The sequence below is a fragment of the Lagopus muta genome, chromosome 3, assembly GCF_023343835.1.
Source record: "Lagopus muta isolate bLagMut1 chromosome 3, bLagMut1 primary, whole genome shotgun sequence".
Lineage (NCBI taxonomy): Eukaryota > Metazoa > Chordata > Aves > Galliformes > Phasianidae > Lagopus > Lagopus muta.
In genome coordinates this window covers 45,564,786-45,636,874 of record NC_064435.1, presented here as the reverse complement: position 1 = coordinate 45,636,874, position 72,089 = coordinate 45,564,786, and the positions used below count along the sequence as shown (strand labels likewise).

At 40.2% G+C, this 72,089-nt stretch overlaps 1 protein-coding gene across 1 annotated transcript; it reads left to right on the top strand.

Annotated features, from left to right (window-relative positions):
- Positions 1–45,600: 45,600 nt before the first annotated feature.
- LOC125690706 (uncharacterized) lies at positions 45,601–50,175 on the top strand. Its single transcript, XM_048939353.1, has 3 exons — positions 45,601–45,758; positions 45,932–46,124; positions 47,184–50,175. Exons 2-3 carry the CDS (start codon positions 45,953–45,955, stop codon positions 47,642–47,644), a joined length of 633 nt encoding a protein of 210 aa, XP_048795310.1. The 5' UTR covers positions 45,601–45,758; positions 45,932–45,952; the 3' UTR covers positions 47,645–50,175.
- The last annotated feature ends 21,914 nt before the right edge of the window (positions 50,176–72,089 follow it).

The window sequence follows — 72,089 nt, the reverse complement described above, 5'->3', positions numbered from 1 at the left end:
GGAGTGCAGGGGATGCCTTTCAGATGCAGGAGGTTGGTGAGTATGCACTGTGTGATACAGTGGGAACTAAAAAGTAATTAACATCATGGGAAAAAATGGCATAATGCTGCATCTGGTATAAATTTTCCATGTCCTCTATTTCTTTTCAGTGAACGAACAGTCCCTGGTAACAGAAAATAAGAAATCATAGTATTGACTGCTTGTGTTACAGTGCAAAGTCAGCATTTCCATTAGAAAATCTGTTACTAGTGGTTTTGAGCAGTACAATCATGAACATTCATTTCAAGATTAATTCTGGTCTTTAGAGGCCCCAGTCGGATTGCATTTCTTCCGCTACAAAACTCAGCAGATCAGTTTGGGCGTTATCAAACTTTACCACCTCCCTGTAGCCCAGAGATCCCGTTCTCATGACCATTCTCATTTTTACTTCATTGTCTTTTTAATGTTGGAATATCATCTTCTGATCTTCTGATCTCTTTTCATTTGCAGATATTTTTTTAATGGCTGTAACTACACTATGTCAAGACAGCCTATTCTCCCTCAGTCTAAATATGTAATTACCTGATAGATGGGCATTTCTGTATCATTTAGATGGTCTAAATACATATGTATGCAGAAGACAGTAATGACTTCATTTTAGCAGCTCCCTACATATATATTTACGTGACAGACCATAATGTTCTGCTATGTCAATGCCTATAAACCTAAGAGCAGCACGTGTCCTGAATCTTCTGGGTTTCATGCCCCATGTTACAGACACTCAGCACCACTTTACATGGCGAGCAGCCACTGCAGGACAAACTAAAAATGGTGTTATATAAATAAAATATATTTTCCAAATGAAAAAAAAAATGCAAACAAAAATAACAGCCCTAAAAGATCGTGTAAGTACCTTGCCTTTGATTCCCAGTAGCAGATGTTTTGGGTGTTGAAACTCCCACCAGAACAGCTGCAGGAATGTAGAATCACATCTGGGCTTGCGACGGGGCTGCATCATTACCCACTGACAGCAAGGCAGCCAGATGCTTCCAATTCATTCTAGGGACAGAGCTTCAAGTTTCAGCCTGTATACATCCCTGCCTTACAGCCGTTACTTACTGCTTGCTGCGGCTGCTACTGGAAAGGCAGTGGAGAAAGTGAAGGAGCAGGGGAGGAAGACAAGGGACAGGGGCTCAGGGGCAGCAGGGATGAACTTTGGGAGCAGAGGATGATCTCCTTCACCCCCATATAAAGTTGCTGGAGGAATTCAGTAGACACTGAGTGTTTTGGGATTGTTACTTGTCCTGCCAAGTACCTAAAGCACGATTGGCTTGGTTGCTCTCCAGCAACGTTTTCTCATCTCTCTCCTGGGACTTCCAATTCCATGGTGACAGCTGGGCTGTGCTCATTAATTGTTTTATGTAGGGCTGCTCTTCCTCACCCAATGTTACCACATTTGTTACGATAGAAGAAGTTCTGTTTCCCTCATTTCTGGATTGTCTCAGTGGGAGTTCAGGCTTTGACAAAGAGAACTAATTGCTCCATATTCAAGAGAGAAATGGTCTTAAGGCATGAATATGCATCTCTGGTACCAGTACTAAGATTCTGTACAAAATCAACATGTTTGAAATCCTGAGACTGAACCTGCTCAGAACAAGGTGCTGGCCCAGGTGCTCTGTGACAGTTCAGCAGACGATGCTGCTCTCAACTCATCACACCTCTTCATAAGTTATTTTATTATTTTGCATATAGATACATGCAGGTAACTGAAAGTAAGTAGTTACGAGATTTGCAATCGAGTGACTGATTTAATCAAAGGTAGCTAGTGCACAAGTAGAGGTTGTACTATATCTTTTAAAAAGAATGGGTAGAAAAAATAAAATGTCAGAGCAAATATTTACCACAGCAGTCTTGTCTGTCACCTTAATGTCACTTGCCTAGTAGACACACACTACTGGAGAAGCAGCAGAAGGTTTTAATACAGCTTCCAAAATGCCTTGAGTGTTGCACACAGACTCCAGCTGACAAATGGGGCCAGGGTTGTCTGGCTAAGATTATGAGTATCAAATGTTTTAAAGTACAGATGTGCAAACATGGATTTGTCCTTCCGGAGTGGAGAATAATTTGTCAGTGAAGTGAATGACATCCATGCTCTCGCATAAGGAAGAGACAGTTCTCCACCTGAATGTCAACAAGAACATTTTAAGAGAAATATATGACAACCTTTGGCTTTTAGGGAAGTATTTATAATTCACAAACTGGAGCAACCCTTTCCCCAGGTGTCACTGTACTGTTTTGATTATTGTTGATACATGTATGACAGCAGCAATGAGACTGGATGGAGTTAGATAAACTACTGATACTTCTGAGAACGTGAATTGTTTCCCAGACTCATTCTTTAATGAAGATCATTATAGAATCACAGAATCATAGAATAGTGTGGATTGGAAGGACCACAGAGATCATGTAGTTCCAACCCACTTGCCATGGGCAAGGTCCAACTGCTAGATCAAACACCAGCTCAGCTGCCCAGGGCCTCATCCAGACTAGACTTGAATGCCTCCAGGGATGGGGTATCCACAGCTATGTGCAGCCTGGGCTACTGCTTCCTCACACTCAAAACGGGTGAGTTGTGAGTGAATTTCCCCGTTGTGTGAAAAATTTCCCTGTTGACGTTTCCCAATTTTAATTTGAGGGTCTGGAAAAGGAGAAACAGAACACAGCTTGAGTCTAATGGGAGGAGGATGTGGTGAAATCCGTCCCTGGAGCAGGGAGTCCCTTCCCATAGCTGTGGCCATGCTGGAAATCTTTTGGAGAAATCCCTTGGAGAAGGGTCTACAGGGCTTTGCTATGGATTTCCATGTCCCTCATTTCAACTCTTTGTCTTTCAAGGTTATCAAGAGCATTTGCCATCTTAGTGTTATTGACAGGGAGGAAATGTTTGGAGGTTCCTCTTGAGAGCCCTGTGTGGAGGGAGAGCACAGGATGACCCTCCAACCTGTGCCACACGACCTCTGTATTCACTGTACTTACCCCCAACACTCAGGTGCTGCTCTTCTACTTCTGATGGGAAACTGAATAAATCATGGAGGACACAAAAAAACCCAAAGGGTTCACAAGTGTCTTTGAAATAAATTAGAGTGTAAACTCCCATTGGCCCAAAGCTGTTGTTGAAGTGGTAATGACAAGCAGAGTAGACCTTGCTTAAAAATGCTTGCAAGGTTTCTTAGGAGTTCGCCTATGAGTGCAAATCCTTTCGCTGCCTGCAAGGTTCATTAAAGTCATCACTGCTTTGTATGGAAGCAAAATGGCAATAAAGTGCAACTAATGAAAACAAAGGTTAAATACAATTTCTCTGTTTCCCAAGGGAACATGTTTTTCAGGAAACAAATCTCTGCCTATATGTGAGAAAATATGCAGCTCTCTTTTTTTCCCCCCTTCCACAAAATTTTATTTAAAACTTTGACATAAAGAAGAAGAATATACTAAAATAGCATCAATTTGAAACAGAACGTGGTATAATAGACTAGAGTACATGAGAAAAATCAATAGCTTTGCATAAGCATGAAGTCTATAATCACTCTACAGACATACCTTAGAGAATATATGCATTTTAACTGTCTTTGTATAAAACCTTCCAGGGAACTGAACATAATAATAATTAATAATGTAATTAATACTTAATTTATAAAGGGCACAGTATGCCCTGCTCTCCTGCAGAGGCACTAAGAGTGATAAGCAACTGAAAAATAGGATTCAACTAAAAGTACCTCTTTAAAATGAAGACAAAAAGGACAATAAATAAATAGTCTATGGAAGCAGTACGAGAAGAAGAAAGATGTGCCACAGCAAATGCATTGGCAAAACAGTAAAGCTTAAAATCTCTCCTCCTTGTCCTGCTCCTATCAACACTCCCATTCACTTTGGTGGAGTGGAGACAGGAATATTGCTCAAAGACTTTGGAAATCTTTATGTGCTGCCTTCTAAAACCAGAGTGAACATCTTTCTTCAATCACTCAGAATCTTACTGGGTTTGTGAGCTTGAGGCTCCATCATGCATAGCAGGCACAAGTAAAGCCTGATAAGTGAGCTGAAAGCTATGCACTTTCTCAACAGTCAATTCAAGAAGGATAATAAGTGCTTCCACATCCCAAAGTTTACTTATTCCTGTGTCTACTAACTCCACCTTTCATTACAGCTTTCATCATTTTCTCGGTGTGAAGTCAGGTCTACTGGTTTGCAGTTTACAGAGTAGTCCTTGTAAGGCTTTCGTAGAGACCAATCTCACAGCTGTCATCTTTCAGTCCTTTGTTATGAAGCAGGACTGATGGATAAACTATTGTTCAAACCAAACTTAGTTGTGATATTTCACACCAGAGCTCCTTTGGAGCTATTGGATTAAAAAAAAACATCCTAGCTCCTGATTTATGAACACTTGATCTATTAATTGTCTCTGAAACACCTTCATTGATGCTTCTTTTTTTGTGATACATCTTTCAAGCTCACTCCCCATTTAGAATTACTTTGGTGTGAAAATTTCCTGGCTTCTGATGCGAATGTTAATGCAAAAAGGCAGCTAACTTTGTGCAATATACTTGTCTTTGATGATTTTTGATTCCACTGAAGTTTCTTGTAAGCTTTCTGCTTGTCCTAGGCATAGATACTTCTCAGTCTTTCTTGTCTTTCATTAGTGTGTTTTATAATTTAGTGTGTATATTTAGATTCACATTTTATATTTAAAATGTCATATTCTTGTTTATTTATTTCCTCATCTTTGCTTGAAAATCCCCCTCTTTTTTTTTTTGGTAAGTGCACTTCATTCATAATTATCTCCTTTCTTTTGACTTTTATCCATACTGCCACATTTGGATCTTTTGGACAAGAACATTCAGTGTGAAGTTTTAAAGCAGCTTCCATATCACAAAAAAAAATCATTTTACCTCTTCATGTAGGTCATTTTATTTTGCTTTAAATTGTTTCTTCATCTGTACATAGCTTTACTTTTAAAAATCAAATGTTACATAGTGTGATGTTTTTTACTTTTTCTCTGAGAAAGACACTGGATTTTATTGTTATAACCATTGTTATAGAGTCACTGTTGCATCTTGAACTTAAAACTAAGTAAAATTTTAAAAAACCCACAACACAAAAACAACAAAAATTCCAAAACCAACACACTTGCAAATGCTTATAGATGAGTTGCTCTGAGGAGTCATTTCTCACCAAGAATTACTCTGCATATTGCAACTGACTCAGAGATTTAGCATGTTTATATGGGAGCGTCTGACCACTCTATGCCTTCAAAGAATTGTTAATCTCACATCCTCACTGGCTTGGGGAGGACTACAGCCTTCCATTTCTAATTGTGTGTGGAGTTCTGAATCATAGAAACTCAGGGTTATTTTGGAAATGAGTATTCAGTTGTTCTAAAAAAAATTACTTCAGTTGTTGACCGAGTCTTCCTTGTATCCTGATGTTACAATGTCTTACTGATTATCTTCATGCTTCTGAGTCAAAGGTGTGAATATACGGGTACCTTCATTTTAGAGCAGGTATTTCATTTCAGTCATTTCTGTTTTTAGGCTTCTAAAATTTGTTTACAGTCATTGACACATTTACAGTGATCCAGTGATCATGGCAGTCTCATGTTAACTGGTTAGACTGAGCTTCACTGTGGATTTTTCATAGACTCATAGAATGGCCTGGGTTGAAAAGAACCATTATGATCATCTGGTTTCAACATCCCTGCTATGTGCAGGGTTGCCAACCACTAACCAGGCTGCCCAGAGCCACATCCAGCCTGGCCTTGAGTTCTTGTGATTTTGTTACTAAATCTCTCTCTGTTCTGTGTCCATGCAACTCATGCTTTTCTCCTGTATTGCTGTTATTTTTGAAATCTTACTTTTGGACACTCTCTTATACAAAGATCTGTCAGCCTTTCACAGGTCTTTCTTTCTCCTTTTTTTTTTTTTAATTTTTATATATATATATATATATATATATATATATATATATATATTTTTTTTTTTTTTTCCAGCTGTGCACAGTGGCCACAGAAAACCCAGAAAAAGCTAAATCATCTCCACTTCACTCCAAAGCTGACTCTGGGGACTCAGCGCCAGCTCTGTCCCAGTCATGGCCCTGGGAAACATTAGCACCTACCAGATCATCTGAAATCACAGAACTTGCAGGATATATTGGACAACTGTGGTTTGATGATTTACATCATCCTTTGGAAAGCCACAAAGTAACACATACCAACTGATGAAATCAAGCAGACTTTTTCTTAATGGATTGTTTTTCCTTGTATTTCTGTACTTCCATTAGCAAATAATGCCCTAGTGAGGCATGAGAGTGAAGTCAGTATTAGCAACTGTGGCAGAGAAACTATTAACTGCCTATAAATAAGATTTTTACAGCAAGTTCTGCATAAGCCAGTACTTTCTGAGAGCCATATTCATATCAAGATGGGCTGGGGGACTGTGCTACCACTACGGATGATGGTTACTTGAAAGTGCTTGACTGGGTGATGCATGCAGCCTTCTCAATACTCTTATTCAGTTGTATACTTCCAAGCCCTGCAATATTGTTATCCCTTAAGAAAACTGCTTTCTATTTCAAAAACACCAACTGCATAATGGAGTTTTAAAAAAATCACAATGGTAAAAGATGCACAATTCTATCCTATTCACTACACAACAAGCTGATTCATATTTGCTTCTTTGCCTTCTTATGAAAATGGTTACTTTGGGAAATCTGTGACACTATTATGAAATGTCACTGAGCAGAGTTGAGTATAGCAATGAGTCATCTTCAAAAGATTTGATTTAGTTTGCACAACCTTCCCAGGTACTGAGTTCTCATTTTGGGCTATATCAACCACAGTGCCCAGATCTAATGTAAGAACCATTAACATCATCAGGAGTTCTTCTAGATTCAGTGAGCATTTTTTTATCAAGACCTTAGTGAGAAGAGATGCTTTAGAAACTTTAATGTTGTTAATTATGAATAATAATTAATCAGATTTCATAAAGGCCAACTGAAAAGTCAGGTCTTGTGTTATACTCTGCAGTCAGTGGAATACAGTCTGAGCCTTATATTTGGAAGCAGATGATCTCCAAGGCCCCTTCCAACCCAAACAATCCTATAAATCTATTTTAAAAAGCTAGATACCATATTGGGAAAAGACGTGGCCTGTCATGAGGATATATGTCATGGCAGTAAGAAATGTCATATTCGTTGAATTTCATTTTCAATAGAGTTAATTAAGAAAAACAAGAAAAATGAAGAGAGAATTTTGAAAGAAAACAAGATGAAAGAGAGGATTAAGAGAAAGAAGACTGATAATTTAGAAGACTGGAGAATGGGAAGGGTGTGGATGTTGAAACTATCAGTGCAGAATTAGAATTGGTATATGCTCATCAGAATGCTCTTCACAATATGCTTTAGCTCCAAGTTCCTAATTTCAACAACATTAATCCAGAATGGCTGAAAAGCTTCAGGTACATATGGACTTGCAGCAAGTATGATAATTAGTGCTCTGCTCACCCAATATGTTGGCTTCCCAGTCAAATAATCCTACAGATTAAATAGCACCTAAGTGGGCACAAGACTCAGAGAGTTCAGTAAGAAAAAATTCTTTTAATCAATAACTGGGTTACAACTGAGTTTCTAAGAACTTTGGGGCAGTCTGTGTTTGGCTTCAGAATTTCCTGTGGTTCTCGGAAGGGAAGCTGGATTCTTTGTGATGTTCTAGTGTTAAATTACAGACGAGCAGAATATGAAATGTATATAACAGTCCAATATTCCTGTCCAATTCAGGTAAATGTAAAAAGGTCTGCACGGATAACTGAAACACTGGTCAAGGAGCAAGGAGTTTATACTTTTAAAATTGGTCAACAGCATTTATTCTCAATTTCATGAGTACTTGAACAATTTTTTCTATTAATAAAATGCATTTGAGTCTCTGCTACTTCAAGAAACTTTTGAATCATGATCCTTAGATTAAGAAGCTTTGGTGGCAGTGGATCATCACAGTAGGATGTAGTTGCGGCACTCAGGGATTTGCTTTTTGTAGATACGAGCATTATGACTTCTATGTCCCTTGTAATGTTCAAGAGACATCAGGGAATGAAACAGGTAGAAGAAATGGGACAGCGCTGGAGAGCTGCTCCCTCAGAGGCAGTGGGAAGTGTAGAATAAATTAGAACAGCTCTGAGTTGCTGTAATTTTCACAGCAGGTTGGACATGCAGAGTTGCTGAGAATTAACACCTCTATTTCTTCAGAAATAAATCCTCAGGAGCAGTGCCACAGCCCTCGATAGAGATGAAAACAGCAGGGTCCTAAAGAAACCAAAAGGCATCTCCTGTAAATGCGTTCAATGCCTCTAGGACTTAAGGAGAGTGCAGTTCTCCTTCAACAAATATATTAATTTAGATATCATGGATGCTTGGAGGTAGTATGGCACAAGAATGAAAATACAGAGGCATGTGTTTATTCTTACACACTCTCCAAAATTTTAAAAAATGTTAGGATGTATTTAATTTTAAAGTCATTTTTGGAAGAGGAATCTGGATAGCACAGAATGAAACTGCAGGTGAAAGAAAGATACCACGCATTGACCAGCTCCCTATGGATCAGTGAAGGTTTGAATCTGTGGGAAAATTCTTCAAGTTCAGTGAATGTCACGGAAGAGGTTATTTCAATATCTAACAAGAAGATGAATATAAAATACGGCCTGAAAATCCCCAGAGGCTTTGGGATGCATGATACCATCAAGAGCAGCCGTCTGCCTTTCCCACCCCACCGTGCTGCTTGGCTGCCATGGAGCCCTCATGCTCTGCAAACCACCACTCTCTGAGTGAATGACACTGTACTCCAACTTCTGCTCCTTTCAACAGAGGTTGTTTTTTGCTTGCAGATTTTCTTCTGTTTTCTCTCATGTGGTGTAAACTTCTAGTGATTCACTTCACTGTTGTGATACCTAGGGCCATATTGCTATTGTATGTGAATTTAGAGAAGTACTGAAGAGTCCCAGGGCAGGACAACTTGACAGATGAAATCTGCTTGGGATAGGCAAGAGGTGGGAGACAATGAGGAGAATTTTGAAAGAACTGGGTAAAGAGGAGAAGGAGACAAAAAGAATTTATGAGATGTTACACATACATGATGTCAGTAGAGACTATAGAAATAGAGGAAGAAATTCCAAGAGAAAATAAAGGAACAGAATCAGTGGGAAAACACATGTAAATAGGGAAGTTGTGCTATGTACTGGGTTTTAAAAAATTAGTTCCCCCACATTCTTGAATATTTTCAGAGCACTTAATAAGACAGTGGTTTAATTATAATTCATTAATTGCATCTACTGTAAGACCTTGCTGAAAAATTATTTAATTCCCCCATTTTTTAGCAACTTAGTTGCACTATACCAAACGTGGGCAGAAAGGAAAAAAATCCCACTTTTCCTCTGTAGAACTAGTGATACATCAAGAAAGAGAATCAATTTAATACATTGTCACGGCAATGTGAATTTCCAGAACCGTTGAGCTGAAAAGTACAACCCCACCAGTCTGGTACCATGAAAATGAAAGTTGATGTCTGCCTGGATCAATTTTATCATGAAAATAATGGCATCACTCTGGGCACAAGATTTAAAGCCTTCAATGCTTTGGGGAAGACACACTCAATAACCTACATAAGAAAGTTGATTGATTGAGAGTTGCTGGAACACACATAAAGCTGACATTTTTACCCATCTGGGCCTTTATCAAGACTGATAGGCTGAAACATTGTCTTTCTGAATGTTCCTTCTGCTTTCATATGGAAGCTCCTGGGTTCGCATTACTCTTGAGACTCCCATAAGGTGTGTACATAGTATATCTAATAGAACTCTGAATATGTCTTGATGGTGCATGGAAAATGAACTAAATTCATCCTCCATCTAGATATCTCATAATGAGACATTATGTTCACTCTTTAATCTGTTTTTTTAAAAACAAAGTAGTCCAGACACCAGTAGTTAAAGGTCCTGAGAACAGCCAACCTTTTTATGTACATGTAATCTGGGTGCATCTGTCAGTCCAACCTTGACTACAAAGGACCTCTTAGCAGCTCCTGGACGCCAGACTGGCTTAGGACCTGCAGATCTTTGGCCTCCAGGGTTGTTGGGGGGGCGGTGTGGCCCAGCAGACATTTGCCCTAGGTTAAAATGAAGCAATCCACTGCCAGTTGCAAGTAACAAGAAAAGTTCAGAAAGTGTGGCAGCGAATGAAAATGAACATGGGCTCATTTTAGAAACTACACAAAGGCTAATGAAAATGCTCATAAAGAAGAAAAAACTTAATATGCTGTTATGAAAACATATAATAATTATGAACATTAACAGCATCAGAGGCCCATGCAAAGAGAGTTGCTTGGTATTTCCCTGAAGATAAAAAGCCATCTGTGTGCTTCAGAAATCATCATTTTTGCTTCTCCAGGGTAGAGGATGATTTGCAATTGCTAAGCCTCCATTTACTATATACAAATGTTACCCTCTACAACAGTGGCAATGGAAAAGCATTCTACACCTAATGGCAAAAAGCAAATGGCCTAATAAGATGGATTCACAAGTTAACACTTAGGTGAACAAATCCAATGAGAGCAAAAAATTTCACGTAAATGAAGTGAATTCTCTGGAGTAAGCTGTTTCTCATTACACCTTTCTCCACCTTCACTCAAAAAGGCAATGAGTTTCTGCAGCATTTGATGAAGGAAGAAGGAGGATTCATCACTGTGAGCTTTGAGTCCCTGTGTTCAAGCTCTGCTCTGGTAATCCGGAGCAGCTGCGGTCAGATGGCTTCAGCACTTGAGAAGAAACTTCTGAATTCTTCTGAATTACTGGCTTTTTCTTGCACTTGTAATATAGCAATGAATGTGCCCAAAATTATTGTGGAAAAAAAATGCAATCCAAATGAAAAAAGTATTTAGTAAAAAATGACAAAAATTTACAGCCTACATATTTTTAGAAAAATTGAACATTTACAGCAGACTGGCTTATATCAGATCCTAGTATTTTAATATTTAGTTTTGTGACCCAAAGAAGAAAAATATTAATACAAAGTGAAGAGCTCAGAAAGTTATAATTTCAATGTTGCAAAAAAATTTCAATCAAGACTGCAAACATACCCAAATAGATATATTTTGAGTAATAAGATTGGCTGTGTGTATAGGTTTGCTTTGTTATTATTATTTTTTTTTCTGTTGTACAAAACATAGTTTTATTCTATCCCTATACTGTCCATTTGGTATTTGCTGTCTTTCTAGGCAATTTATGTTGCTTTAGCCTTTGAAAACTCTGGCCTAAGATCATTTACACTATGTAATACAAAAGAGTGTATGGTATACAATGGTGTTTTAGCACAGAGCAGGAGTGCAGTTGTTGAGCATGTCTGATAAGCTCTTCTAACCACACTGATTTGCATCAAGAAAAGGTCCTAGAAAAGGAAACTGGATTACTGTTGAACGAAACTGAGCCAGAAACAGAGATGCTCTGGTTGGTAGTGGGCACTTAGTGCTTTCATTCGGTCTAGAACAAAATGCACAGAACAAAATGCACTATGTAAAGAAGAGATGAAATATGTGGTCCTTGGGTCCCCAGTTCTGTCATTTTTGTTCCATGGCTTCATACCTGTTTTGCCAAGTTACTAATGCAGTTTATTCTGCTCCAATCACCCTTACATTAAAAGAGATGAGGAAAGAAAATACACATACACACACAAAGAAAAACAGAGGGATAAGAGAACCTTTATTCACATTTCAGGCAAGCAAGCAAGCTAGAAACAGTTTGTCTTCAGGTTTCCTGTCTACAGACCAGCCAGTAGATGAATGATATTTCTTTCCCACTTGTAAGTTACAACCATTTTTGAGATAGCATGTAAGAGACTGCTGAAGCAGGAGAGGTTTTAGTGTACTGTGAAGTCTAATTCATATTAGGCTGAAAGGTGTGGTCATAATAGGGGCTTGCCATGTTTAGCATTCCTTCTGAACAAACACACAATGTCCAAAACATGTATTACTGGGTGATCCAATGTAGTCATTGGAAGAATAGTATGAAGCCTCATTTGTTCACATATTAAATTAAGAACAGATCAAGAGAATATAACCAATGTTTTAAAACAGCCCCCAGATAGATCAGTTCTCCAAAAATGAACCCACACATTCTCTTTTCAGTGTGCAATTAGCCTGACTGAGGTACAGCCTCAGAGGCTTGGAAGTGAGGGTATTATAATTGAACCAAGGATGTGATCCATTTACAGCATTCTAAGTTTGTTGTTTATTTTCATACAAGACTTCTCTAAATTGCTTTCCCCTGGAGATGACCTAGCAGACTGTGGCTTCTAACTGCCCTTCCCTTGCTCCAGAGAGGAAATATTCTGTGACTCAACCCTTCTCACTGTAGCATCATTTCCTGGAGCAGCAGTGAAGAAAGTGGTTGACCAAGTAATAAACTATGATGCCACTATGATAATGGTAACAACGTAGCTGTTCTATACATTTTTAGACATCATCAAGCTAAACTGCAAAGAAAAATGATTCCCAACACAGCTCACCTGAGTAAGCTCTTCCAAATAGAAGTCATTTTCTCTTCCCCATTGTACCACGCCTAAAAGGATTCTCTTCTGGGCTGGGTCTGGCACAGTATCACACAAAACTTACAGAATTCTATTACCATGTTGTTGGTACCAGGACATATTTTCAGTTTGTATTTCAAGTACTCATGGACAATCTTCTACAATCTTTTTGAACAGAAAAGTAAATGTCTGTTGCTGAAACAAAATATGAAATTTCAAAACTGGACAAATTCATTGTTTCAGCTGACTTCCATGCACGATGAAATTTAGGCATTTCAAAATTTACATTTATCCTTTATTTCCTCACAGACCGATCCTCTGATTTCCCAGAGAAGCTTTTTACTGTTTTATAGGTTCCCTGTGGATATTCAACTTTATCAGACTCTACTGATGCATTTGTCCAAGTTCCCCTCAAACTGCAGTTTTTGTCAGTGAAATCTTGCATTCTAGATCCGTGTGTGATTTATATGAAATGCTGTCAAATCAATAAAATTTCATTTTAGCTGCCAGAAAAAATCTATGCAGTGGTTATCCCCAGGAGGATTTTAAGTAGTCATTGTGTAGGTGCTGGTAAGTAAATAAAAAGGGTGGTGAAATAGATCTCACACAATATGTCTTTTAATTTCATCCTTCTTTCCAAACTCATCTGGGTTCTGGACCTCACCCTTTTCATTTCAGCTTGGTTCATTTAAAGGTTTCTCTTCTCTTTCATGCCTAGGAAAAAAGTCCCTATACTAGTCTGGTCACCTCGGTAGCAGCTACATTTCTGGTACCAAAGCCAAGCTCTGCTGGGTGCTGTCAGTGCAAATCCTAGAACCAAAAGGGGAAAGGCAGCTCTTCCAACCAATTCAGGATTTCTCTTCCACTTTATGATGTCTCACACTCTCTTACTCTATCCTCAGGCAACAGGACAATGAACTCCAGAAATATGCAGGCATAATTCAGTTGCTAATATTGAGTTTGGCTGCTTCAGAGATTATTTATTTATGTATTTGAAATGAGCACATGTGATAGCTCCAGATTAAGTGCCTTGCTGTAAATCCTGCCCATGTAGTATAATTATTGCATGCCTGGGATGAAGCCTGCATAATCCATTACGAGGTCTCATTAAAAAACAAGAAGGAAAACTTCACAAATCCCCCAAAGAATAGTAAAAGCTTTACAAAGACAATTTTTTTTTCAGTGAAATTTTGTAATTTTATCATGAATAAAAATATGAAATAACGTCAGCCACCTTTCCTCAGTAGCATTAGATATTTGATGCAGTTTAGTCTGTGGACTATAGGTGCACCTGAATTAAATCTATGACAACGCAGAGGGTGCCTGAGCACTAAACACCAGGTTAGAAACTCATTTTTGATGATCCCCAGTGAGTTGTAAAATGATGAACCGTGGTTCAGTCATTCCAGCTGGAGTTCAGGATGAACCCTCATTTCCACTGCAGACTTTCAGCATGCCCAGGCATAGAACACAGGTGCATGGCTCTCAGCATAGACTCAAATATGAATTTTCAGAACCTGTGATAGCACCACCTTTTAGCATCTAAATACATGTCAGTGAAAGTCTAAGGCAGCCAAAATCCTGTAAGGAGAGTGTGGAAGAGCTCACATTTGAAAGTCTATTTTCCTCTCTCTGGGACTCCTTTCACATACAGTTATTCCATGCTAAATGGGACTGATACCCAAGGAGGGTATGAGTGCTGCCCTTCCTCTGCTGTCAGCCACCACCTGGCTATCTTGAGGCTGCTTTCCAGTTCCCTCTGGGAGAGGAAAGATTACAACTTTGCTTCTCTCTGACAGCTATCACCTTGGAAAAGAGGCAAAGGGAACAATACTCTCACTACCCCTATTGTCCTTTCAGTGGCCTTTACATGGCATTCAGCTTGCTAGATGGCACTCGGACCACTTTCTGTGTTGAGTCATGAAACAACAGAGGTATGGAGAAATGTCTACTCTGCTGCAGCAGCTGAGCTGATGAAGCTGTGTCAACCTGTTCACCTGTGTTGAGAGCGAAGTGCTTGAGGCTCACGATGAAATTTCATCATGATTCAAGGCTCATGATGAAATTAACACCGAAGACAATTCTGCGTAGAAAAATATTCAAGGGTTTGAGAAGTGGCTGGATGATCTAAACATGGGATTTTGGCAGTGATATCTACAGCTTTAAAGTCTTAATTTTTTTATTTTTTTATTTTTTATTTATTTTTTTTTACTTGATGTAATCAGCTGGGCAAAGATACTTACATGTTCTTAAGAATCTTCGATTTGGGATGTAGCCTGTTCACTGTTAATATTGGAAAGTGTATATACAAGATTGGATGGGCCCAGGCTCTTTTCAGTGGCACGCAATGACAGAACAAGGGGCAGTGGACACAAACTGGAACACAGGAAGTTCCTTATGAAGGTAAGGAAAAGCTTTGATTTGAGAGCTCCAGAACACTGAAACAGGTTGCCCAGAGAGATTGTGGAGTCTCTTAGTCTGAAAATATTTAAAACTCACCTGTGTAACCTCCTATAACGAACCTGCTTTAGCAGGTGGGTTAGACTAGATGGTATCCCAACATCCCTTCTGACTGCTCTGCTTCTATGAATGTGCTGTATGGAACAGTACTTCCTTGTCTCACAGTGTGGTGGGAAACATAATTGAGAAAAACATATGAGATGCTCAAAACTAAGGAGAAGAAGACAAGAAGAGAATATGAGGCCAAAAGGAAACCCCTAAGATAGAAGAAATGAATGCTTAAAGCAGAGTTACTTTAACAGTAGATTTTCAACTTCATTTATCTCATTCATGCATCTCAGCAAACTTGCAGCAAGCCATGAAATATCTCTTGTAATGCTGCAGAGATCTTGCATTTCCCAGCTTCCTCATGGTTTGCTGAAGAACTGCTTCAATACAGCTTCCATGGTGCTTTTTGTAGAGCAAACATCTCAGCAAATTACCCAGTAGACCTCAGCAGAAATTAATCAAATAGCTGTTTCTTAGCTTGTAACATAATCAATAGTCACAGTCACTGCATTGCATGGATATAACTGTCTGGCTGCAGAAAGACTATCCAACACAATGTGGTTTGGGTTTGTATGTCACTATTTAATGATCATTAGCCCCATTAGGATCAAAGGCAACCTTAAAATTCTGGCAGCAGTGCTGGAATGTTTGTCATTCAGACTAATGAACAACTGGCAAAAGTTTCTGTATCTAAGAATCAGCTTTGTAATCATTTACTTTCAAGTTTCCATGTTGTAGGAAAGTATTTTGTACATATTTTTTTAATGAAACTCACCTGCTGTTGGTGGAGCTAACAGCTGGCTGCATGTGAAGAGTTTAACGAAGTGCTAATTAAAATTAATTACATGTTGATTGACCTGCCTTACCAATAAAGCATGGCCCACTTTAAATGCCTCGTAGATCTCAGCTGGGGCTTGTATGCAGTGGGGGTTTGCTTTTGTCCCGCTGTAGCTATCACTAATCCAAACCATTATTGATTGCATACCATCTCTTGCAATTTGCTCTGGTAGGAGGATGTTTGTGCGCAGTCCTGCTGGTATGCTAGTGCTGGGGTAAAAGATCATCTGAGGAAGGGGGACAGGCCTTCTGTTTTAACAAGGTGAAAGTTTTTGTTGATGTGGCTTCTCCTGGGGTTTCTACTGGAGTGATCAATGGCCTGTAATGAGCACAAGGTGCAGCTGCCTGCATTGCACTGCACTGTTTGCCACATGGCAGGGTTTGTGTAGGCATAGGAATTTAGGCCTTGCTGAAATTTCTATGTTGCTTTGGATGAAATAAGATACAAATTTAAAGTACAGTTTTTGCTCCTGAAGACCTCCCTAGGCAAATAAATCCTTAAGCTTTTACAGATGCCTCTGCAGCCACTGCCAAGGGCAAAGGTTTTCTTTGAAGCTGCGCTCTTTTCAGACTTCCTTCACAAGTGATGTGAAGTCACGTTAAATGGGAGTGATGTTCACTGAGTACAGAGAAGCAGCTAAACATGTGTTGTTGTTCATGTAGGCTTGTTTCTGCATCGTATATTCTTTGTCTGACAAGTGTTAATACTTTATAACAAGTATTTCCAAGTTCATTCTGGCTAAAAATGTTGTATTCAGTTCAAGATCTAGATTCTTTAAAATGTCCAATTTTGGATCATGCTAGTGATTTACAACAATGTTATTGGGATACAGTGAAATCAATTGCTGCCTATGTAAAAGGTACTTTCTTTCACCAGTTTTCCAGAGCAATTCAATGTACTCTATTATAACTATGGTCATCTAACTATTCTTTTTTTTTAAAACAACATACTGCTCCAAGTACAGCAGTTTGTTTGTATTATTTATATTCATCTTCTCTCTGTGCTTAACTGTCCCATTCTCCTTGGCTCCTTTCATACAGAAACCACACCAGACTCCTATTCATTTTGCTTCCTGCCTCTGCTGTGTCCTTTCAAAAGCTGGATGTACAGAACGCTAAAGTTGCACTATAAGAATGATTGATACTTATTGTGGCACCATGGAATCACTGCTCTTCTCTTCCCTTTAAAAATCAGGATAATGTTCAACTATTTTTCTTTTAAAGGCAATTAAATTCTGAGAAGACTTTTCATTAAGTGATCAACAGTGGTATTTGGGGACTTATTCTTAAACATCAGCAAAAATGCATTCTTTGTGTGCCAGTACAAAAGGCCTGACACAGTCCTCCATTTTCCTGTGTCAGATATTAACTCTTAGAATTTAAAAACGGAGAAGCACATTTTGCAACTGGGTGCATTTCTCAGTTTCATTCTTTTTGGTATTTTGATGTCCCTGATGGAGGATGTAGGAAATAAAGGATTCAGTCCATCAGGCTGTGAATTATCCAGGAGCAGCAATAGAACCCTTTTTGTCTATGCATCAAAGACAGAGGAGCAGGAGTAGAGAGAACCATTAAGATTGGAAAAGATCTCTAAGATCACCTTGTTCAACCATCCACCTACCACAAATATTCCCCACTAACCCACATCCTTCAGTACATCTTCACGCTTCCTGAACATCTCCAGGGATGGTAACTCCTCCACTTCCCTGTGCATCCTATTCCAATGCTTGGCGACTATTTCAGAGAAGAAATTTGTCCCAGTATCCAACCTGAACTTTCCCTGGTGTAACTTGAGGCCATTCCCTCTCATCCTATTGCTGTTCCCTGGAAGAAGAGCCAATCCCCACCTCAACACAACCTCCTTAAAGGCAGTTGTAAAGAGTAATACGGTCTCCTATAGTCAAGGTGTCAAGGCATCCTATTTTGTCCCACGTGATGGATGTATCTATTTATCCTGAACTGAGATGAAGAGTTTTATTTAATGTGATGAAAAGGTAGATAATGCGCAAATGCCATATTAATCTGTAATATCTAACAAATATTTCCTTCCTGTAGTTGAATATATAGAAAGACTGCCATGGACTTCAGGCCAACTTCTTTTCAACCTGATCTCAACTGAATCACCAAGCACAAGTTTAAGTCAGAGGAAACCTTTTTCATTGTATTTCTCTTATTTTCATTCAGACCACGAACTCATGGTACGTGAACCAAGCACAAAAAAGTACAGTCAGAACTCTGAAGGCTTTAGTGTTGCATTAGCAAGCTTCACTCCCCTTGGTATAATATAAAAATGGCAAAGATGGTATGGAATGAGCACTTTTAATAACTCTCCTAAGTGTTCTATTAACTGCCATGTATCATACAAATGAGATAGAGAAACCAGGGAAGCATTTTCAGTTGCTGAGTAAAAACAATTTAGGGTGTAAATGTGCTTCCAGATCTGCATGAAGAAATCTCACCAATTAGGTTTCTCTTAATATATATATATTAAAGTTTGAGGAGAGAAAAGTGACACAACAGCTCGAGAAATCAACTTGTATCTAGGCAAGAATCAGGGCTAAGAATAGCCTGCAATCTGTGCTATGCTATAGTGGCTGATGGTCACCTCTCTGTGTTGGACAGAAGTCAGGGCTCATGCTGGCTCTCTGAGATGTCTCTCCTGAGTTGTCATCTGAATGTCTTCAGCCTCAGCATCTGAGGCCTGTCAGCTGCCTGGGAGAGCCTTCATCTGCAGACGCATCTGCAATCCCTCAAGGGGCTGGTGGAACAAGCTTGGAGCAGAGCTGCTGGGAATATACATGTATATATTGTATATACACAAAAGCAGGAAATGCTTATGCAGCTAATTAGAGGTAGCTGCAGCATTCTGTAGCATGTTGATGTAACGTCATTAAAGTGAAAGGTCTGTCAAGCACCTGCTGCGGTCTGCGACCTCCTACCTGGCAGCAGTGAGAGGACAGAGATTAGAAGCACACATGGCAGAAAAGCAGCTGTGTGGCATGCTTTTATTTCAACCAGTGTATGCCCCACACTGCATAAAATACTGTAATCTTTACTGTTTTCCTCTTTAAAGTCCTCAGAAATTGTATTTCTCTATGTTGGTGCGTAGAAAGTACAGAGGGATGATGTTTCTTAATAATGTATTTCTCTCTTTTTCTCTCTTATTTGTTTTGGGAAAAGTGAATCAAAGAAGTGTGTTTTGTTTAGCAGGCACAAAAATGCATGACTATCCTAATCTCTTTTGGGAAAGCTCAGAGGAAGACTTATACATTGAACCTCTACTGATTATCTCTTCCAAAAATGTTATGCAGGAAAATGTCTTAGACTTTCTGTATAGAATCTGACTCTTAGAAAAAGGCTAATTGTGCTTAGAAAAGCTGTTGTAAATGAGAAGTCTTTGGTACCAATATAAGCAGGGAAACCACTAGAAGACTGTTCTGAATCTGAAGTAGTGCAGGTGCCAGGTGCCTACAGATGCCAGGATAATGTAGGTTTCACTGCTTAGATGCTTTCTAAGGATAACTCAAACTTGGAGACATAACTGCAGATATGGGCTGGGACAGCGGACAAGCGGATTTCTGACAGGGAGCTGTGACAAGTTCCCTGCTCTCATGCTAGGAAGCACTGGGCAAGTATCTCTTTAACAAAAGAAATACAAACAATGAGATTTCTTGAGATGGATCGTTGATCATTGTACAAAATGTCTTCGTGTGATTGGTAAAATGGAAAGGATAAGGATAGACTACCATCTAGTGGATATATTGTAAAATTATTACATTTGTATTTAAGCTGTTTTGTGACTTGAATAGCTAAACCAGAAAAAAATAGATTCATCTCTTATGAGCTGAAATGACACCTGAAAGCATTCTGGCCATGTATGCATTCAGACTGATGGTTAAAAAATCTTGCTGTGCTTTTTTCAGATACCTCAAAGCAGCTCTGCTGGTCCCAAAGCTAAAAGAGTGGAGGTAGATAATAACACGTTTGACAGATGTCCTTATTCCTCACTGTCCTCTAGTACCAGGATACAAGCATATGGCCATATGTTAGTACCTGTAAGGCAATGTTAAGGCATAAAGCACAGAGAGAGGTCTAAGATAGGCAAAATACAGAAGTAAGATATTTAACTCAAAGATCACAGCATGAATTTACAGGCACAACATAAAATACCCAATGTTAATAAAATATCTAGTAGGGAAAGACTCAGCAACTGTTAAGAAAGAAGTGCAGGTCTAATTTTGTTTATATCTCTCTTATACCCAACTGGCATCAGTGGAGTGATTTCTAACCTGAACTGCCATGCTTGCCTCTGGAGGAAAAAGGCCTCAGAAGCATCTTGATAAATTGATGTACATCTATGTATGATATGCACTTTATACAATGTAAGTAGGAAGAACAAGTGTAACTCATGCAAATTATGACTCCTGAGTCTAATCTAAATTGGTGGAACCATCATTGCAACTGGACAGCTAGAAGGGGGATGGAGTTGCTTAATGCATCCAGGTGTCTTTGTTGCTGCAACTCAGCTATGAAGGACACAACATTAAGTGCAAAATTTCTGGATAAAGAGCAGTGGTTCCTCTAATGAAAATTCTCATTGCAGAAAATGCCTTCATCTGAGTAGGAAAACAGATACACAAAACAGAACCCATTCAACCAGGCTTGTGGTTAATATTGATGATGCTCTGTTCTGATAAAATGACATAACTTACTGCCACAGCTGCCTCAGAATCTTCTATTCATGTCTAATGAAGACAAAATACAGCTCTGCCTTATTAACTGAAACTTGCATACATCTAAAATCAGCTTTAATTTCTCAACAGAAATCTTAGCAGCCCTGTGTACCAAACCTCTTTCTGCTGCCTACTGACCTTCCATACCTTCACAGAGAGGATATGCACTGTGGGATGTGCACATAGTATGTGCCTCCCTGGAGGAGTGCACCAACCAACAGTGGTTGTCTCAGCCAGGGGTAGTGGCTGAGTGCTAGGAAGGGTGCTGTGGGGCTTGGGTCTTCCTTCTTACAGCCCCAAACTGTGGTGGGTGGGCCAGACATTGCTGTTTATATGGACCTCTAGCAGATTGCTGCTGCTGTGGAGCACAGGAGAAGGTAGGCTGAGGGCACTGCAAGAGGCATGTTCTGGCTAGCTTTAAGTGAGCTGTCTCCAGTGGTGTTAGTAATACTGCCACACAGCTCAGTGTAGGTTTTTAGCAGCTATTTTTTCACTCAGATTTTTGGACAAACTCTGCTACTTGTTTTGTTTTCAACTTAATAAAAACTAATCCAAGCAGCCAGCTCCATGTTTCAAATTCTTTCCTAGACTTATGACAACTGTAATAATATGGGGAAAAAAAAAGAGAAAATTGAAATTTACCCTTTTAAATGCATCAGTATATATCTTCCTTGACTCATTGTTGTGTAGCTTAGAATCAGCATAATTCAAGGTTTCAAAGCCTACTCTAACTGTGGCTGTCTGGCAGCTTAATTTCTGTAGTTAAGGAGATGTGCAAAGTGCTGAAAAGAGAGGAGGTTGAGGAGAAAACTTGTTCATGGTCAGTTCAGGTGGGCAGCTGCTATACACCAGGCTGGAGCTGCAGTTCCTTCTTGGAGGCAGCAGTCTCCTCCCTGGCCCATTACTCTGTGGTGGAAGCTAGAATCAGAAGGGAAGTCTAATTGTTTGATGTTTCACATTTCCTGTTGTCTCCTGATGGCAGAAGCCAGCCCAAGAAGCATTAGGTGAATATCAGAAGTTCAAGTAAAAAGTCTTTTGAGTTACACAGCGAGACATATATCTTGCTGTAGATGACCCTGTTCATTGCAGGGGAGTTGGACTAGATGACCTTTAACAATCTCTTCCAACTCAACTGATTCTATGATTCTGTGTAGCAAAAGTCTTAGTGACTTTGACTTAGCGACAGGGTGCTGTGACTATAGAGAAGAACTAGTAAACAATAAGACTTGTGAAAACTCTCCACCTCTAATGACTTACGCATATGTAGACATTGTGGCTCTATGGAAACCAGAAGAATGCACTTGTATTTTCTAGCAGCCTTTCTCCAAACTGCCTGAGCCTACCAACACCATATAAGTGAAGTACAGAATAACGTTCCAAGGACTCATCAAGCATTTCTGGATTGGACATTTGTAGACAGATCTACCAGCGCTGATCTTCTGGTACCAGTCTTCTTTCCAGTGTTTGTTCTGTTGCGTGTCACCCATTGCAGCATGAGCAGTGTAGAATAGGTATTCCTTAAAAAATATTGAGAAAAGTATTCCTTTTTTGTAAAGGAATAGGGTATCATTACTTCTGGTGTACTGGCTACCTTGTTATGTAAAGGGAAAAATTATGCCCAGTGCTACTAAAAAGCTTCTCAAACTATAGGAAAAGTCCCATTTGGTCAACCAAATTTTTCAAAATGAGGCACAAATTTACAACTTGTTATTTGCACATCTATTGGTTGTTCTTTTTTCTTTTTTTTTCTTCTGAAAAATCTTGCAGTTGCCATTAATACCTGAAGCCTTATCGTTGTTTGTAGAAAAACAAGTTGGTACCAATGATCATAAGCCCCTTGAATTCAGTATAGTAAGGTGTAAACATAATGTAACTTCACAGAACCCAGCAAACAGAGGTTAATATATCCAGAGGACACAATTTAGTGAATTGGGATGTTTCGTGAGCAAGAAGTGAGTAGTGGAATTTACTGGCATGGAAGGGAGAAGGGAGTTCTCAAATCAGAGTGAAGGTACAGCAGCAGCTTGTGTACCTCAGGCAACAAGGAAGAAGGGGAAAAGGCACTGTAGAGGTGGTAGGGACAGGAAAGCAGCAGTGCTAATGCTGATGTTTTGGTAGTCAGCTTCCCAAGATGGGGAAGTTTTCTCTCAACTGCCTGGCTCCTGTCTGCACTTACAAAGATTTACTTCTCCTGAATTGATGTTTCTATCTGTTCCTGTGTTTGAGTTTTCACCCGACGACTGCATCAGCTCACAGTCATGTGCTTCCCTCTTTTATGGAGAATGGGAACATTTTTAAAAGCCTTTTCCCTCTCCAGTCTGTGTGACCTTGCATTGAGCAGAGCTTGTCAAATATTCAGAACAAAGTCCAAAAATGAACCTGAAACCTGCCTTTGGGTTTAGTTGTGAACTTGAAACTGATTTTTACCGTAAGTTTTATGAGCCTAGACTGAGCTGGAGGAGACCTGGGTTGATTTAAGATTTTACAGGGAACCATTTGATACTCAGAGGCTTAATGTGATTTTGGCTTGAAACAAAGCAATCCTTGGCAGACTTCGATCATATGAATCCCATAACCAAAGCGAAGTCCAAGGGCTGTGTAAATGTAGGGCAAATTGAATCTAGTGCATGCACACACAGAAGTGACATTTGTATGTACAGCACTGAATTTTATGTGAGATTCTGGTAAGGAACATCAGGATGTTTTTCCACAAGTACCACACCAGAATGAAGTGTGCTGACAAAATATGAGTTGCAGGGAATTAAAAATCAAGCTCAGCTCTTCTATAAACAAACATCTTGTTCTCTGTATGTTTGTGGAGTAATAGTGACATCCTGTGGCCAGCTATGATTAGTCCCAAGCACGGACAGGCTGTTTGTTCCTACCAGTGCCATGTGTAGGGACCTGCTGAGAGAAAGAATGGAGGCAGAGCCTGAGAGGGAAAATTCCATCCTTCCTTAATCGAGATGTTAAATTTCAAAGGGAAGGAAAGAGTTACGACATGATTGCTCTTTAGTCATAATCCAAACATTAGGGCCCTTAGCTAATTTAAATGTAAAGTGATTTTAAACATGCTTCCTGAAGCTGAGCATAGAAATGAATGCCTGTGGGGGCTGCTGGGCATAGCAACTGGAGGGGGAAGAGAGAACTGGAGCTTGACATCCAGCATGAGGAGAGGCCACTGGAGAGGTGGGAGGCTAGGATGTTTGAGACCATCCTTCAGAGCCCTGTGAGATGATCCAAGGAAGCCAAGTATAAAGGTACAAGCAAGAGGTAGCACTGAAAGGAAGAGTGGTTTCATTTCCCAAGCATGCTGTATTTTGATGTTAACAGGCATGGCTGTGGCACGGTGGCAGATTCAGTGAGGGATGACTCCTTTTCCTTGCAGTTGACATGTTCTTGCTCAAGTACAGGGGAAATATACTGCCAAGTGAGTCAGGTACACAGCTTGCCCAGAAAACGAAAAATTTAAGAGGGAAAAAAAGGGTGTTGGGCAGCCAATAAATTGCCATGAAGAGAGAAAACAGGCAAAGAGAGCAGCTGGCTGGAACCCAGCAGAGGAGGCTCGGTGCCTGGGAGACCGTCTTGCTGTGCTACATTATTTTGAAAGCCAAGGAGCCACTAGAGTTCAAGGAGGGAAGAAGCAGGACAGCCAAGGTGACTTTTGTTGCTGGTAATCTCATTTTTATTGTCTAAATAATGGTAATCCAGTGATGTGGCACATACTGCTTCTGCCCTGCAATTCTGACCTTTGGCATCTGATGCCTTGAACAAGCCACAGAGAAGCCACAGAGACTTGAAGAACACTGGTTGCTGTGGGGTTATGGCTGAGCTGAGAAGAGTAAGGGAAATAGAAATAGGGAGAGAGCATATGCAGATAAAGTAGTTTCCTGTTGTACTGTGGAAACTAGGAGCTGGTAAGAGATGAGGCTGTGAAGTTTCCTGGTGATCACATCTTCCTCATGGAATTTCACTGTCCCAGGGTATTTCCTGAACAGGCTTGCTAACTGGGATGAAGCTCATGTTATATCTACTCTTTCAGAGAGAATGTTTGGTTTTTCAAATATTTGATTTGCATTAGCAGCCTGGAAGGTAGTGCTGGATACAGTCATCCCTGAACACTGGCTTGGGGTTCAAGTTCATGTTTTCTGCTGGGGTAGGAAACTTGTTTTATTAGACAGCTGGCAGAAACAAAAGATTTAGTGAATGATTGGAGTTTTAGACTACTCTCACAGGAAGGACTGAATTTCCATCAAAGGAACTATTCTTCCACCTTCTTTTGAGATATCTGTAGAAAACCACAAGTGTCTTTTTTGTGATATCAAGTACCTGCTAGAAAAGGACCCTTCCCCAAAACAAGCAAGATTTGCACAAAGCTGCATTAGCTACAAACCGAGCAATGTCCCTTGTTGCTGGCACAGCAAACCCCAAGCTGATGGAAGGGGCTGTAATTTAGTGACTCTGAGAAACCGCAGAAAGACCAGAGCAACTGAGGGAAGAGTCAGTGAGGTAAAGTGAGAGAGATGCAAGAGCACTGCTAATGTGGCCCTGAAACAAAACAGTTACCTGGAGAGAGTGTATGGGGGCTGAATGCTGACTATAAGAAGCCAGGAGCTGTAAAAAGTGAAGCAGACTCCTATTGCCTGGTTACCTGCAGTGTTTTGGGAAGCAAGACTTTGTAATTCCTGCAAGACAGATAAAAGGACACTCTGCTCTAGGTGGCCCTGCAGGGGCTGGAGCTGAAGACCTCCAGAGATTCTTTCCAACCTCTACTGTTCTGTGATTCTGTGAAAAACAGTAGATTGCCATGTTTCCTAATGGAAACAACCCACAGGGCCTTGAATTTGAGCTAGCTGCTTCAGCAACAGAAGCTTTCTTCTTGCTAAAATTTTGCTTTTATTTGTCTGGAGATACATCATAACCCGGAGTTCAAATCAACATTTTCTTTCAAGGGAAAGATGCCTACACTGGATTTTGTCTGATTATAGATCTGGCCTGTGATAAAAAGTATTTCTGAATAAGACATACTACAGTAGAACTCTATGGATCTGTACGAAATACATAAACATAGCTGGCCACTGAAATTTCAAAGGTGTTTTTGAGAGGGAAGAGAATTAGTGAGAAGTCCAAGAGAACCAGCTTTTCCATTCCTTGAGATCCTCACATAGGTGAGAACAACGGAAGATCCTTAGTTGTTTTTTTCCCCCTTCTTTCTCCGCCTCTTTCCCTCCATTCCCTAAGTTCAAGAGCTGTTCTTGAACTTCTGTTCTGAACAGAATTTTTGTTCTGTTGAGAAAAGCCATGGAACAGTTACTGCCTCTTGAAGCAAGTAAGCAAAAGAATTATTAGATTTCCTGAAGTCTGGTAGAGTATGGAGATTTCCCATTAAAAGACCATAGATGAAATTATTTGCCTTGCTCTTCAGCTTGTATGCAATATGACCTTGAGTCCCCAGCAAACAACTGCCTCCGTACAAATAAATATCCTTCCTGAGTCAATACTCAGGGTAAGAAGCACATATGTGACCGATTGGTTCACGTATGCTACAGTTCACTGAGCACATGCTACATGCAAGACTTGAATCAGTTACAACCAGCTGTGTGTTTCAGGCTGCAACTCTATGGGACACACTGAAACTTTGGAAGCCTATACCCAAGTCCTCTGTTCAGGAAGGGTCCTTTTCCTCTTGCACATGGAGCTGTGCAAGAAGAAGCTTGTTCTCAGGCACAGCATTTTTCTGCACCACACAAAGGGCTGAGGACGGGTTGCAAGAGAAGCATGGTGAGTGTCCTCGTGCTCAGATCATTAGGAAACTTCCACAAAGTACAGTCATGATCCTTGCAGCACACACCCGACACTGCTTTCTGCTTCAGACGATTCATTGCTTCCTGTGCAATAACTGGCATACTAGAAAAGTATGTATTAGAGCAAGATGTGAAGTCTAGCAATTCTGTTAAGGTTAGAAAAATTCTAGCTGAGCTGCAGCAAGAAAGCAGGTTGTTAAATACCAGCTGAGGCAGAAGGTTTTGTCTCATTGGAACTCTACTTATTTTGTGCTTGAGCAGCTCTTGCAGCAGCAGGAACCTGAGTAAAACTATGTATACAAAAGGCAGGCTTAGTCTTTAAACTGGCATTAATTTATTGGAATTTCTTTGGCTAGTTTTCCTATTTCTCTCATGGAAGCCTTGTTGGTGGCATGCAGGAGTTAAGGCAACCATGTTTCTTATACCTGTGTCACCTGTCTGTAGTCTAACCTGAACAATCAAAGGGGGTGCTCATTCACTAGCAATTAAAAGAAGCATTTTGAGGGGGCAGAAGTTTGAGCTCCTTTTATTTGTTATTATTTTTAAATCCTGAAATAATGCTGCATTTGATTCCTATTTCACAGAGGAAAATGAAACCCTGGGATGAATATATTGGTCCCTGGAAGGCAATTCCTGTAAACAAATTAATACAACTCAGGGCTGCCTCCTCTACATTTTGTTCCTTTTCTTGTGCAGCCTATTGATTGATTTACCTTAGGGAAAAGATTCCTCTGACTCAGATACTAAGCAAGTTCTTAAGGAAAATATCAGCTTTAAAAAAGGAGCAGAAGAAAGAGCAGCAGTTGCAAAAATTGCTAATCTTTCATTTGCAGGAGCCACTGAACATCTGGATAGTATGAAGCTCCTTTAACCCCCTGAGTGCAGAAAGAATTAGCACCAAAGGGCAGCCCATGCTAATTCAGTGCCATTAAACTTGTATAAGCTGGAAGAATGTGATGCTATACTTCCATAGGGCCATATGGATACCACTTTGCACTTTGTATCCATCAGAGGGACTAACAAAACTAGTTCAGTGCTATACTGCACAGCTTTTAGAAAGACAAAATAGCCCCTGTGCAATATTACACAATATTACACGTCTGTCATATCACAACTTGGAGCCAACCTCTGCTTTTAACCACATGTGGAGAGATAGTCTGCTGACACGTAACTTCTGAGCTGCCACGTTCAGAACAACAGATGACTAAATATTGGAAGAAAACTATGAGTTTGATTTTTCATTTTTGTTTTCTGATTGAGATTTCCAAATTTTTAAATAACTGTTGTTTTATTCAGCCTGCTGACTAGAGGGTTGTAATTCGTTGCTGTTGTTGTTGTTCTTTTAAGGATGAGTCTTTATCTTCTTTTTCCAGCATTAAAACATGGCATCCTGCTGATCTTGCTGCTCCTGTCATTCACCTTTGTCTGTAACTGAGGGGAAAGAGTAGCACTTCCCTTGGAGCCCCTTCATGGCTTTCATGTTATCCTCAGTTAATCCCTATTTTACTTCACTCTCAATATCACCTTTCTGAATGATGAAAAGAGAATAAGCTCAGCTTTCAAAGTCAACACTGTCTGTGATCAGCAGTAACAACATACTTAACATTTTATAGTGACTTTCACATGTAGATGTGTGACTGCTTTAACAAAGACAGAGAAGTTATTTTTAGGCCATCAGTACACAGGGCAGAGGTGCACAGAAGTTAAAGTGGAGATTTTCCAGCACAGCCCTCCTGGCCAGGGCCTGATGGCTAATGTATACAACCATGTATGGCTCCTTTGCTATGAGACAGTATCAACATCTTCCAGTGGAATGGTTTTGCCTGTGCACAGGTGCAATTTAGATATGTATAATTCCTAGTGTCTTACCCTTTTAATGACCCTTAAGTTCAATCAATTTACATTGTAGAACCTCCAACGTGATCTTTCATGCCTGGTGGATATTAAAAGATTAGAATCATGGAAGTAGAATAATGGAATCACAGAATGGCTTAGGTTGGAAGAGATCTCCAAGTCCACCCAGTCCCACCCCGTGCCATTGGCAGGGCTGCCACCCAGCAGCTCAGCTGCCCAGGGCTCCATCCAACCTGGCCTTGAGCACCTCCAGGGATGGGGCACCACAGCTTACATGGGCAGCTGTGCCAGCGCCTCAGCAACCTCTGAGTGGAAAAAATTCTGCCTGACATCTAGACTAAATAGTTAACAGAGGCACATCCAATGTGAGGCCTGTGGGCAGCATGCAGCCCAACGCAGCTCCTGCCACGGTCTGCCCCCTGCCCTATGCCATCATGGCAGTAGCTAGAAACAAGAACTGCACTTTAAACACAGCAAAATGTAAGTAAGTGGAATATTCTGCTTACAAAGAAAACTTCGGACTACAGGTAAGATGCAAAATCCGAGTAATCCTTATATTCCCCTTTTGCTACAGGAAGATCCTCACTGAAACTCTGATTGCATAGGAAAACATTTGTGGAAAGCTCTTCAGAGACTCCAGGCTTGAATGAGGGCCAGCCCCTGGCCCCTGGAGGTCCCTGGGGCTGGGGGTTTAGGTGAGGACTCCACGCTTGGATTGAGCCTCAGGATGTGCTTGTTTTCTCTCCTACAGTGGTGAGTCAGATCAGATCCAATTCGCAGGCTCAGCCTCCCACCGGGCAGTAAAAACACCGCTTGTCTTTTGGGTATAGTTTCCAGCTCCAAAATAAACACTGAGAGCAGCCAAACTATGGTCAAAAAACATTGAGAATGAGCACACTGGGTTGCAAGGGGGATGTCATGAGGCTGTCGCTTCAGACAGTGCACCCTGCTGAAACTTCTCACATGACCTTCAGCATATAGACAGGTCTCTGCTCCCGTCAAACCCAGGAGAAATGTTTGTACATTCCAGTTAATTGCGAGGCTTGGCAGCGGAACAGCAGAAAATGACTGCAAAGCACAAAAACATCACAGAGCTGCAGAGCGGCCTGCAAACTCTGTGAGCTGAGGGTCTGGAGTCAATACATCCAGGCTGAATTCAGAGGAAAATGCCAATATTATGTCTACCCCACACAGTCCTTATAAATAAATAAACAAATTAATTAATTAATTAATGAAAACCTGGAGCAGGATGCCAATGCTATGTTTTTGAGAGTGGTGCATAAAGAATATAGCCTTGTTTCTTCCTCTGGGTTGTCTGCATGTGCTTTCAGATTTGCCATGTAGCCCTGCCCTCTACAGCTGCTTAAAATAACATACATTTTTGTTGTAGCATGTATGTTTTCTCACAAATCTCAAGGGAAAAACATGTGGCTCCTTTGACAAAAGGGTCCTCAAACGTCATTTGTCACCTTGGAGATTCTAGCCCAGGACTCCCATCCAGGAATGCTCCTAGGACTCACTAAGCTGTGTGCATGATGGTATCAAGGTGACTGCATTACAGAAGCCAAATGTCTTTTGAGCTATGTTCCTCTCAGGTGAAAATCCAGCTGAGATACTCAGTCCCACAGGAGATAATTCCTGGGTGCAGCTTATGGGTTTTGCTCTAAGTGCACGGTCTTTGGTCCTGGTTTGCAGGGCAGATGCCTTTTTCATGTCCATAGACCATACTAAACTTAGTGGTTTCTTTAACAGTGAAGGAGAGTTGACAAGTAAACCACAGTGGGCTTCCTTTTTTCAGTGAATGCTCCATGGACTTAATCAGACTCTTGGTTTGTCCATAACAAGTTCAATAGTTGCTATTTGTTGTTAGATCCTCAGCTTCATTAACTGTAAAAGTTTCAGCTTTGCCAGCAGTTAGTTGCATCTAGATCTATAAAGGCTGCACTGTCTGTCTAAGACAAGACATAAAACTGAGGTCCTGACCATCTGTGGTCATTAAGGATCCCATGGCATGCTTCTAAAGGTGGAGATGGTAATTCTAGTCTCAGCACTAAATTTCAGTCTGAGAAATGAATTCTTTCTGCCCTAAAATTCATCCAGAGCTTTTAATACGAGATGCACTGTTTCTCTTCAGTGTCCATAATATAGTGGTTGCCACATTCTACTGCAGAAGTTATAGCATTATAGTACTGGGTTAAATGAAGTGTGCAAGTACACATGTTCGTCCTATTGGTCACACGATGGCACAGACTGAGCCTGTCTCAGCACAGTGATGTACACACACACACAGAAGCACGTAGCCCACTCAGCATTCCAAGGCTTTCGTTTTTACATAGTTATGAAATTATGAATCTGGCATCTTGGAGATCCTGAGCCTTTTCTGGTCAATAGAGGGGCAAGTCCCACTGGAAAAATGATACTGTCGGCTGCAAAGAGAGCCATTCCTCCTGTGTCTGGAAGCTAAAAACAGTGTGCATGTAAAAGCAGAATAAATTATCTACCATTACCTCAGTGTTTTTAATTTACTGCTCTGCTGGATGCAGAACATACACATGAAAAAATGAGAAGGACAGTATTTGTCTTGAATGTGCTTGTGTCTTATAATGCTGTATACTGCATGTTTAATGTTCTCTTGTAATGTTGATTTTTCTTTAAATTCTGCTAAATAGAGGAATACATTTAACCCTGAGACACCTGAAAATGAAGATCACTGGACACATCTGCCTGGCTGGTGTGTCACAGCCAAGATCCTGTTCTGAGCAGAGCTGAGAGACTGCATTACTTGTTTGTTTCAGTATGTGTAGCAAGTATCCAGGACTCCACTGACAGTTCCTAATCTATATGAGGGCTGCACTGAAAGTAATGACTATCTACTTCATTATGTTGGCCAACAATGTCAGAGGTGGATGTTGGTGTTATTGCAGTAGGGGTCGAACCTTCCCACCAATATTCTGTTGCATGTTGTTGCTGTGTGACAGAAGGCAGCAGAGGGGCAGTCTGACAGAATGGTGTCTGATACTGAAGAGCATATGAAGCAAAGGTGTGCCATTGAAAAAGTGCACTCTTTGACATTCACTTATGCTTTCAGAATGTGTATGGAGACTAAACAGGGGATGTGAGCACAGTGAGGTGATGGGTGGTGCATTTTAGCAGTGGCAACAGCAACAGTGGATGACCTCCACTGGTGTAGATATTTTCAAGTGTGGCATGAGTAGAAGAATAGTGTTTTGTAGCTGATAATTTTCTGCCAAATAGTGTTATTGTGCTCCTTGTACCTGTTGTATTTTCCACGGAAATAAATAGAAGGCATTACTTTCAGAGTGACCTAAGTAGATCTTCAGCATTTTATCTGCATACATCTATCATTCACTTCTGCATTGGCCAAATCCCTGAAATAGAAAGCAAACTCATGGAATAAATGTATGGCAAAGCAGACACTTCATATCAAAAGGCATTTTGAGAGTCCATGTGATGGAACATGATAAAATCATTTACATTTATTTTTCTTTTTGACTCCGAAAGATGAAATGGAAGGTGAACTGCTAGCAGGAGAGCATGGAAGAGGTCTGTATATTGCTTAGAGAAAAGATTTCTCAATAAAAATCTGCTGGAATGGAGAGGTCAGTGCCTGCTTTCTGTCTGCTTTTGTGGCGAGTGGAACCATAGCTCCGAACGTTGGAAACAAAATTTCTATAAAATTCAGTTATTCATAATACAATAATTCTTCATATATGCTATAAACTTTTTGTTTCCCTCTCTTACAAGTTGTGAGATTGAAGTAAAGCTTGGCTTTACTTTGTTGAAGTGAAAGACCCCAAGTCAGATCTTAATCTCCCATTGGCCTTACACCTGTGGACTTTGATGGAGTTGCATTTTACTTACTCCAGCATCAGAAAGAACAGAATCAGACCCTGCATATGCTTTTTATCTAAAGCTGTGTTCCAGATGTGTTTATGTAAGCTGTTTTCAATAAAATGTATGCATTTTAAAATGTAAATAGATTCTTCTTTAATTAAAACCATATGGTCTATTATTACATTTTCATTTTAAAATGTGCAGATATAGCTAGTCCAGCCATGCCAAAGTGTCACTGAGGGTTTGTTTGACCAGTGCAGCACTCACACAGGTAAGTGCAAGATTCCTAAAGCTGGGAAAGATGGAAAAAAATGAGAGAGATGGCATCTTCAAGGTTTGCCACTCCATCCTTCGGAAAACTATCTCCTTGACTATCATGGTGGCAGAGTGACTCAGCCCATAGAGGTTCTTGCCTCAACCCTTTTCAAGAGGAGTGAAAATCTGGTGCAAAGCTGAATAAGATCTCAATCCCAGACTTACCCAGCTGCATCCTCGTATAGCTGGGGGCAGATCTGAACCAACCATCCCCCCGTTTCCACCCCTGTGCTGTGATACCACCCGCTGCGCCTGTGGGAAGGAAAGGTCATCTTGCTGCTGCCCCTGGTCTGCCAGCAGTTCTGTGCTGAGCAGTAGCGGAGGTGCCTGAGGGGATGAGACCTCCCTGGTTCCCCTGCTTGGTGGGGTATGGTCCTGCGGGGGCCCCTGCTCCATGCACACCAAGGGGCTAGTTCCCAGCCAGGGGTCGACTTGTGGTTTGATGGATGGATTTCACATGGAAAGAAAGAAGATTTGTTAATGAATAAATGTTTAAAAGAGAGAGGTCAGTTTTGGTGGAGTTTTTTATGTGATCTTTTCAGAAATGTAAAAGAAAATTCATTTAAATAAGCTCTTTTAATTTTACATCCATGGCTCCATGAAAGATATGTTTAGCGTAATCCACACTTAAGTTTTTTTAGCACATTTTGACATTAATACATGGAAGGATTTCCACTCATATATATACTTATTTATTTATTCACTTTTACATGTGTATTCTGTTTGTCAGTTTGCAGTAGTTCTTTCAAACATCTTTTGCAGAGATATCTTCTGAGAGAGGATTTTTTTTTTTCCAGACAATCTTACTAACAACCAAGAGCTTGCTCCTACCTCTGTGCTGCATGGAAACATTCTTGCTCGTATGACTGGGGACACAGAACGAGCTTCTCTTCTACTTCACTATTATCTCTTCACCTCTTAATTTCCTTGTTCTGGACATGCTGGTTATTTGTGTTTGATCAATGTCTTCTTCAGAAAACAGCTGCCAAACAGTGGGGAAGTTCGTTAAGAATACTTTTACTCCTGCATTCAGTTGCCGATACCTCCTTGTCCTTTTTCATCTGGGTCTGAGTAATATGTTTCAAAGGGAAGATATATGAGGAAGATGGATGAGAGGCAGCTAAGTCTCTCAGTTTGTTCAGCCCAGAGCAGAGGAGGCTGAAGGAGAAGCCTCATACTGGCATACAGCTCCTCACAAATGGAACAGAGCAGTGCTCTGCTCTGTGACAGCAACAGGACTGGAGGGAAAGGCATGGAGCTGTGTTGGGGGGGTTCAGGCTGGGGGTTAGGGAAAGGTTCTTCACAAGAGGGTGGTGGGCATGGAACAGGCTACTGAGGGCAGTGGGCACGCCCCTGAGCTGATGGAGTTCAATGAGTGTCTGGAGAATGCTATCAGATGTATGATCTGATTTTTGGGTGGTCCCAAAAATTGAGTTGGACTCAATGATCCTTATGGGTCCCTTCCAACTCTAGATATGCTATGATTCTGTGAAAGATGTCCACATAAGACAACCATGTTGACCAGAGCTCTGCCAGGCTTCCTTGAGAATGGAAGAGTTTGACGTGATCTCCTTAACCGCTGGGCTTGGGCTTTGCCAGACCTTTCAGGGCTGCAGTCACGAATGCTTGGTTTGGCTGCACCATGGTGTGTTATGGAGATGTGAACACTGAGCTATGTGTCTGGGCTGCCTCATCTGCAATTTTTTTTTTTTTTTTTCATTTTAAAATTTAATAAAACCGCATGTGGCTACAATTGAAAAAAAAAATAAAAATCATTAGTGTTCCCAAAATGATTCGTATCTAAAGCAAAATGTATATTAACCTCCCATCCCCCATCTCTAGTGAACAATAAGATATATTTTTAAATTAAATCAATGAAAATCATTAAGTGACTTATTACATCACCAATGCAAAGCATGTAGTTTTACATGTTGGGTTTTTTTTTTTAATTAATGACTAGCAACTGAAGTTTACTTATGAATGCTTTTATATGCATCAGACAAGAAAGGGTGGAGCATGTGAACGAGGAATCTAAACAGAGTCTTTCATATTTTTATATGTATTTTTAACCCAGTTAGGTGTTTCTGTCTGGAGACCATATGTTCCTTTTTTTTTTTTTAACGACCTGTATGTATATATATAAAATTTACAAATGCTAGGGGTTGCTATAGTGTGGGCTCCTCTGGAGTTCTGGTGAGGTGATCGAGATATGAAGAACTGTCCAGATGAAAAATCATTTTCCTGCAGGCACAAGCTGCACTATTTTGATCCCGTCTGAATATCATCAATCCCACAAAATTTTGACATCCTGCAGAAGTCTGAGCAATGGGATGTGCTTCTGGGGAGCAGCCGCAGAGTGGAGTCGTCATCAAAGGCTTCAGAAGAATCAATCTGGATGGTGATAGCAGCCCAGTGAATGGTACCACAGCTTCTAAGCAGCGGATGTGATCAATCCCTCAGCTCTGGAAACCTGATTGCCCCATGTAGGGAGGGTTCCCTGTGTCTGCTGTCTTAGCAGGGTGCAAGGCATACAGCAATGCGGGTTTGATTTCATCCCGTCTAGACAGTGATTAGTTGGCTAAAGAAACAATGAGCTTAGAACAAAATGGCAGTCTCAGCTGCTGAAAAAATGAAGTGGCCACCTTTGAAGTCACTCCCAAGCCTGCCTGGTAAGCAGCATCATCAGATTTGTCTTCCACCCCTCCAGGAGCTGCGTGTCATCACCTCTGCAGAGTGCCTAAGCCCTAGCGTGGGCTCCTGGGCCCATGTATGCCACACTGCAATGTGCAGAGCTGCTGCCAAAACATGAGAACAGCTGGTTTATACATTTTACACAGTGCAAAAATGTTATTAAACTGCACCATACAGATAAGTACTAGAAAAATTGCTAGGTTATTTTTTTTCACATAAAATTAGCCAATTTGCTGGTGTATGTAATTGTAGAGAATGCAAAGCATCCCATTCAAGTGATTAACCTCTTAGTTAATAAAAGCAACAATCGCATGTGTATAAATAATATAATAAAAGGAACATTCATATCAAAGTAATATTGCTTATACTATCCTGTTTCTCTCCTTAATTAGTAAATAATTCATCAAATTCTCCTACCCACATTTCTTCATCCAATTATCATGAAATAGGAAAGCAGAAGACTTCCTTTTTTGAAAAGAATGTGATAATGAAATTGTTCAATAGCTCTTCTTAGCCTTCTGTTAGGCTAAATTAGTACTTCCTTGGGCAGACTGTTTTCTTTTGTTCATTTCTTCCCTGTTGTTTTTTTTTGTTGTTGTTAATCGAAGATCTCTCCTATGTTAAATGTCATTTTACACCAGCAAACTTTAAGAGAGAATGTTCATTGCGGTTTGTTTTCAGCAGACACAGAAAGAAATTAATTCTACAATACAGACGATCGACAGCACCCACTTGCCTGCATGTTCCTTCATGCTTTGGATTGCATCACATGCAAAAAATTAAAAGAATGTTACAACATACAAGACACAAATGAAGATACAAAATCAAGCACTCATAACATCTTAAATCTAGAATTCAGAGTGTCCTGGCATTGATATCATGTTTAATTCTTAGCTGATCAAATTCTATTTCTTCCATGAGATCTTTACTGGACTCAGTACCCAAAGTAATGAACAGCTATCCAGTGCTTTCTTTTAGATATCAGATGTTTGGCTGCTTGTTTCACATACCTCAGAGCACTCAAATCCTGCTCAGAAGATAGAATTCTTCATCTCCTTGTGGACATTTTTGTGGTACCCTTTCTTACAGCACTGGATGGCCTCGCTTCTTAAGGTACTTATTTTCACTGCACTGAAATAGAATAAGGAAATGCTGTTGTCTGTGTTTCATGAATGGTGAACAAAGGCACACAGAAATGAAGAGCAAGACTACTCAAGAATTTTGAATGCTGAATTTGAGGCACGAAGAGTCAGGTTTTTCTGAACAAACAACATGTCCGTATATACACATGCATACACCTCTGCTTTATATGCTGAGTATATGTGTGATGTGCATATATTTTATACAGCACTGGTTATATTCAAAGCACTGCTCTTGTTTGGATCATCAACAGCTCTGACTGCTATCATATTCCTGACAGGATAGGAAAGAAGGACAACTGTTGCTGATCCAAACTGCAGTCTCCTTGCTGGGACCCCACAATGAACAAGAGAGGAAAGATCTGAGAGCTCGCTTGGAGTTTTTACCCAGCCCCAACCCATCTGTTTCACAATTCTGTAAACTTCAAGAAAATCTTGCTTGGTCTTTGTCTGGGCCATGCCTAGTGGGAACCAGATATCTTATTCATATCTCATACCAGATATTCTATTCATATCTTAGGATATGAAGCTTCTGAAATCCTCATATGCTTGATGCATCAGCACTTTTTGAAGGCCTTGCATGGTACGTCATCCCTGAATGAAAAGGTTGCTGCCCGCCAAATATCAAATTGCTCTTCCAAAGCATTAGGCCTTAGAAAGTATCCAAGATAAGGCTACCAAAATTTTAAATTTGGGAAGAATAATACCTTCACAGGTTTTATTCTGTAGTTTAGAAAGCGATTGATAAATTCTGACACAGACTTTTAAAACCAGTCAGCTTGGGTAGACACCTGGTATTGAGAAGTACAGCAAAAATGGTTGGGTATGGCAAGTTAATAAGCAGACACATTTTTATTTTTAATGGAACTATATAACACATGCGGCCACCAGCTTTGCTTATTATAAGGTCATTATGGAAACTATACTTAGGGAGCTATATTATTATTTTCTTTATTTCTCCATGTGGGGAAATAAATTTCACAATGGAAATAAAACAATGAAAAAGTGTTAGCTAGTGGGTTTTGTTGTCGTTGCTTTTTTACTTCTTTGTGTAAGCACTCTAATAATACTTAATGCATTGTAAGTAATACTTAGTGTAATATAAAACAGAGTCTTTCAGAATCTATTTTAATTTACCTAGCAGTGATATATTCAATCATGAATATTGATATGCAAGTGTGTTTTTGAAGATTCTGAGTCCATTCTGCTGCATGATTTGAACTCAGAAGGCCACACAAGAACTAGAAGAGACAGACTGTTCTCTTCTCTCACTCCGGAATGCCATCATTACCTTTCCTTGTTTTAAAAAGTTATCACTTAATATTACAATAGCAAAGAAAATCTGAAAAATCTGATCCTCAAGTATCAGTGATGTCCACCTGAAAAAATAGCTACGTGCTGTGAACTTACTAATTCATTTCAAAGGTTGATATATTAGATGCCAATTGTGTAGGGTTTTTTTCCTTCTTTTTTTTCTCCATAAAGCAAAGATCTCCTCTTACATAGTAGTTCTACTTCAAGGGTAGATGCTGCACTGAGTGTGTTGGTTGAACTAGATGATCTTAGTGGTCTTTCCAACATTAATGATTCTATGATTTAATAGAACTTTAATTGACTACTTTTTCAGATAAACTTTTAAACATAATACAGGGACACTGAAATGAAGAACATAAAAGAGCCAGAAGTTCATGGCTGACCACATGGCCCCAGAACATACACTGTGAGGAAGGTACACATACACCTTGAGAAACTCGGAGTTGCAGTCAGTATTGAGGATGCCTTGTGAGCAGAATCAGGCATCGTTTTCCTCTATAGCTGTGAATTTGGGAAGCTTTGTTTTGAAGGCATCAGCTGTTAATCCAGTGTTTTTGTAAAGGTTGTGATTAGCTTTTCCAGTATGGAAAACTGGGTCTCTAATTCTTCTTCACAATTCTGCTGACAAAAGCTGTGGTAGATGGTACAGAGTGTTATCCTGGTTTTTGTCTTTTTTTTTCCTGTAGGTCTCACGTGATGGTTTTGCCCAGAGAAGCTGTGTCTGTCCCATTCCTGAAGGTGTTTGGGGCAAGGTTGGATGGGGCCCTGGGCTGCCTGATCTGGTAGGTGGCAGCCCTGCCCATGGCAGGAGATTGAAACTGGATGGGCTTTGGGGTCCTTTCCAACACAAGCCATTCTGTGATTGTATGGTTGTTTTCATCACAAAGTAATGCTCAGGCTACAGAGAAAAAGACAACTCTGTTACGGTCCCGTTTGTTTCTTGTCAGCAGAATTAGACTGTTGGAGTAAAGATGAAGTCTTCTGAGCCATCATTTCTTTGACAGAATTATTTATCTCTGTTTCCCCACATGAAGTGGTACCGGTAAAATTAAAGCACAAATAAAATGGAAGCTTTTAAAATACAAATTGACTTAGTGAAGACTTGCTGCGTAGCCTTACTATGTAAGGATAGAATATTAAAGATAACTTTTAATGAGCATATGACTCCTCCCCACAAATAGTTGGATCTGAAGCTGATAAATCAAAGTATTACTCACCAGACTAGGAAAAGCTGTAGTCAAAGGAATTTAAGAATGTGTTAATTAGTCAAAAGAGAGAGGCCATACAGTCTTGTAAACATCATGGGAAAAAACTATTAAAACCACTGAACAGATATTAATTGAAAATGCTGTTTAAGAGCTACAGAGTTCACACAAAGTGCATCTCACTTGATATTAAAGTCCATGTATATGTAAATTCCATATCTGGCAGATTAGCTTGCATTCTGTTTCAATGCATAGCTGTAAGAAATTGGAGATCTTCCCCACATATTGGCTGAATATCTACCAGCAAATCTGTTATCTCCTTCATGGGCATGAAGTGTAAAATAACAGGTGAAGGGCTGCCGACATGCAGAGGCAGCTGAGAGGGACTTTGCTAAGCACTGGAAGAAACTCTTCTGACCCAGATTTCCTCTCCTTTGTCTGCTTTAGGAAGGTGTCTATGCTAAGACACTGAGCTCTTGTGTGTTTGGCTCCTCTTTGGAGCTATTTTTGGAGCTATCCTGGATTTCTGCCCCATGGACTCGGATGGGCACACATAGGTGGTGGCAGTCCCCAACGGAGATGAGCGTTAGAAGTACACGCAGAGAAATTTGGTAATCTTTCAGAAGCATAAACTCACCAAGACTATTTCCCTGTAATCCCTCCTTACCTTACAGTAGCTTGTTACTATGTTTGAACCCAAAGGCTTGGATCCACCAAATTTGTGATACTCCAGCTACTAGTGTGGAGCTGAAGGTGGAGAGACAGCCCCCAGTGAGCGACCCACACCTTAGTGGTCTTGAAGGGCTTCCTGGAAGATCTGCTCTCTCCCTCTTTTGTTCTTGACTGCAGGAAGCCCAGGATGGATTGATGGTCTGAGACCAATTTTATGAGCTTCAACAAGACCAAGTGTGAGGTCCTGCACTTTATTCACAACAACTCCGTGCATTGCTACACACCTGGAGAAGAGTGGCTAGAAAGCTGCACCGAGGAAAAGGATCTGGGGGGTGTTGGTTGACATTCAGCTGAACATGATCCAGCAGTATGCTCAGGTGGCCAAGAAGACCAGCAGCATCCTGGCTTGTATCAGAAAGTAGTGTAGTCAGCAGAACCAGGGAGGTGATTGTTCCTCTGTACTCAGCACTAGTGAGGTTGCACCTTGAGTACTGTGTTCAGTTTTGGGCCCCTCACGTCAAAAATGACATTGAGGCCATGGAAAGCATTCAAACAATGGCAACAAAGCTGTGAAGAGTCTGGAGTACAAGTCTTACTGGGAGTGGCTGAGGGAAAAGAGGTTGTTCAGTCTGGAGAAGGGGAGGCTCGGGGGAGACTTTATCTCTCTTCAGAACTTTCTGAAAGTAGGTTGTGGCGAGGTGGAGGTCAGCGTCTTCTCCCAGATAACAACAATTGGATGAAGGGTAATGGCCTTAAGTTATGCCAGGTGAGCTTCGGGTTGGATGCTAGAAAAAGTTTATTCTCCAAAAGAGCAGTGAGGCAGAGGCACAGGCTCTCCAGGGAGGTGGTGAAGTCACTGTCCCTGGAGGTGTACAAGAAACGTAGAGATGTGGCACTAAGGGATGATTATTGAGCACGGTAGGGATGGCTGGGCTAGATGAGTTTTTTTCCAATCTTAATGATTCTATGATTCTATGCCTGCACTCAATTTCTGGCCTAATATTCATAATTACAACCCATGCAGCCCAGCACTCTAGCAGCCACACTCCTAGCTCAGCTCAGGAATGACAAAATGCTAGCTTCCCTATTCATTTTTATAACCATTCCAATTCACACATTTTTTGAAATCCTTCCACTCTTCCTCCCAAGGCAGTGGAACCTTCTCCCTAGTGTGTTCACCCAGATACACCTTTGCCACTCAAGCTTTGTTGGTAACTGAAAACACTCAAGCAGCCTCAGATTTGCTGACAGTATGTGTTTCTGGAAGCATTTGGGGAACATCTTTCTTATCAGACTACACCAAATGGGTGAAGAAGAAGGGGGATATCACAGCTTTCCACTCTGGCAATTTCAGCATTGTGTTATAATTCCTCTGTTTTCCCCAGTACTGAGATACACGTACTGGTCTCTTGGCAAATCAGATGGCTGAATGGCATTTAAAATCTGAGTTTTGCTGCTAGTGCAGTGTCAAATTCCCTCATCTTTGCTGCCTGGCCAGTAAGTACGGGTGTGTCTCATCAAGAAGGAGAATAATGGAGGCTGCATCTCAGATGTGCTCCTCACAGATTTTGGCCCGGACTGGAGTAAGCATGGAGTCTGGCAACTCCAAACCAGCTCAGACTGCTGCTACTCAAATGCCAGGTTCCTGTGCAGTCAAAACTAGCCAAAGTTCAACTGGACTAATTCCATGCACGGATGTACATAGGAGAAGGGTAAGCAGGTAAGGGGGTAAGTAGGGACTTAATCCATCCTGATGATGCTGTAAGTTCATCCATGGATTTGGGAGAAGGCAATAGTGTTTCTAGTTCAGAACCAACCTGAGATATGCTCTCTATCTTGTGATGCATTTTGTACTGTTCACAACTTCAGTGCAAGCTCTGCATGGTTTAGAGGAAGTTCGTGTCGAAGCTGGACAGCAAGTTACAGCAGCAGTGCTTTGCAGCTCCAGATTGCTCCTTTTCAGCAGTCTTAAGATGGATCTTGCTCTTCACAGGGAGCTGATGACAATGTTTTCTAGAACCAAAAACATTTTTGTGTAACAAATCTTCTCCAAAGCTGCCCTTCCAGGGACATATCCTCCTCAATCTGCTTCAAACATTAGCCCTTTTCTCCCCACCAGACATACTGCAGGTGCAAGCACACGGCCAAATATTTGATGTATTTTTTTTGAGTTTCCAGAGTCCAGAATAGAGACTGTTTGAGCAGCTGAATCCAGGGAGTGCTGAAGTCACAACTTACCTGTCATGGAAAGACCTCTGTAGATGTACTGCACTGGATTAGCTCAGATCCAGAGCTGCTTTGGCCATCACCATCCTCCTTACATCACTTACCCATCAGAAAATAGAAGGTGCTACAGTCCAGTTCGGTCATAAACACGTCATTACCAATGGAAAATTGTAAAATGGCTTTTATACTCAGCCAAGTTTAGACAAATGGAAAGGTCAGCAATGCAGGCACTGATTTTATGTATGTGCATTAATTACAACAGAGTAGACATTTGCTATTCATTTCACCTGTTAAATATGTATGAATTTGAGTAAGAAGAAACGGTAGACAGAAAAGGGAAGCCAGGGCAAACTATGAATGGTTCTGCTTTTCTGGATCTCACACTGGAAGTGATTCAAAACTAGACAATTGCAGGGTATGGGAGAAGTAAAGAGAAACATATCCTATGTCAGACACAGCCAAGTCCAGATCTAGAATTGCTTACTGTGCTCAACTCTTTGAAGACTGATTGATATTTTTCCTATGTAAGGTCTCTAGGACTTCTTTGCTGGACAGTCATGCTCCTGAAACAAACTCAGAGTTTTAAATGGTTTAAATGGTGTTATTAAGCATCATTACTTTTTTTTTTTTTTTTTTTTTTTTTTTCCACTTATTGTGGATATCTGGCTTAAATTAATGCTAGAAATTAGGAGAAAAGGAATTCCGAACAATACCACAGGACATTCAGAATGTGCTTTTAAATTCTTGTTTGGATTGAATATTTTTGGATATGACAGATTCTAAAGAGCAGAAAAAAATAAGTTGGGGCTAAGAGATTTGAATATAATTTTCATTATTAAAGCTTGCATACCATTCTTCTCACAACTGTATTGTAACTGCGTACTTGTTTGACAATGTAGGGCCCAGAAACCCTAGGCTATTGGGCTTCCATTGTAGGACACACATCACGAATGCTATCAAAAACAGTCCATTCTCTTCTCAGGACAAGAAAGAGGAGTGATGCAAGAAAAAAAACAAGAAGACATGGCTTCCTGAAGAAACACAAGGTAGAAAGCATGTGCACTGTGATCATACTCACAGACAATGAGATCCTAGACACTTCCAGCTATACTAACATACTTCAGCTTCCTAGTCTTGAGTTCTTGAGTCCCCATTGCATCCACTTAGTTAAAATCCTTTCATTGCAAACTTGTCCAAGTAGGGAGAGTTTTCTACTACGCTATGGCTCCCCAGAACTCTGGAGCGAAGGACCTCCAGGACTGTAAGACAAACAGTACTGCTTGAGAGAAAATGTTTGTCATTTGTAAACATGGCAGAAAAAGTTGCATCTTCAGATGATTAAGACAAAGAGAGTTTGTCTCCATAGTTTATCAGATATATTTCATGTATAATATACAAAAAAACATGTTGCATAGAGCAAGCCATGTAGCCAGGAGGATATCAAAAGGTTAAGTGTAATTGATGTGACTGTTCTTTCTTAACTTCTAGTCCAGGCTATGTGTGGAGACAATAATACAGATGTTCTTCCCTTCTCTAGACATCCTATTTCTGGTCTTTTAGTGTGGATTACTCAACCATAAGGCTTTACTAACTGCTTAGGCAATGTTTTCAGAGGAAGACTCAACCATTTGCTCTATATTAGGCACTGTTACTAACATCTGGAGAACATGGAAGAAGAACAGTGATGAGCTAGGGGCTGTTGAGCTGATAAATAGTTCAACCAGCCCTCTTCATAGAGCTGTTTTTAACTTTCTCAAAAGGTCCTGTAAGAATTCCAGATAAAATATCAAATTGACAGTGGACAACAAATCTATTTGTACAAATGCAGTCCAGATTAAATTAACTTGAGCTTTCTCTAATCCTTTTGTCTACTTTGCCATGCATGGAAGCAGGCATTTACCCCAAGAAAGGTGAAGAACAACGTTAACAGTTTCTTCATGCTCTACGTACATGTTGTGGCTTTAACTCCTTGCAGAACCCAATGAGAGCTGTGCTGAAAAGATTAACAGGGGATGCTTAGTCAGTGAACACGAGCTTAGGGCTTCCTGATGGTGTAATTCCTTTAGCCCAAGACTAATAGTGACTGCATTTACATAAGCAATAACAGGGTACCTCTGCCTTTTTCTCTGTAGGCTGTAATTATTTATACATTCAGCATCTTGCTAATACTGTTTCAGTTAGAGTAGCTAGTATGCTTGTAAGAGACAGGCTGAATCCTGAACAGATACCTCCTCCTTCTTTAGTATCATAAGCAGGTGTGGGGGAAATGCAGAAGAAAAAATTAAGAATTTCTTGGTGTAAGAGTAACTGATTACTCATTTGATGTGTAGTTATTAACCACAGAAAACCTAGTGATGAGCTGCAGAAGAGTGACTTAATAACAAGGAAGGATTTGCACCTTGTGTGCCTCCCTTACCTGCTGCTAACACATCGATGCTAGTCAGAAGCAGGTAGCAGCTATTTGATGCCTGTGCATCTTTATACAACCCTCACATTCCATTGCAACTTGTCACAATTGATACAGCATAATGCAATGTGACTAATTTAATCAAATGTGAAGTGCACTACAGCAACACGTCAAGTCAGAAAATTTGGGAATAAAAAAAAAGGTGGGGAGGAAAAAAAGTGCTTTTGCCAATTCATGGTTGGATAATTTTTCTCAGCTAGAGGGCTTCATTTTCTGAGCTTGGGCTTTTCTGTTCTGACCTTCCAGCCAAGGGCATGTGTCAAGAGGCTTGTATCTCCCAAAGGCAGTGACACAGTCTATTAGGTCATATGAACTGGATCATCTAGTATTCGCCCACCTCAATTCGTGGCCGCTATTCCTTGCTCACCCCCACTTTCCCCAGTGGTAAGTCATGATACAATGCCCCTGCCTTTGACAGACTGGGGAGGGAAAGAAGCATTTTATTGCTGAACACGTACATAGCAGAAGCCAGAAATTGAGCAAGCTTGCTGTGGCCTGGTGCAAGTCATTTAGTAAGTCTGCATTCAATTTGCTACTTCTGAAACACAGCAAGGAGAAAACACAGTATTTACAAGTGCAGTTACATTTCTAACGTGGGGTTTAACATTGTTTTTTTTTTCAAGTTGTTGATCATAATCACAAATATCAAAATGGCCAGTAACTGGCTGGAAGCTCATCAAGCTTTCAATACTTTTAGAAAGCATACCCACTCGCATAAGTTTTGGATGATATAATGGACTCTGGGTCCTCATGCAAACAAGTTGCCATTCGCAAATGCTAGCAATTTTCAAACACATGACATCTAAAAAAAAATCAGATCAGCCTAATTTCTTTCTTTCTTTCAAAACTGCCTTTTCCCTTCGTACATAGGACATAGAAGACAGTGCAAAAATCCTTTGCCTCTTCTTTTTGTTAGAACTTTTTTTTCTTCTAGTTACATGTCACAGCCCTCACAGGGTTGTAAGACAGTAGAGGAATTCACTAAGTGCTAGAAGAAGGTTAAGAAACATTCAAACTAGTGAAAATCTACTGCCCAGTTGAACTTAAGAGAGGCTGTACAAGACTCTAATACTCCAGAAAAAAACAGGAAAAACCTAGGAAATAGTGCTGTTAGAAAAGAACTACTACTCAGGTAGTAGTTGCAGCAGACACACAGAATGATAAAAACTGAGAGGAAAACCTTAAAAAACAGTAGAATAGAACATGCTTACACATTACAAGGAAATAAAGATTATTTATTTTGTCTTCTTTATCCCTTCTCCCCTGCTTCTCTAGGGATGAAAGAAACTTTTTCACTCAGTATTCCTTTAAGACATAATTATCACGCACAGCTTTTTGTGAGCTATCTTCATCCCATTAGGCCAGAAAAGCTGTAAGGCTGTGCTAATTACAAATGATCAGATGCTGTGCTAGCTCCTCCTTCAGTGGTCCTTTTCCTTCTTCTAGTCCCAGTCCCCTCTGTCTCCCTGAGTCAGTGGGGTTATCTTTTTGTTTCTAAGAATAAGAAAAGAAGGCTCTTTTATAAAGAGTTAAGGCTAGAGAACAAGGTAAGCTGCTGTTGTATTTGGAAAGGGCTTTTGGTGTTGACTTCCTATTTTGGCTTCTTTTATCTTGCCAGATACGAAATAAATCTGGCTTTTGGGGCTCTTGAAGTCTCTTTCCCATTGTCTTCTAAGAGTTCCTGGCTAGTTCTGTGTTTTCAATACAACTTTGCTGTTAGCTTTAGGTGGAACACACCGAAATGGCTCATCAAGACAACTTAGGGCATTCCCATGTCCATGTGGAGGAGAATGATGCAGCAGGCAACCAGGGCCAGCAGGGTGCTAGACCACGTCAAACTAGATTTCCAAGAAGAAAATGCAAGCAGCTGCATTCAGCACGGCCAGGGGGAGAAGAAACTAGGGTTTTGCAAGGTAATCAGCAAGAAGAGGATGTTTGTAGGGGGAAATAATTCTAATGTGTCTTCAACTGTGTATGAGTGCTACCGAAACAATGGAGCACTGGAACAGGCTGCCCAGGGAGGCTGTGGATTCTCCTTCTCTGGAGATATTCAAGACCTGCCTGTATGCCTACCTGTGTAGTCTGCTGCAGGGAGCCTGATTTGCAGTGGGGTTGGACTCAGTGATCTCTGGAGGTTTCTTCCAGCCCCTACAATTCTGTAGTTCTGTGAAATAATTCTTTGTGTGTCCTGCCCATGGATATGTATATAATTAAAGTGAATTAAGGATTCAGAAAGGTAAAAGATCTTCAGGTGGTACTCTGGTGGTTGTCCCGTCCCTGTTATTAAGTGGTACTGCTTTCTGATGTGTACAAAATGCTTGTATTACTTGGTCTCAATTTTTTTGGTTAAACAACAGAAAATAAAAGTAATTTTTCATGTTGTAAACAGTCAAATATGTTTTTAGATTTTTTCAGTGTAGATATCTTTCCTAAAAGATATGTATGATCTTGAAGCCTGAGTTAAAGCACTTAATATAGCATCAGTGTGGGCACCCTGTGCTGTGAGTGGAGTTCTTCACCAGCTGCAGAAGTGGAAATAATATCTTAATATATTATATAAGTGGGAGTAAGTGTAAGTATAGTGGGAGGATAACACATTCTCTCAAACCATGCAAGTGAAGTTTAATGATCCTGATTCTCTGGGTTTAGATTTGGGCCCTGTTTTCTGGAGCATGGATTTTTCTGCGTTTCCTAGGAAAAAATTAAGAGCTATTTTCACAACAGTAGAGACTTGAAATGGAGTACAGTGCAATTTCTAGTTCCTTTAAAGTATAACTTTGTTAACTTGGAAAAATCATATTATTCTTAAAGTAACCAATATGCCTTTTCAAAGGCTTGGCCTAGAAACAGTGTAAGAGACCTGAAGTATTTAATGATGGAGGGTTGCAGGATGCATCCAGACTCAAACTCTTCCTTTATTTTTTTTCTTTTTGGATGTTTAGCATTGTCTATTGCTGTTTCTTTCTCCATAGTTTACAAATTTATGAGTCGTCCCCCAGCTATCAGCGTGCACTCCACTGGTGAAGAAGCTCTGGGGCTGTCCAGTATTCCTGTGCCGAGAAACAGTGGAAGGACTGTGAAAACACTGGCTAGGTCTGCCAGCCCTTGGGTACGTCTTGAACCTGTACCGTGTTGGGTCAAAGACTGTACTGGACTGGCCTGCTCAGCAGATCATGGTCCTAGAAGACATCTGATAAAAGCCAATCTCCAAGCTGAGAAAGATAGCCTGAGATCCGTGTTAAGAGAGGAGCTATTCTCAAGGGATGAAGACTATGATGGTTTGGGGACAGCCAGCTCCCAGGCAGGTGTTGTCAGCAGTGATGCTCCCAGAAGCTTGGCAGAAGAGTTTTCACTAGTTCCCTTAAATATGCAAAGGAAATATTCTGCTTTGAATTTTGACTTGCTAGTAGAAAGATGTTTTAAAAGGCTCTGAGCTTCAGCACATCTGTTTAGAATTTAAGATAGAGATTTTCTTGAGATATGAATGCCAATCCTCATGTACACAGTCTATAGAAATGCAGGCTGAAGTCTGCATTAAACCCATGAAGGTTCAAATGGGGTGAAGCCCAGCACATTTCTCTTAGATTGACAGGCAGCAAGGAAGGACAAAACTGGAGAGAAAATAAATCCTTCATATGAGTTGCCTTCTTTGGGAGTTTAGAATCCTGTAACAATTATAAGGTGTTAAAAATGGAAATATGACTGAGTCTAAGCTAATATAATGACTACTTCTTTTGCATTTGTAATGGATATACCAAGAAATATCGTCATATTTTGTCTCTTTCTCAGTAGTATCGTCTCTTTTTTTAATAACTTCTTGAAGGATATTTGAAATTCAAAGCCCTCGTATATGCCACTGTTTCCTTTCAGTAAGTGCTTTAATTTCTTCTATAAAAGCCTAGAGGGTTTACTGTTTGTTTTGTGTTTTTCTTGATCTAAAAAATATAATTCACTGCATATATTTGGTTGTTCATATATCCATAAACAGCTGTGTAAAGCAGTATGAGATAGCTAGGATATATCCTATGATAAACAAAGGGTGAAAAGCCCAACCATTCTCTAGTTGGGGTTAATTGATCATGTGAAATGAGCTTTAATTTTTTTTAAAACTTACTTTGTTCTAAAGATATTGAATTTTTCTCTTTTCTTTGTGAAAGAATGTGTAGTTGAAAGCAACTCAAGGTCTAGATTTGTTTCCTATTTAGTCAGTAGGTGAAGTTTACAGATAATACTAGGCCAAGCTGTGTAACTACAGTATGTCATTACTGAAAACCTGACTGGTAAGCCTTCATGTTAATCTGAAAATGCATCCCATTGGCAAAGTTCTGTTACATCTCAAAGATAGTACTCTTCACAAGGAATAGACTTGATATAGTAGAAAAATTATGAATAATAAATAATAAATTTTTTGGTGCTGCTTTCTTTTTTTCCTTCCTTTCTACCTCATGAAGAACTTTTTTTTTCTTTTTCTTTTCTTTTTTTTTTTTTTTTGTGAGGGGGAGGGAGAGGTGGTTGTAGCTTTTATTATACTGATCCACTTAATGATGTTATGTACTTACTCTGTAGTGCTTCTTGCATGGTTGAACTGCAACAGAAGTGTGCCTCTTCTGCTTTGGATAATAAGGGAGGAATACAGTGATGGTGGCTGTCTATCCTGTTGATCACATAGGACCAGGCAGGCTGCCTTATTCTTCCAGGTGCTGTTGCAGAGAATCAGTCTGCATTACTAAGGCATTGCAGACACTTGTCTTAATCCAAATATAATAAACCAAAACGCCAAACTTTTAGGGAAGGTTTGTTGACTTCTCTGAACCTGCACACGAGCTTAAAATTAAACATATCTTTAAACTTATTTGCTGAGTCAATGTCCTCAGAGCAGAGACTGTGAGGGATTTTAGGAACAGCATGAAGTTTTACTGGAGTGCATCAAGCAGCTTCTGCTATAACTCATGTGTATACCCAAATTGAGAATGGGCTGCTGCATTAGTCAGATCTTGCAGAGTTTGTAAATTAAAGCTTCTTCTCAAGAGGTCTGTGAAAACAAACAACTCAAACAATGCTAATCCTATGTGTTTGTTCTTGAAAATGGTGAAAGTAGGAATAGTGCTTTTCCCCTTACACCCGACCTTCCCAATTAAAGCTCATTCTTTTTGAGTGATACTTGCACAGCCTTATAAGCTGTTTTTCCCTTTTTTTTTTTTTTTTCTCTTCATTTTTTTCAAAGGCTTCTCACTGAGCTAGAGTGAGGCTTTGTGTATACCTGCTAGTAAGATATTTAGTAGGCAAAGAGAAATGAATAAAAACTGACATACCGGTTGCATTGCTTTGCAAATTAGGGGTTTCCAGCAATACTCTGAGCTCATGCACCCAAATCCCCTCAGGCCTATGAGTCTAGACTGAAAAAATGGAAGCTCTTTCTCCTTTGAAGTTAATGTTATCTTCTGTTTGGTATAAATTACAACAAAGCAGTATTGTAAACATGTATAGGTCAGTTCATCTGACAAGCTTGCCCTATAAAGGTACAACAGGGTGCAATGCAGAAATAACATTTTTGTCTGGTTGTTATAGTTGAAATACTGTAAGGTATCTATGGATTCATCTATAAATTTGCCTTTGATTGTATACATTTCAGAAAGTGATATGTTTGTGAAGTCAGCTGGCATGGTTTCACACAGTCTTCTTTCAAGAGCTTCTTTGAGAGAGAGGCTCATGGAACTTTAAAAAAAAAAAAGTCAGAAATGTCACCAGTGGGTAGTAAGACACCAAGCATTGTAGAGGTGTCAGCTTCCTGACAGCATGATTCAGTAACGTGCATTTTCAACTTGACAACTATACAGTTTTTCCTTGTGCATCTGAGATCCTGTAAGCATTTTTGTGCACGCTTGTCTCTTCTCACAAATGATCCTACAACTGGGATTTTTATCACGTGTTGAGTTAAACACAAGTGTAAAGGCCTGAAAGATCAAGACCTTTGAGGAAAAAATTCTTTCAGAGAAACTTCCTGGGAAAGAAAAGCCTGTGAGGTATTAACTTGAAATGTCTTCTAAGAGAAACAGATCAAACAAAGCTGAGGAAAAATCAGGATAAGAATCTCATCTTTATCTTGAAGAAAATAGACAAGGGTCATTAATATTTGTTTATGAACTTGAACTCCTGTGCTCCTTTGTAGTTTGGCCCTCAGTTTTAAATCTCAGTTCATAGTTTCTTCTATATAAAATCCACTGTGGTTGCAGCCAATGACGAAAGACCAGAGATGGAACAGCAGATATCACAAGACCAAGGTTTCTCATGCTGTTGAGCTTTAGTTCACTGTTGTCTTCTAGTGTAGGTGTTGTAATGTCTCTCTGCGTTATAGGCACATGAAAATAACATGGCAAGATTGATGCATGTATTAATCTGGATAGGATGAATAATGAGATAAGTCAAAGTAGTACAGTGTAGGCTAGCACTCAGTATATGAAAGCATCAGCCCTTGCTACTAGTGTATGCTAACTTTGACATTACTGCATCTGCAGTCATACTGGCACCTGTCCTTTGTTTATGCTTCGAGTATCTGGACAACGAAGAGGGCTTGGCCCTCTGCAAGTATTATTTTCATTTCTCTCTGTAGTCTTACAGGGATTACTTTCCCTGGTCAGATCAAGAGCCTGTGAGAACAATGTTCCTGTTTTGTTCTTTCACTCCTTTCCTACATCTGCAGCATTGTATGTGCATTTTCTTCAACTAAGGGTAGGAAGCAGTAAAAAGATTTGAGAGAGAAGAACTGAATCCAGAAGGTTAGAGACCAGATGGAGATGTGAACACAGGAGCTTTGTTCTGCCTTTTCACTGTAATTAATAAAAAGAGCAGCCCTGCTCCGTAACTGTGGCTCTAATACAATGCAAATTCTCAACAATTATTTCATTACAGTAGCCTCATTTTCCTTCACCACATCCAACTTTCATGTATAGAGACACTTCACAATGGTCAAAATCAACACTGTTTTTCTGGGCCCATTTCTGAAGTCAATAGATTATTTTTGCTGCTCTGAGAAAAGATTCAAGGAAAACTTTGGTAAAGGATCAAAAGGGCTTTTTATTTGTTTACTTAAGCCAATGTCCACGCCTACTTAAAAAGATCCAAAGAACCTGTGTCAAAGTGTTAGCTGAAGTGCTACGAATAGCATGTTATTCCTTTCTCGCCACCTTCTCCCCCGAATAATTCTATTGTTCTTATAAATCTGCAGAATTCCAGCTGTGACTTGACAAGAGCCCTGACAGTTACAAAGCTGAATAGTAAGAGCAGTGCTCTTGTTCCCTGAATTATTTTATGCAGCTAAATTTAATACTTTTCCCCCTTCTTTTCTACCTTTCATTCTGGCAGATAGTTAAGCTGCAAATTAGAGATGTACTGAATTAGGCTTCGAACCTCGCAAATGCTGTCAAAAAGCTGACTTTGTAATTATGTGACTTTGATATCAAGCAGGTTATTGCTTATGTACAGCAGCACTTGCAAACATGTGCATACTTGTAACTCTTGGCCTGGGTGCCGCTAGGCAGCCAGCAGGTCATTAATGTACAGTACAAGCGGGACGGGACCCCGCGTAGGAGCGCCTGAGAGGAAGAGTCAGAGTTTCCAGCAACCACTTTCAGTTGGCAGAGTTGTGATTGGAACCATGTGACACTTGGAGGCAACGTACCACAGGCAGCCAATTTATTACATATGGCAATATGATTAATGGTATCAAATGCTTTCTTTTTTTTAAGACCAAGAATACTTTGGCAGCCAACTGCATGGAGTCCAAGGCAGTACAAATCCGTTCCATGAATATCAAGTCAGGCAGATGAGGTTAAATAAGAGAGGACCAGAGCCAAGATAATGATTGCAAAGTAAGTCGTTTCAAAAAATCAAAGTGTTTAGAATGTGTTCATGAGCAACAGCCGCTTTTGTCTTCTGTTTTAGGGCCTTAATGGATGCAGTCTGGAACAGGTTTCTGAAACTCAACAGCCTTCTGCTCTTATCCAAAGGCTTGTTAATGGTATCCAACAAAACTTACAATCTCACAGCAGACAGCAGCGGGTTAAGATGAGCTATCACTTGGTTGAAGACTGCTTTTTTTGCTTATGATAGTAATTTATTTATCAAACATGTTATGGTTCCTAAACATGTGTCTGCTGCTAGCAGTGGCATTGCTGAAGATTACAGCAATAACAATCAACTAATCTGAATGTCTTCTGTATTATTTTTCTTTGTTGTTGTTGTCGTGGGGCTTTTTATGAGTGTGCAATGCACAAGTACCAGTAACACTCAAAATGAAGGGGAACAAACAAAAACAGGAATTATGCCCATCCAAAATGTCTCTTATTTCTCTGATCAGATTCTTACATACATACCTGGTCTTCATGTATATAAGACCAGGTCTCATCATCTTTGCTGAATGCAATTGGGCATTGTATGAGTGATGTGATGTAATCATTCCTTCCTTGGGTTTTGGGGCAAGTGAAGTACAGAGTAGCTCACTGGCAACTAGAGGCTTAAGGTGGAAGCTGTTGCCCCCTCCTCAAGGGTTCACATGCACTAGAGCAATGCTGAAAGATATCCTCTCAGCTGCAGGCACTTCTTATCATCTCACGTAACTGAGGGTTATGCTTGTTCCCTATTGCCTTGACCTGAATTGCAGAGAGCTGCCTGATCATCCCTTGCAGCTCCCAGCCAGTGGCCCCTCTGCTTCTACACACAGATGACTCTGTGTGTGATTGCTGCTAAAGATTATGCTTGTACTCAAATTTAATCTCAGTCCCCCAAGGATCAGAAATCCTACACCTCAATGCCTTTTGCTCAATAACTGCAGCAATTGCAAACTGTTGCCTTCTGAAGGGTAGCATTGAAGTTACAGAAGTTCTAGTTCTGAATGATCACAACTGCACAGCTATACTTGGCATCCAAGTATAGTTTTTTTGTCTACTATTTTTCCTCTTTTCTCACTCTGCCACTATTATCAATGGTAGCACAAAGCTTTTGTTAATACCCAAGACTCCTTCGCCAGAGTGCTGTAATACACTGCATGAGGAGTAAGGTATTTATACCTCTCCTGCCTCAACACAAAACATACAGCGGGAGGTCCGACATGGTCTAGTGCTTCATTTCATATGGCTTGTGGCCACAAGGTCTCTCTTTTATGCATGTGTATGTGTGTGTTTATTGTTGTTGGATAATGCTGCAGCGTGCACTGTTGCGGCCTGCCAAGGGGGGTTTTGAAAGGCTTGTTTGGTCTCCAGTCAAGGAAAAGATTTCTTTCCCTTTTTTAATGTGAAATGGATAGTTTTCTTGGCTGACTCCAGAGCTGCCCACCCCTCTGCTGACCAGGGAGATTCTGAGAGCCTTGACCGTCGGTGCCTGACCCCATCCACACTAAATGCCACAAGTGGGTGAAGTGAATTCCCCTGCCTCATGGCTTGCACAGCTCACAGCCAGCAGCCTGGTTGTACCAATGCTTGTGTTTTAACAAGACTGGGAAACGTTTGAACAAATTGCCAGAAAACTTTTAGCAGGGCAAGTGTGGGAGAAGGCTGTCTGCACGAGGTGACCCTCTTGCCAACAGAGAGGGAGAGACAAAGTGTGGCATAAAGAGCCAGCAAATGAAAGAGCTGGCTCACAACTCTGATCCTTGTGGACTTTTCTTGAGCTCTTGCTACAAAAAGTGTAACTCTTGTGATGAATACAGTCCTACTGTTGTATTCCTATGTTCCAACAATAATTTCAATTGAACCCTACAGCATGTGGAGTCCCTTTGCTTTTTAGGTCATAAAAGCGATATGTGGAGTAGAGACTTAAAAAATGGACTTTTAAAAGACTCCAATGCCTCAATCTCTCCAAGAACTCGACTGATAAATCTTCTGTGTAAAATGATCACATTTTATAGAGAAGAATCTTTGTTAGACATTCATTAGCAATGACATGTGAGCCAATTTAGGGAATGAAACCTTTCTTCTATATAAAACCCACTGTGGTCACTAAAAGTAATGACTTTTTCGGCCTACCACCCTTAAATTCAGTAGCAAAGCACGTGAATTTCCTGCATTGCTTCATTTTCCAACAATTTGTTTATCTTTGAAGAGCAGCTCCCTGGCTGTGTGAACTCAGGCACATCCAAAAGGTTAAGTAAGAACAAAAAAGTAGATCAGGGCCACAAATGCGGTATTTAAAATCATGACAAATTCTGACTGTATTGAGGAGGTCTGGAAGAAGAACAGTTAATGGGCTGACTTCTATTTCAAGTTGTCTCCACATGAGAAGCAGCCTGGGCAGGAGAGAATTGAAAATACAACGTGAATTTAAGTGCTCTGAGGCTGATCTGAACCCTTCAAAGTTGGTGCAAAAAATCCACTGACTTCAGTAGCCTTTGGAGCACTTGATGCATATTCTGTTAATTACCAGAAAAGGGTGTTAACTGCCATGCACTAAATAGAGATAGGAAGAAGGAACACTTCATGTTCAGGATATTTTTTTGTGTGTTTTTCTTTAGATCCAAGTTCTTTGAACAACGAGATATGCAGATAGTAAAATGACCAAAGAATAAGGTGGACTGAAAAAAGAGGTAGAAGTATTTTTTTTCCTGCTTTAAAAATACAGTTGACAATAGGAAGACTTACTCCTAGGTTCAAGTATATTTCTGTTCTGCATTTACCAAAGCTGTATCTGTGCTTTAAAGTAGAGGTGAGCCATGTCTGGAGTGCTGACCAGAGGGTTTGGGGGTTCACTTTCAGCCTGATTTCACTACCATTAACTGCCTTTGCACATTGTGTCCAGCTGTGGATCCAAGACATGCACTTTCGTCCAGCAGGTGCTCTCAGTTCCTAAAGCATGGATAAAGACACTGCCTTTCTTAGGCTGAGTTTAAAAGGGCTCTTTCAGGGTGTTGTGTAGGATTTATTTTTTCCTAGAGGAATACAAAATTTGAAACCTGTTTTGTTTTTCACGGTCTCCATAAGAATGTGTATCTCTATCAGGCACAATTCCTTAGTGCCTCATTTGCTTCTATTATATTCCAGACAAATTAAGAACAAAACCATGGGGGAATGCATGGAGAAGTGTCAAAGTGACTGAGAGTCAATTTCCTGGGACTTTAGCAGAAATTTTAGTTCCCAAGTTGCTTTTAAAACAGGAATTAGGTTCTTGAGTCACCCAGGAACTAATGAAAATGTTCCTTTGATATGTGATGAGGAACTCAGAGCAGAGTGATACGCAGTCCTTGGGGCAGAACTGCCCGGAGAGACTGATGGTAAGGCACATTTCATGCTGGCTGTAACATTTTTAATGCAACTTATTAAAAAATAAAATTAACAGCGTTATGCAAGGAAGTGATAGATGTGACTGAATGAAAAGGGTTTAAGGTGACTAAAGGAGGGCACACAATGCACATAATGCTTGAAAATGGGTGAGACCTTGGAAGTGCTGGAGAGTGCCTTGGTGCCTTGGGGAGGTCTGGTGCTGCCTCTTCAAAGGGAGCGGTGGCATGTTGTGATGGAAGCAGTGGGGCTGATGCTCCTAGGACACTCTTTGAGTTGCAGTGGTATGAGCACCTTCCTTTGCTGATTTCCACAGGCTTGGAAACTTTAGTTTCTCAATCCCTTGTTGCCAACATACCCAGCTGTGGGCTCCCACTAAAAGCCTCCTCCCAAGCTGCACGTTTCCTATGGCATCCCTTGTGCTGACAGGGAATGGGTGAAGGAACCTACTGGCTGCAAACTAATCCAGGAAAAGGAAGCTGGGGACAAAAACCAGTTTCCAACTAGGTCAGTTTCTTGATTTGGCTCATGCCATGGTTGTTTGGAAGTTAATGCTAGCAGGAAGAAAGGAGATTACCTTCTAACCAGGGGCCCATACCCACACCAGCTCAACTCTGTTCTGAAAGTGTGATGTAACTAAAACCCAGCAGACAATTTGGGGATTTTTTTTCCTCTGTTACAGTAGAAAGACTTTTAATTTACCCACATATTATGACTTCATTAATAAGGAAGAAAGTAAGTAATAAGAGTATGTGTACAAAATGAACAATTTTGTATCATAGCAAGTTATCTGGCGAATTCTTTCATGAATGCTCTCTGTGTGATATTTCTATAGTATAATAGATTCTGGCTGTTCACTCTAATAATTCTAAGCTTCAGGGTAAGATTTTATTTCTCTTTTGAAACTAATATAATCAGTGGTGCTGGCACAAAATTCCCCGTGTGTTTTTGTGCATCCTTAACACTTCTTGGGATGAAAGTGAAACTTATATTATTTAGAGCAGTTCAAAGAATAAAGGTCCTTCTCTAATGGTGGTTCCTGCTAGAATTCCTTATGAAAAAACATTAACCAACCTAGTGGAACTACAAAGCATAGTAGGTATTCTGTGTTTGCAGAAGGAATGGGTCCAAAAGCTTTAGAAATGTTGGTGTCTTTGCACAAAAGGTGTATTTTAAAAGTCACCCAAGGACAGCGTGGGTATTTGTCTATCTGGGAATTTTATTTATATGCTATCTGTGTGAGCAAAGCTCCTAGAGATGAGGGTAAAGGGTTTTGGCAAATCATGAGGTAACTTAGGACAGTAATGATGCAGGCACCAGCATGTGTTTTGATTGAATTCTGTCTTTGCTTGTTAGCTTTGATTCACTGCTCTGTCGAGAGGATCACAGAGCTTTCCTGTCCTCCCTTCATTTCCTTTTCTTGCTGAGAAAGAGCACTGCTCCTGCTTCATCCATTCAACTCCCAAGCTCCTGATCCTTTTCTTGATTTCCTGTGAAGCTCCTCAGTTTTTTCATGGGAAAGTTTATTGTGTCCTGTCCCTGCAGAGCTAGAACTGTGTCTGCAGCAAGCCAGACTCGGCAGTGCTGGAGAACTTGCTAAGGCAACTCATCCCAAGGCACTGGGAGGAACGAGTTTCTCATCTGCTGGCATGACGGTGCTGATACTAAGTGGTTCTCAATATTATAGGGTTTGAGATTTTCCCTTAAACTGCACAGAGTTTCTCATGCAAGAAGAATAACTTCAAAACCAGAATGTGGTCATCTGTGCCAGACATCCTTCCTCTGTCTTCCCACACTCTCTAATGGCAAGTATCCTATTTGCTTCAAGACTGAGAAGATTTCCTGCTGCCTACTGGATAGCAGAGACCTTTCCTTGTGCTTCAACAGCCAAACCTTCTTTCCCTTCTCTCCCTACTACTGTGCAGGTATTCCCAAGGCCTTCATGAGACTTTTTTGGCCAAAGCTAAGGTCAGCCTGGAATCACTGTTGTGTTTTAGCATGTGATTGCAGTCCTATGAACTGGGTTTCTTTGTAAGAATGCTCAAAATCTGAAGTGTATTCTGTGCTTATTTGTGTTTTCTAAGCAGCTTTCACAAGCTCCTAAGGCCTTATTATCTGATTCACAGGACCATGAGTTCATTACTAAGTAGTAACCCATCACCTCATGATTTTTATTCATTAAATTTGTGTATTTTTGGCTGTTAATAACAATTAAATCAGACCTTGATATGCTGGGGAAAAAAAAAAAGAAAAAAAAAAAAGAACATCAAGCCTTGCTGTTATGGGTACTCATTAATAAACAAAACAATCTTTGCAATATTTCATGCCAGGAGTTTTAAGGAAAAGATAATTACCTGATGAAACATCAATAAAACTACCAGCTACCAGTAGAAATTCTCTCATCACCTGCACACACACAGTCCTCTAAAACAAACACTTGTAAGTATTTAACAGATGGACAAGTGAACCTTGGGATGAATGCATTAGAAAAACAGAGCAATCACTGTGTTTTTCAGCAGAAGTGATACTAACATGTAAGGAACAGGTTAGAAATAATTTGATTAGCTGGAAACATAGGCTCAGTTCACAGCAAAATCGGTTGAGGTCTACATTCCTGTTACACAGATAAAATACAATTCATTTCACTTGCTGTGAGATTTTTAGGTGATCTGGATCTATAGCTGGATGAAATTTTTTCTTTGTCTTAAGCCAGTAGCAGCCTTACTATCATATTTTTTCACCCTGTGTGCTCTCTGAAGTCCAACAGTAGTTTGAGAGCTGTGGTTGCCTGATGCCCTTGAGGAGTACTTTTTCCTACTCAGCTGTGCAAAATGCCACTTGTTGCTTCCTTCACTGCTCTGCAGAGATGACTGCATTGCAGTGGACTTCTATCAGTTCACTGTGAAGCCTGTTGTAAGTGTCTTTTTGATGGCCTGAAAGAGCTTGCAGAACATGGTTAAAAGCTAGAGAGACTTACAATTACAGCTAAATTAATGACTGAAACAGACCTCTAATCTAACTAAGTATTTCAGACAAGGGACTTTGCTTTTGGAGGCTGCCTGAGCAAATTTTGTATTATACTCTGGGATGAACTCCATTATAGAAAAGTAAGATATGACTTGTAGCCAGTATTTTTCCTCTCTATTTTAGCTTACACTTAGCTTAAAGCCATTTCCCCTTGTCCTATCAGGGATCACTGCCTTCATGTTCTTTTTTTGTGTATGTGATGAAACGCACTGAGATCTCTTCATCAGTTTGTATACATTTGTATGAATGTCATAAAGGAACAGTGACTGGGAGATGAAAGCTTCACTGGAGGACCAAGCCATGAGTCATGGTCTTTGTGTTACTCAGACTTTGTTGAACACTTATCAGGATGAAAAGCATTCTGCTCATCCTCTCCCCATTGTCCCAGTTGATTGGAATAGCTTTCCCATTTGGTTAATGGTGCATTTACAATTGCAGTCAAAAGATAATGGTTAGATCCAAGGCATATGAAGTGTTGCAGTGGTGAGATTTTTCTATACTAGTGTATTTCCTCATTTAACTTGGATTGAGAATCTCCTGACTCAGGTAACTTTTAATTCCTCCTGGCAGAGCAAGGAGATTCAGATTCCCAAAAATTAGTCTCTGTCACTAAGGTTTTCTGACTGATTTTAAAGATGAAGTTCAACTTCAGAATTCAAATTTTCCTCTACAAATAACCAAAGCAAATGAATTTCTTGAGATTTGAAAAATATCCATAGGAAATCCACCTATCATTTTGGTGGTTATTTTGGCTTTGTTTCACGTCAGGCTGCTCTTCAACTAACTGATAAATAACCTGATCTGGCTATCACTAACTATTTGAAAATGATTTTTATGCCTATGGGAGCCTTTTATTACTTAGATTTTACTTGTGAGGGAGTTTTATGCTATAGAAATACAGATTATTATTGTGTGCATCCTTTAGCTTGAGATTGGATTTAGTTTGAGAATGGATTTTGGGTAAGCTTACACAGTTTTATGTAAGTTTACAGTTCTGTGACAGGTAAATAATTTTCTAACATTAATAATGTTCAGTCAATTTGACAAAAAACCATGACCCACTGAAGTCACAGATAAGACTACCTGTGCCAACTCAGTGTCTTCTGGGAAGATTCCTGTGCCTTAATTGACTGCAGCAATATCAAGTGTCACAAGGTGAGGCTTTGAATGGTGCTTTACAGTGCTGGGAAGCTCTTTGCTGCTTTTCCAGAAGATCAGATTTCCTCACACTGATGCCCTGGCACAGAGCATTGGAGGTCACCTTGCTATAATATTATGATTACATTTCCAGATCATTCCTTTTCCAAAAGGCTTTTGTTCCCCAGAAGGTGCCACCTGAATAAAATAATATTAAAAGACAAGAAAAGACATTGGCAATGAAAATGATTCTCTGCAGAATTAATAACTACCACAGCATCTTCTTTCCTAGCTATTCTATTTCATTGACGGTGGCAATAAAAAATAATCACTTAGAGACCATGTCCTTGCAGGCTGGCAGTAAGTCTAAATGGCAACAGCTAAAAAGAATGAGAGAAGAACATTTAAGATACATCTATTATTGCCTTGGCTTTTCCAAAAATGTCAGAAAGAAAGTCTCAGCATTTGTGTATGCTTGGAGGGGATGGGAGGAGAAGGAAGATGCTGTGATCTTCTCCTGTTTTCATTAGCTGTTAGGTGGGGCAGTGACTAGCCATCTGTAAATAGAAGGCTGAGTTCTGCTTAGAACAAAGGAGAAAAGTAAAAACAGACAAGGCTTAATTTTGGTACAATCATGGTACTTTTGGTAAAGGCTTCTGTGTGCTTCTCAAAGGTGATGCTCCACCTCCGTCCCAAAAGCTGATGAGGGGCCAAAAGGCCAAAGTATCACCTCCCACCCCACTTCCTCCTCTTATTTTTGTGTTTGTCTTTCATTCCTACTTCTTAGCACTTTTCTTTATGAACAGAAACAATACACAGTAAATAGTCGATCTGTTGAGAAGACATTGCAGCAGATCCCTCAGGAGCGCTGCCACTCAGTTGACATTTTTGTCTCATCACTGCTCTGGAGAATGGTTTTGCTTGTGGATTCTGAGAATGACTCACATAATGACCAAATATAAGTGTGTTTCATAAACATGATAGGCTAACAGTAACTGCACAGTTGGATAATGTTCCTCTGCCTGACCATGTTTGTGTAGACTTGGTGGTAGATACTCTTCTGTGTAGAAGGACAAAGAAAAGTCTCCAGCAAAATCTGAGCATTAGGATGGCTCAGCTCATCAGACTTGGCAGTCTTTTTGTTTACGGTGAATGCGTATATACTTACTGAATTCTAATTCTGGGGCCTGAGGTGTGACACAAACACCTGATTGGAGCATGTAAGGACTTTGTGTTTCAAGGACAGCTGCAGCTGTTCTACAGTAGGAAGAGTGAGACCTACAGGGGGCAACCACCTCCTTTCTGGGCTCCTGTTCTTTTCTGCCTGATTCTGTGGGCAAAGGTTTTTTTCTAAGCATTTCTGACTGCAAGATGGGAGCTGTGACAGCTGGGGAGGGGTATCAGCTTTCTGAAAGGCAAACATATGGCCTCTCAGACATACATGTGTGGGCATTTTGCATAGCTACAAACTCATTTCTGATTACCTGTCTGTAAATAATAAGGCACTGGCTTGTCATATGTTCTTCCCTCCCTCCATCTACAAAACTCTTCTTCCATCTTCTGCGTTAGAAATACAGAATGCCAGATTCAGTGTAACACTCTATGTATCTGATTTTCAACGCTGCTTGGAAAACCCTAAGGCCAGGACTGAAATAAGAGCTGAAATCCAAACAATGTGTGACTGAACACAAAACAAATCATGGCTTTACAGGAATATGTTGTGACAGCTCTGCCTTCTTCCATAACTGCTAGTCAGTATCCCCCCTACATTTAAACAGCACAGTATACATATTGAACCAATGATTGAGTAAAATGGAAAATGCATAGTGAAGCTAAAAAATGCTGAGATGTAAAAATCTTCTAAAACCTTTCTGCAGGGCCTGGGTGATATTCTCTCCCTCCCCCCATCTCACTCCTCTTTTTCTCTCTCTCCCTGATTAAAAAAGGTAGGATAGGCTTTGCTTCCAAAAAGCAAGGAACAAAGCCTTGAAGAAACCAAGGATGGGGTTTGCAGTAAATTTAGATATGCCCATCATAACTGGACATCTATATGTAAGTGAGACAAAAAGTCCGACCTGCTATGGAGCCTTGACAATGGCATTAAAATTCATCCCACTCACACACTAAGGTCTAATAAGACAGAACGGACGTGTAGTATCCTCTGCTGCAGTCCCCCACTGCACTCTGGGGGGAACCTAGGGTTGGTGAAGATGGAAATGGGGCGAGGTTGCTTGCCTCTTCCTGAAGTTGCTCAAAGGACTCGGATATACCATCTGTGGGGGTTGAGGCACCCACCTGAGCTGCTGAACCTCCAAGGACAAACCACCAGCATTCAGCAGCTCAGGTGGACTGAGTGAGTCCTTGCTCTCACCTTTGCTGCGCTGCATTTCGTGCCCAGTCAGGGAACATGAAGGCTTAGCTGGAGGGGAACCAAGAGCGTGTGGGTGAAGCTCTCAGCTCCTGATGAGGGCAATGTTGGTTAAGCGACTCTGACCTTCAATTGAATTTTGACTGAAAGTCTTCACTGTCTCACACAATGGATGTGCAAATGAGGCCTTTCCCATTTCAATCATTTCTCCTTGCTCACAGCAGTGGGCTGGCAGGCAGGATTCTCTCCTGGAGGTTCCCGCAGGGCTTTCTAGGGGTCAGATGTCAGTGGCGAGCTCCCTGAGCCAAGGGACATATTCTGCTCTACAGTAGTATTCTGTGTAAGCAGCTGGAGAAAAGGCAGATGAGGAAAATGCAATGAAAGGACAAGAGGCAGTTCTAACTGCTGATTTTTTCCCCTTCAAAAGCATTCTTTCATTTCCAGTTTTGAGTGTTTTTTAGGGTACTCATTAATCTGGAAAACAAGAACAACTTCCAGACCATTAGTGCTATGGTGAATCGAAACACTAGCCAGGCTGGGCTGATAGTGCCAGGGTCATGCAACATACCAGTCAGCGCAGGCTATGAAGTGCCAGAGTGATTTGAGAGAACAGCTTGTCCAAGATGTAAATGCCAAAGTCATTGGAAATGCCTCCTCACAAGTCAATGTATAAATTAGAAAAGTGTTTTAATTTAACAAAGTATGCATGATTATCTTTGGCCAGATGAAGGAGTGGTGCAGGCACTGGGCAGGGATCTGCTGTTAGTTTTACTGTCTGTGAGTGCTGTGTTTCCTTATTCTTACAGCATTATGGGTAAATTTCATTACAAGAGATCACAAAAGTGAGGTTGCCAACCCCTGAAAGCTGCATACTGTGCGCTCTGATATCCTTTGAAGAGTGGGGAATTCCTGCAGATTCCAGAGACCTGTCAGTATGGGAAGTGGAAATATAATTTAGTGCTTATGTCCTACTGGCTTGAAGAGTATTATTCAGCACTCTACCCTGGAGCTCTATAAAGCTCATGCTAGCCTCCCTAAGCATCCCATAGTCCAGCCTGTCACCTGGCTCTGGAGTATCACCTTGCCTGAAAAATCGATTTATATAACTCTACACTGATGGCAGATGGGATTCAGAGTAGACTTCCAGCTCAGAAACCATGTCTCCCCCTTTTGTGCTCGGAAAGTCTCCACTTAAGAGAAACTCTGTTAGGCTCAACAGCTTCTGGGCTGCACAATCAGGACACCCCTTCTGGATTAACGGTTGTGACTAGTTGGAGCATTGTTCTTCGTTCTAAAATCATAATAGAGGTGACTGAATATCGAAGAATGGAGTTACTAGATGGGGTCCTCTTTGTTACATAACATACACATGAACCTGAGCCCTTCTTCATTATGTTTAACCTATTTCCCTTTTGCAGGATTTGAGACTACTGAGACTATTAGGTTAATGTTCACAATGTTTTTAAAATTCCTATGAGTTTTATAGTTCTACAACAAACAGCCATGATAGCTACCACATTCAAAAACTGATATATATATATATGTATATATATATATATATATTTTTTTTTCCTGAGACTTGCTCGAATAAATCAGCATGAATGTGCTAAGGTTTGTCATCTTTGGATTTCAAGCTTGATTTTTCAAGTTGAAAGAATATTGAGAATTTTTGGCTACATATAGTCTAAACTTCTGGTTCCCTTGTGGTTGTTCATCATAAACTTCGAAAAACCTTACAAAAGGAAGCCTGAATTAATCCCAGAGGGTAATAAGAGGTCTTAAAGCTGCATGAGAGAGTCCAAAACACTTAAAATGAGAAACATGAAAGCATGAGGACACCACAAAGATGATGGAAATTGAATAAGTAATTGATGGGAATGTAATTGAGTTAGATGGGTGAAACTAGACAAAATATGCTTTCAGCAGCTTAGTAATAATGATGACAACTTACCTCTTATATAACAGGTTGAAATCTATTGATTGAAACGATTTCATAACATGACCATGTATCTGACTCTGATAACTAAGCTGTACAAATCCCATCACAGAGGCATAATAACTAGCTTCCTTCCACTGAAAGAAAGCACATCAACAGCTCAGTGATCTGCATGTTCCCACGCAACAGCAACTTAACCTCATCTCACTTATTGTCAGTGGTACAGTATTAGACAGTGTTGCTGGACAGCTTTGGGTGACTGCAGATTCATTGTCTGCAGAAGAGACCCCATAGTATTCCAGGAAGTATTATCAAATGGGTTATAATGGCATACAATGATTCTACTGAAGCTTTTATGATGTGCTTTACAAGACTTAAAACTGGGAGACAGAATCTTGCTGGTGACTCGGTGTTCCAATTAGCCAAGGCTTGTTGTGTTTGGTTGTCCTTGTGTTTATCAGTATGGTGCTCTGCATGCCAAAATCTTAATACAATAAACCACCTTAATAAAATAGAGATTCCCCAGAATGCAAATCCCCATTATAAAAAAACACGTAGGAGGATATCTCCAGGGGTCTCTTTTAAGGAAAAGATAATCTCAAGATCCCAAGTATCTGCTCAGAAAATACAAAACATGCATCCTCAGGTAAAAGAAATGACACTGGAGCACTAGCGGAAACACTTGTATCCATTTATGTGCCATTTGCACTTGACATCTCAGCATTTGGTGCTTCTTTCATGGTTGCAAAACCTACACAACAAGCTGAACATACATGAGAGCTGAGACCTAATTTCACATGATGTGCAGATACGTGGTAAGAATACCCAAAGTCAACAAATTATGATCAAATCAAGGTCTTCATCCAGAATCTTTTGCACAAACCAGGATTTTCCCAAGTATTATCTTTCATGAAACCCTGAGAAAGCATTACATATAGTAAGATTCCTGGGAATTTTCTAGAACTGTAGGGTCAGTTATTAGCAGGTGATTGAATGATGGTGGAAGAAGGATATCTGTAGAAAACAAAATTGACAGTGTTTCTGTTTTCTGCTTCATGCAGGTAATTTTCCTGAGGCATTTTTGGGAAATAAAATTAGTTGCATTTAACATTATTATAAAGCAGACGTATCTTGCCCAGATTGAAGCTTTGTAGAGGCTTACAATTGTTAACAAACTTGGATTGTATTTTTCTATCTCTTGAGACACTTTTCATCCAATAGTTAGATATCTACCAATTGTTGACACAAGTGAAAACAGCACAAAGTATTCCATCTGCTGCAAAAAATCAATAGACAGTATTTTAGTCTACTGTACTGAACATAAAATATATATTTCAAGGAATAAATTCCACAATAGTACCGAGAGTCAGAATCTGGCCCTTAGATTGAAGAGAATTTCAGACCTAGCTAAGACAAATCCCTGCAGTGAAGAACAGAATACCAAATGGTCTGTAGAATAAGGGTGGAGGTGCTTTTCCTTGGCTTTCTATGCATAGAAAGGCTTCTTACAACTTCTTTGGAATTCTCACTCCTGTACACGAAGGATAAAATTTTTGCAGTCCTCAATTACAGTTCAGGATTCATTACACAAGACCTACCACTGCTTCCCAAAAGTGTAGGTTAAATCATTCCTGAAGAATTTCACTTTTTCTAAGCGATCTTGACTTATTAATAAAATAGAGGAGTCAAAGAGAACATCCATTTTGGGAAAGAATGTGCCTTGTTTTCCATTTCATTTATTTATTTATTTATTTTGAGAGAGCGAAAAATAGCATTTGCTTTTGCAAAAACCTTTAATTTCATATGGGAAGCCACCTTTAAGACTCATCATTTGGCTACATGCTCCGGCGTTCCCCTGACTCTTTTTCCACATCCATTGCTAGTGGCTTGGTGTGTTCCTTCTCCCTTGAGCCAGCTCATTAGCTGGATGCATGGCTGCTCCCGTCGATCATCTGAGCCTGCTAACAAATCCTGCAGGACTAACTCCAGGCCCAATAAGAGAGATATTTGTTTTGTGGTTTGCGTTTTGCAGAAAACACTGTGTGGTTCTCAAAGCCTAAAATATAGAGATTAAAAAAAAAAAAAAAAAAAAGTGGCAATTTTCATACAGTGCTAAATAAAATAAATTACAGGCCCCAAATGATCTAATAATTCCTAAGGCAGAGTTCAGATGCAGTAATTAATTATCCCAACACGGAATTCATAATGATCAACTATTAATGTGTACATGGGGGACTGGATGTCTCAGGGTTTGGTAATGGGATAGGGAGACTTTCACCTCTAGGTTGCTGATTTGAATCTGACCCAGTTCTCCAGTGACTTCTGAAAGCTGCAAGCATGTGCTGTTTGTTCTGTAGTGTATATAAAATGAAATGATCTAAGCTGCTTTCTAGCAGTCCTCTGTCCATAACATTGTTGCCAGAGTACAAAAGACCTTTGGTTTGATCTCTTTAGTCGGTATGGCAGGGATTTTACGGGTTACCACACTATAGTCTGCCCTTAGGGGTGACTCCTCCAAGGAATATTCCCATTGGCATACCTCTGTGGGAAGCAACCCCCACATGCCCTGAGGAGAGGATAACACATAGAAGCCAGTGTCATGATTGCTTTCAGCTGCACGTGCAATTAGTTGTGGTAGATGCTATGGAGATGACTGTGAAGCCACATGTGCTCCCTAGCCCCTTGACCTGAGCAGAGTGGTTCAAGCTTGGGGGACTTAAAGCTCCTACTATTTCAAATGAAGTGCCTTTTGGCACTTCTGGTATTACATACTTGACACTGGTCATGCCACTGTGCCCATCTTGCAGGCAGTGTTTGAGATCTGCTTGAGAATTGGGAAGCATGCAAGAGCTTTTGTCCTTGGAGATTCAGGTGGGTTGTCTGAAACCACCTCCCACTTCACTGAGACATGGCAAAGGATGGCTTCCCTCCATACACTTCTCAGATAGAAAGGAGTATCCGTCTCTGAGGATACCAGACAAAGGCATATTTTTATTGTAAATCCAAAGAGGAACGGAACAAGTGTACCTTCCAGAAAAAGGGAAGCAGAGAAAGAACTAAGAACTACGGTTTGTTGAGTTAGGTGGAACCACATTTCTCAAGTTATCCAAAATTTGGTAAAGTCTGGTTGAAACAAATTTGTCCAGATCTAAACTCCCGTCAAGCAGTTGAAAAATTGGAAAGATCGGACAAGCTATAGTATACGTAGCAGAACAAACCTCCTCAGGCACAGGTAAGAGTGGAGAACAGCATGGCAGTGTGTATGCTTGGGAAAGTGGCCAAAGCAGTCAGGACATGGTAAGATCTTTTCCAGTCCCACCTTATTTGATTTTACAAATTACGTTCTGTGGTACCTGTTTCTGTACTGGCAAGGAATGGGATACTGCTAGCTGCCAAAAATTCTGGTGTTTTCTTCCATTTCCTCAGATGCTGGTAAATAGGTTGAAGTACTAAGGAATTGAAAGTAGGATCTCAACAGGAAAAACACAGCTTCAAACTGCTGTGTAAAAATCTGCACGCTCCTGAAACCAACATGTTAAAGAACAACTGTCCTAAAATCAAGCAGTAGAAAAGTAGTTAAAACAATTTAAACAAAATTTAATCCAAGTTCCATGCTGGGAAGAAACCACCTAATTTCTGAGAAATACGAACTCTGAGCCAGTTTAATAATGGATATTGGTCTTTTCCAGATTTTAGCAGAGTTTTTAACCACCATCCGAGCACTGAGCGGTGAATTTAGCTCCTCATTGTGAATCCTGTTTCTGAAAAAACAAACCTTTGTACAAAGTCTTTCTGTGCAGTGAATTTAACCATAATTTAGCAGTTTAGCAGTTAGTAGTGGAATATACTTTTTGAATTTGCTGGTTTGGTGTACTCTTTTCATAAAATGAATGTTTGGACATACTTTGTAGAGACAAATTATAATGAACGGTAAAAATGTGCCATGCTACAACTATTCCCCGTTATTTCTCAAAACATTTGGGATCATAATATCCCGAAGTTAATAATTATACAAACAAAAATACGGAGTATGTTAAAAGCATAAAATATTTTAAAGATTATTTTCCTTTAAGTTGTAAATAAAATTAGCAGGGACATAATTACTGCTACTTAGATCTATCAGCCCTGTTTTCCCATTTCATCCTTTTGTTGACTCATAAGAGATAGAAAAACTGAAAAGGCTTTTTTTTTTTTTTTTTTTTTTTAAATTAACTTGCATTTCCCATTGCTAACAGTATAAATGAATATGAGGGGATATGTTGCTCTATGCACTAATACAGATTTCTGGATTCCTGATGAAGGTAATTCGGGTTCACTTTCGCTCTGCCCAGCACACCACTGTAAGATCACAGGATTGAGTTGGAAAAGACCCTTGACGTCCATCTCATTCAAATCCTTTGCAATGAACAAAGGCATCTACAGCTACATCAAGTTGCTCAGTGCCCCTTCCAGCCTGACCTTGAATGTCTCCAAGGAGGGGAATCCACCACCTCTCTGGGCAACCTGTGCCAGTGCCTCACAATGTTGTCTTTTCTTCATCCTTCTCCAGCTATATTTTGAGGAGATGGCAGTTAAAACTATCCCTCAGAACCTCAGTTGCGGAGCACTTTTCTAAACACAGTCTTATCTATGGTGGAACAGGACAGATTTTTAGCTCAGTGTTGCACTTCCTGGCATTTTACCGAGGAAAGCACAGGGGAGGATATGAGAGTGGTAAAATAGTTTTGGAAGGAATTTGAAAAATTGGAACGTAACTAACTCAGATGGAGCCAAAAGCAGGGTTGATACCTTGTCCCTGTGGAAAAGATAACGGGATTGATAATGTCTGTGTGGTTTCAGGAGGGTCCTCTACTCACATGGAGACCTCTTTCTTTAGGACCTTTGAAAAACAATCCTGCTGATACAGCATGTGGCAGATATGTCCAAAGAACACTGATAGAAGGCAGACAAGATAATAGAATAAGTCTTGCCCTCTTCTAATTTCTATGACTAAGGAATTGTGACTTTTTTTTTCTCTCTCTGAAAGATATCACTCACAATAGTGTTGTACCTCTGATGACTTTACATTGATCATGAAGATTTCTTCTTCTGGCACCGGTTACTTCGCTTGGCAGGCTGCATTGTGGATCAGACAAAGCTTGGCTTATTTTTTAAGCCCTAATAAGGTCATACACCTACAGACAAAAAGAACTGAGTTCAGTGCCAGTTTGTCAGATTACATCTCATGATTTCTTGGGCTTTCTTGGTGATCTCGCCATCTATTTCTTTTCCCTTTTGTGTAAAGAAAGCACATTACTTCCTCCACATCTTTCTCTTGTGTTGCTATAATGAATTCCTTGCCATTCCCTCAGGGGGCTGACTCACACTCTTGCATTTGAAGTGAAGTAAACTGGAATTTGTATCTTGGTGAAGGTCAGTTGCAGTGCATCTGAACAGGAAAGAGGGGTCAGAATGGTAATGCAGATCAGAGATATGCCTGCAGTACAAATGCAAATGCTGACCAACAGGACATGTCAGGGCTGTCAGCATGCCTAGCATTTGTTTGGCTGGGCAGTGCTGTACCGGCTGATGCCCATTTGGAAGGTTCCAATCAGCAAGTGGAAGTCTTTCAATGCAGCAGGAAACTCCTAAAGTGTCAGAAAAGGAAGTGGATAACTATTTGAAAAAAAGCTTTCCTCAACACTTCCTAGAAAATTTCTTCTTTTCTCTCAAGATTGATAAACCCCAGGTGAAATGAGCGGTGATTACAGTGGTTTTAGAACTTGAGATGCAAGAGAAGATCACAAGGCTGCTATGGTCTTTGTCCTCTGCGTGGCCAGTTCGGAGCTGCCTTCTGTAAAAGCTTTCCCTAGTCTGGGTTGAGTGCTTTCACATAAAGAAAGTTTCTGCCCCTTCCTTCTTTTCAGCAGATCAAGGACTGAGAAATCTCGTGATCCTGGCTCTACTGTTGAGGTTTGTTCTGGGATCATGAGCAAAAGGTACAGAGAGATGAACTGCTGACAGATTCCAGTTTCAATAATTAATTAGCAAGCCATGGCAAATTGCTTGCTGCTAATTGAATAGTCTGGTCTTGTATTTTGAGTAGCTGTGAAAGATCAAATCTTTAAAGTAACAATCTAAATACAATCTCTTTCCTCTCTGCTTGAGTCCTCATGCTGGTGAAGTAAGTGGTCTTTGAAACAGGAGTTGCAGAAAACAATGCTTTGTACACTGCAAAACAATATCCTCAGTTGTGGCGTTTCAGTGGCTAAAAGCAAAAAATGAAAGGAAAATTAGAGAGATAATGATCAAAGTGTACAGGTAGCAGCTTATCAGAATTAGCTGTCCAATAGAAAGTAATTGAAGCTGAAGATAAATTAGTAAAAAGAAATGAAAGGAAAAACAAGAGAATGTAAGCAAACAGACAAGAAAAAAGATCAGCAGAAAGAGATGGGAGAAGAAAGAAAAGTAGCTGACCTTCCTTAAATTCAGGTTGATTTTCCTTCCTTTTTTTTCACATTGCTTTAGTGTCCCAACTGGTGTGTCACTGCACCCCTCCACAGGCCTCCATTTTAGGTACATTTGGTTAGGTGCCACTGGATTTACTCATAAGCAACTCCTCTATTCAATTTTTTCTAAAGAGATGATTTAATGCAATATTCACTAAATTGATCATTTTGCCTTAACCCATCCTTTGTTGTTTTAGGTGAAAAAAAAATATGTTGACAGCTACAGAGCAATGAGACCAGAGCCCAGCATGTAAGAAGCAGTTCCACTTTTTCTTGCCCCACTGAACTCATGTGTTGCCTTTAACATAGCTAATGTATCTTCGTGCATTAAAACCAAGAGTGTTATCTTCTTGTCTTTATACTTCCTGAATACCTTCCTCCATTTCTTTCTACCAAAACTCTATTTAAAAATTGAGAAAACCACAAGTTACAGAAGTCCTAATGTCTTTCAGAACATGACAAATTCAGCGTTCTCAAATGTTGCCCATCCCCTGTTGCCTTTCCTTGATGTCCGCACTTCTTTACTTGTGCAGGTATCTTCTGAAGCTGAACGAGAATTATTCCACTCATGAAAAAAGGCAAGTGAAATATAAACACACCAGTACATGTTATATAAAACTATGGGAAGAAGAGAGCACCTTAGGTAAATACCAAGCTACTTATTTTATGATTTTTAAATGTCACTCTTTTGTCCAATATTGACTTTTTTATATGGCGGTTGAATTATAGATCTTCAAGCACCTGGGAACCCATGGCAGCCTTACTTTGACACAGCTGGCCAAGTGGAGGATTGAAGTCCCAGTAATTAGGTGTGAGTTTCTCGGTGCTGGGGAGCGGAGCCAGAATGAGAAAACTTGGTGAGGTTACTCCTCCCTCCAGGTGAAGGCAAAGCTACTGAGCAAGAACCAGACTCTCCTCCAAAGGAGTGCACTGCAGCTTCCACATCTTGTTGCTGCAAATAAATGTTTCTTCTGGCAGTGAATTTCTACATAGGACTGCAACGTGCAGCCTTTTGCTGTTCTGACTCTTCTGTCAAACAACTTATTTTGAAACATTTATACATATAATGAAAATCACACGGTGTGGTGGGAATTGGACTGAAAAAAAAAAAAAGCCTAAATCATTTGGGCCTCTGATTAAACGTTAGGAATTTTTGTTGAGAATGGCCTCTGAGGAATGATGTTGGGGGAGAGTTGGGGACATAAAAAACAGGTGACAAAAGGGAATTGATTGCAGAATTTTGTACAAAGAAAATCCAAAGGCAATGAAAGAAGGAAGAAAAGGGGAAAAAGAAGGAAGGTAAGGGGGAGAGAAATGAGAAAAGGAGTGAGGGAAGCTGGCAGTTTGGGAAACAAATTCCATGCTGAACACTGCGGATTCTTAACAGCAAAATGATCCGCTCAATTTGTCTCAGAACCTGGAATTTTCCTAACTGGATTTGGAGTGGCAATTCTCAAAGCACACAAGTCTTCAGTCTTCTACTTTGAATCCCTTTAATTGCTGTTTTAATACTACCCTGTAAATGGGAGCAGAAAACAAACATTTCAAGAATAATTAAGACTGACAGTATTGTCTCTCTGAACGCTGGACAAAAACTCAGAAGATCTGGAATTTCAGAGTCATTGCTGTCATAGACAAATCCTTCTTTCTTTCTG

Excerpts from the sequence above, each read along its gene's own strand:
- LOC125690706 (XM_048939353.1), top strand. The coding sequence starts at position 45,953 with ATGGCTCATCAAGACAACTTAGGGCATTCCCATGTCCATGTGGAGGAG. Across the intron at positions 46,125-47,183 it reads AGAAACTAGGGTTTTGCAAG|TTTACAAATTTATGAGTCGT; the intron begins GTAATCAGCAAG and ends CTTTCTCCATAG.